The 72,089-nt window shown below is 47.7% G+C and overlaps 2 protein-coding genes across 2 annotated transcripts; one reads left to right on the top strand and one right to left on the bottom strand.

Annotated features, from left to right (window-relative positions):
• The first annotated feature begins 32,241 nt into the window (after positions 1 to 32,241).
• LOC123093271 (glycerol-3-phosphate acyltransferase RAM2) lies at positions 32,242 to 34,463 on the top strand. Its single transcript, XM_044515191.1, has 2 exons — positions 32,242 to 32,934; positions 33,489 to 34,463. Exons 1-2 carry the CDS (start codon positions 32,308 to 32,310, stop codon positions 34,362 to 34,364), a joined length of 1,503 nt encoding a protein of 500 aa, XP_044371126.1. The 5' UTR covers positions 32,242 to 32,307; the 3' UTR covers positions 34,365 to 34,463.
• LOC123093272 (probable prolyl 4-hydroxylase 6) lies at positions 34,435 to 36,058 on the bottom strand. Its single transcript, XM_044515192.1, has 7 exons — positions 35,839 to 36,058; positions 35,687 to 35,744; positions 35,470 to 35,577; positions 35,314 to 35,371; positions 35,048 to 35,229; positions 34,905 to 34,965; positions 34,435 to 34,807 (listed from the first exon to the last, which is right to left on the bottom strand). The coding sequence occupies exons 1-7, from the start codon at positions 35,979 to 35,981 to the stop codon at positions 34,494 to 34,496; spliced, it is 924 nt and encodes a 307-aa protein (XP_044371127.1). The 5' UTR covers positions 35,982 to 36,058; the 3' UTR covers positions 34,435 to 34,493.
• Positions 36,059 to 72,089: the final 36,031 nt, after the last annotated feature.

Below are 72,089 nucleotides of genomic sequence, written 5' to 3'. Positions count from 1 at the left end.
TGAATAGTCCAGTACGTATTATCCGGCTTCTCTTTCGGTGCTTGCAACTCGGTCCAATCATTGATAAAGTCCACAAGAGCCTGAGACTTGATGGTTGTTCGAGGTACATATTTCAAAACGTGTGGACCAAGCTCAATTGCCCACTTTGCAACCCGGCCAGTTGCTTCTATGTTTTGAATGATATCGCCCAAGGGAGCAGAACTAACCACTGTGATGGGGTGACCTTGAAAATATTGCTTGAGCTTTCGACTAGCCATAAAAACCCCATACACCAACTTCTGCCAATGCGGATAGCGTTGTTTTGATTCGATTTGAACTTCACTGATGTAGTATACTGGTCGTTGGACCGGATATTCCTTCCCAGCCTCTTTACGCTCTACCACAATTGCCACACTGACCGCTCAGGCATTAGCATCCACATATAATAGTAAAGGTTCATGATCAACTGGGGCTGCAAGAACTGGCGGTTCAACCAACTGGCGCTTTAACTCCTCAAAGGCTGCATTGGCCGCATCACTCCAGACAAAATCATCCGTCTTCTTCAGCATCTGATACAAAGGAATGGCCTTCTCACCCAGACGACTGATAAACCGGCTGAGGGCTGCAATCCGGCCTGCGAGACGCTGAACATCATTGATACATGTCGGTTTAGCCAAGGATGTGATTGCCTTGATCTTTTCCGGATTAGCCTCAATGCCCCTATTAGACACAAGAAAACCGAGCAGCTTGCCTGCCGGAACACCAAAGACACACTTATCCGGGTTAAGCATCACCTTGTAAACCCGAAGGTTGTCAAACGTCTCCTTGAGATCAGCTATCAATGTCTCCTTTTTCCTAGATTTTACCACAATGTCATCCACATAGGCATGAACATTACGCCCAATCTGCGTGTGAAGACAATTTTGCACACAACGCTGATAAGTTGCCTGAGCACTCTTGAGCCCAAAGGGCATAGAAACATAGAAAAAGGCTCCAAAGGGAGTGATGAAAGCTGTCTTCTCCTGGTCCTTAACTGCCATTTTAATCTGATGGTACCCTGAATAAGCATCCAAAAAACTCAGGCGCTCACAACCCGCTGTCGCATCAATGATCTGATCAATATGCGGGGGAGCAAAAGGATCGGCCGGGCAAGCCTTATTTAAGTCCATGTAGTCCACACACATACGCCAAGTCTCGTTTTTCTTAAGAACCAGGACCGGATTAGCCAACCATTCAGGATGAAACACTTCAACGATAAACCCAGCAGCCAACCGTCGGGCTACCTCCTCCCCAATTGCCTTGCGTCTCTCTTCATTAAAGCGATGAAGAAATTGCTTGACTGGTTTAAACTTCGGATCAATATTAAGAGTGTGCTCAGCGAGTTCCCTCGGTACACCTAGCATGTCAGAAGGCTTCCATGCAAAAATGTCCCGGTTCTCACGGATGAACTCGATGAGCGCGCTTTCCTATTTTGGATCCAGATTGGTGCTGATGCTGAACTGCTTGGACGAATTGCCAGGTACAAAGTCAACAAGCTTAGTCTCGTCAGCCGGTTTGAAATGTAGGGTTGGGTGATGCTCAGTGGTGGGCTTCTTCAGAGGGGTCATCTCTGCCGGATCAACATTCTCCTTGTAAAACTTTAACTCCTCTGTAGCACAAACCGACTCAGCGTAAGCCGCATCACTCTCTTCGCAATCCAAAGCGATTTTTCGACTTCCATGAACCGTGATGGTTCCTTTGTGACCCGGCATCTTGAGCTGCAAGTAAATATAACAAGGCCTCGCCATGAATTTAGCATAAGCCGGTCGCCCAAACAGTGCGTGATACGGGCTCTGGATTCTCACCACCTCAAAAGTCAATGTCTCAGACCGGGAATCATGTTCATCCCCAAACACAACTTCCAAGGCAATCTTGCCCACTGGATATGCCGACTTTCCTGGTACCACACCATGGAAAACAGTATTGGATGGTTTAAGATTCTTATCTGTCAGCCCCATGCGGCGGAATGTCTCATAGTACAGAATATTAATACTGCTTCCTCCATCCATGAGTACTTTGGTGACCTTGTAACCTCCCACCTGAGGTGCCACCACCAGAGCTAGCTGACCTGGATTGTCAACCTGGGGCGGATGATCATCCCTACTCCACACAATAGGTTGTTCCGACCACTGCAGATAGCGTGCAACTGCCGATTCAACCGCATTGACTGCCCTCTTGTGCAGCTTCTGATCACGCTTGCACAGACTAGTGGTGAATACATGATATTGTCCACCATTCAGCTGCTTCGGGTGACTCTGGTAACCCGACTGCTGTTGATTCCCTTGATTACTCTGTTGGTTATTACCACCTTGGTTGTTCTGGTTGCTATGATTATTCTGAAACCCAGAGCCTAAACTGCCGCCACCATGAAAACCTGGACCTGAACCGCCCGATGGACCCTGATCATACCGGAAGAGATCAGAATTTTTGAACTCCTTCATAATGTTACAATCCTTCCAGAGATGTGTTGCAGGGACCTCTTTGGTCCCATGCTTTGGACAGGGCTGATTCAACAAGCGCTCCAGATTCATCGCCCCACCGTGCTGGGCGGTTTACCCTTACGACGCTGCACATTAGCATTAGCCACAAAATCTGAATCCGCTTTATGCTTACCTTTATTCCCATGGCCTCCCTAGTTGTGCTGCTGTCCCTTCGCACCGCCATTCCTCTTTCCCTTCTCCGGTTTCTCATTATCAGAATCGGGATCCTTGGTATTATCAGAATCGACATACTTTACCAAGGCTAACATGAGGGTTCCTAGGTCGTTGCAGTGGCGCTTGAGCCGTCCCAACTTCTCCTTCAGTGACTTAAACCGGCAATTACGTTCCAGTGTGATAATCGATTGGCCAGCGTTAATTCGGTCGGACGAGTGCAAAACTTCTGAGACCCGGCGCACCCAATGAGTTGTGGACTCGTTCTCACCCTGAACACAAGCATCCAGATCTACAATGGACATGGGCTATTTGCACGTGTCTTTAAAATTGGCTATAAACCGGGCCTTCAACTGATCCCATGACTCGATGGAATTAGCTGGCAGATTTTTCAACCAAGTACGGGCTGTTCCTTCCAACATCATCGTGAAGTACTTTGCACAAGCTGCTTCATCTACATCCAGCATCTCCATTGCCATCTCATAAGTCTCGACCCACGCCTCAGGGGCTGATCCGCCATGTAGTTAGGTACTTTGCATGGACCCTTGAAATCCTTGGGCAGACGCATGTTACAGAGAGCCGGAATAAGGCACGGTACTCCCCAGGAACTGAAAGCAAGCCCGGTGCCTCTGTCAACCGACACTGATGGCTGAACCGGGGCGGGTTGATAACGACCCAAAGCACCATCCCTTCGTGCCCTGCCATGATCCACTACCTCCTAAGCATTGCGACGCCGCACGCTACTAGATACTTCCGGTTCGCTATCCGCCTGCTATACCTTGGGCTCGGACGAGGGGTTGAATGGATTCTATCCCAGCTATATGAATAAGCTTGTTGCTGTACTACGGCAGTTTGAAGAAGATCTCTCGCCCGCCGTGTCTCAACTGCCTCTATCGAATCTCCTTCCATTGGAATGGCTGCCAAGCGTGAGGCCGCAGCAATCATGTTATCTAGAGGGCTCAAAAAGTGACCCGGTGGTGTAGGCACATACTGCGGCGGGTTAACTATCCGTCAGGGTAGCTCCGTTGCTCGTGGCTGATCCGGAGCTATCCTAGGCGCTTCAGCTCGGTTTGCGGCTGCCGGATTGCTCGGCCCAGCGCCTGGCGTCTGAAAGAGATTTAACCCTTCGTAAACCGGCGGCAGGCGCGACCGATACTTCCTTCGTATCACATCCTCCGATGCGGTCCGATCTAGCATGAGCCGGTAATTCTGTGCTTGTATTTGCTATGATTGAGCATTCAAAGCGGCTTGTTCCTCAGCCATCCTATTATCCTCAGCCACCAGGTCCTCCTTAGCCTGCGTAATTTGCTCCTTTAGTCTCGCAACTTCCGCATTGTGCTGATCCTGCGTATCTGGGGTGACTGTCGCGGTTAACAAGGTCGCCCAAGCGCCCATTAAACTGGAGAGAACCTGCGCCGGCCGGCGCGCCGAGGTGCCTGCCGCGGCCACTGATCCGGTATTCATTGCTGCGGTAGATGAAGACTGCAACACGGGCTGCGTGCCGGCCATGTAAATAGCAACCCGACTCAGCGCTTCAAGGAGGTCCGGAATACTATTGCCATCGGAATATCCCTCAAACATACCGCCATGAATCTGGTATAAGGACTCGGTTTCGCCAGTGGATGACTCGCCATCAGAATATACAGCCGTCTCGCCCTCAAACACCGGTTAAGATCCGATCCCATGGACACATCCTATGAACACATGCTTCACGGCAGGCTTAACCCGGGCTGGACTCGCACGCTGAGCCGTCTCGACGAGGTCGGTGCAGATGTCCGGCTCAGGGCCTGGTTCGCCGATCTTGCCAATGAAGACATGAATTCCGCCGAAGGGGACCCGGTACCCGTACTCGATTGAGCCGGCCTCGGGGCCCCATCCTTTGTCGTCGATGTAGAGCTTTCCGCGACGACTTTTAGTCATCCGGCCGATCATGTACCCCTTAAGTCCTTCAGAGCATCCCTTCAAGAACTCGACACCATCGTGCGATAGCCCCACGGTGGGCGCCAACTGTCGTGGAATTATCACGTCAGATGTCCTCGCGAAAGTACTTAGTCGTGGAGCCATCGCAACGGGTTAGCTTGAAGGGATTAAACCGGACAAGGGACATGGGAGTTATACTAGTTTGGCCCCTTCGATGAAGGTAAAAGCCTATGTCTAGTTGTGATGGGATTGATTGGGTTTCGATGATCAGGGAGCGGAATACGCTTGCCTGAGTCTCGAGTTGTTGTCTGTCGTCCCTGAACCGCCGCCGGGTCGTCTCTTTATATACACAGGTTGACGCCCGGCCGGTTTACAGAGGCCCGAGGCCGACTCATACAAAGTGTCTGGCTCGGTCTCTCCTTTCCTAACTTATACTACAAGTTTACATAGTCATGGCGGTTTACCACTATGGGCCCTAATCCGCCTTTGGGCTTCGGGCTTCTATGCTTCCTTTAGTAAAGCGCCATCTTCTGGATCTTCGTTGGCTTCAACATAGTCGAGGGTGAACCGGGCCCTCCTGGCCGGTTTATACTCAGTAGCTATATCCTCCACAATTCCGTTCGGACTCCGTTTGCTATTCCTTTTCTGCGAAACTCTAACATAGGCGAAAAAACATAGGCACTGGACTCTCAGTTAATAGGTTAGTCCCAAAAATAATATAAAATAGCATAAAAATGCCTATTAAACATCCAAAACAAATAATATAATAGCATGGAACAATTAAAAATAATAAAGATGTTGGAGACGTATCAATTTCCAATCAACAATATGTCATCCACATATAATATTACAAATGCTATAGTGCTCCCACTCACTTTCTTGTAAATATAGGCTTCTCCAAAAGTTAGTATAAAACCATATGCTTTGATCACCTCATCAAAGCGTATATTCCAACTCTGAGATGCTTGCACCAGTCCATAAATGGATCCCTGGAGCTTGCACACTTTGTTAGCACCTTTAGGATCGACAAAACCTTCTGGTTGCATCATATACAACTCTTCTTTAAGAAATCCATTAAGGAATGCAATTTTGACATCCATTTGCCAAATTTCATAATCATGAAATGCGGCAATTGCTAACATGATCCGGACAGACTTAAGCATCGCTACGGGTGAGAAAGTCTCATCGTAGTCAACTCCTTGAACTTGTTGAAAACCTTTTGCAACAAGTCGAGCTTTATTCTCTATTGGTCGCTGATCATCGGGCAGATCCACCAAAGTCCACACTTTGTTCTCATACATGGATCCTATCTCAGATTTCATGGCCTCAAGCCATTTATCGGAATCTGGGATCGTCATAGCTTCTTCATAGTTCATAGGTTCGTCATGGTCAAGCAACATGACCTCCAGAACAGGATTACCGTACCACTCTGCCTGACCTACGAGGTTCTGTAGCAACTTGATCGAAGTTTCATGATCTTTATCATTAGATTACTCTCCAGTTGGTGTAGGCATCACGGGAACAGATTTCTTGGATGAGATACCTTCCAAATTGAGAGTAGGTACATTTACCTCATCAAGTTCTACTTTCCTCCCACTCACTTCTTTCGAGAGAAACTCCTTCTCTAGAAATGTTCCGTTCTTAGCAACAAATATCTTACCTTTGGACTTGTGGTAGAAGGTGTACCCAATTGTTTCCTTAGGGTATCCTATGAAGACGCACTTCTCTGCTTTGGGTTCGAGCTTATCGGGCTGAAGCCTTTTGACATAAGCATTGAATCCCTAAACTTTAAGAAACGACAGCTTAGGTTTATTGCCAAACCATAGTTCATACGGTGTCGTCTCAACGGATTTTGATGGTGCCCTATTTAACGTGAATGTAGCTGTCTCTAATGCATAACCCCAAAATGATAGTGGTAAATCGGTAAGAGACATCATAGGTCGCACCATATCAAATAAAGTGCGGTTACGATGTTCGGACACACCATTACGATGTGGTGTTCCAGGTGGCGTGAGCTGTGAAACTATTCCAGATTGTTTTAAATGAAGGCCAAACTCGTAACTCAAATATTCTCCTCCATGGTTAGATCATAGAATCTTTATTTTCTTGTTACGATGATTCGCCACTTCACTGTGAAATTCTTTAAACTTTTCAAATGTTTCAGATTTGTGTTTCATTAAGTAGATATACCCATATCTTCTTAAATCGTCTATGAAGGTCAGAGAATAACAATACCTGCCACGAGCCTCAAAACTCATCACACCGCATACATCGGTATGTATTATTTCTAATAAGTCGTTAGCTCGTTCCATTGTTCTGGAGAACGGAGTTTTAGTCATCTTGCCTAGAAGGCACGGTTCGCAAGTATCAAATGATTCATAAAAAAGTGATTCTAAAAGTCCATCTCTATGGAGTTTCTTAATGCGCTTTACGCCGATATGACCCAAATGGAAGTGCCATAAATAAGTTGCACTATCATTATCAACTTTGCATCTTTTGGCATCAATATTATGAATACGTGTATCACCACGATCAAGATTCAACAGAAATAGACCACTCCTCAAGGGGGCATGACCATAAAAGATATTATTCATATAAATAGAACAACCATTATTCTCTGATTTAAATGAATAACCGGCTCACACTAAACAAGATCCAGATATAATGGTCATGCTCAACGCTGACACCAAATAACAATTATTTAGGTCTAAAACTAATCCAGAAGGTAGATGTAGAGGTAGCGAGTCGACAACGATCACATCGACCTTGGAACCATTCCAGACGTGCATCGTCACCTCGTCCTTAGCCAATCTTCATTTGATCCGTAGTCCTGGTTCGAGTTACAAATATGAGCAACCAAACTGGTATCAAATACCCAGGCACTACTACGAGAATTAGTACGGTACACATCAATAACATGTATATCAAATATACGTTTGTTCACTTTGCCATCCTTCTTATCCGCCAAATACTTGGGGCAGTTCCGCTTCCAATGACTAGTCCCTTTGAAGTAGAAGCACTCAGTTTCAAGCTTGGGTCCAGCTTTGGGTTTCTTCCTAAAAGTGACAACTTGCTTGTCATTCTTCTTGAAGTTCCCCTTCTTTTTACCCTTGCCTTTCTTCTTGAAACTAGTGGTCTAGTTAACCATCAACACTTGATGCTCCTTCTTGATTTCTACCTCCGCAGCCTTTAGCATTGCGAAGAGCTCGGGAATAGTCTTTTCCATCCCTTGCATATTGTAGTTCACCATGAAGCCTTTGTAGCTTGGTGGCAGTGATTGAAGAACTCCATCAATGACACAATCATCTGGAAGATTAACTCCCAGCTGAGTCAAGTGATTATGGTACCCAGACATTTTGAGTATGTGCTCACTAACAGAACTGTTCTCCTCCATCTTGCAGCTATAGAACTTGTTGGAGACTTCATATCTCTCAACTCGGGCATTTGCTTGAAATATTAACTTCAACTCCTGGAACATATCATATGGTTCATGACGTTCAAAACGTCTTTGAAGTCCCGATTCTAAGCCATAAAGCATGGCACACTGAACTAGTGAGTAGTCATCAGATCGAGCTTGCCAGACGTTCACAACGTCAGCTTCTGCTCCTGCAGCAGGCCTTTCACCTAGCGGTGCATCAAGGAAATAATTCTTCTGTGCAGCAATGAGGATAATCATCAAGTTACGGACCCAATTCATGTAGTTGCTACCATCATCTTTCAACTTAGCTTTCTCTAGGAACGCATTAAAATTCAAGGGAACGGTAGCATGGGCCATTGATCTACAACATAGATATGCAAAAACTATCAGGACTAAGTTCATGATAAATTAAGTTCAATTAATCATATTACTTAAGAACTCCCACTTAGATAGACATCCCACAAGTCATCTAAATGATATGTGATCCAAATCAACTAAACCATGTCCGATCATCACGTGAGATGGAGTAGTTTCCAATGGTGAACATCTCTATGTTGATCATATCCACTATATGATTCACGTTCGACCTTTCAGTCTCCAGTGTTCCGAGGCCATATCTGTATATGCTAGGCTCGTCAAGTTTAACCCGAGTATTCCTCATGTGCAAAACTGGCTTGCACCCGTTGTATTTGAACATAGAGTTTATCACACCCGATCATCACGTGGTGTCTCAACACGAAGAACTTTCGCAGCGGTGCATACTCGGGGAGAACACTTATACCTTGAAATTTTAGTAAGGGATCATCTTATAATGCTACCGCCGTACTAAGCAAAATAAGATACATAAAATATAAACATGACATGCAATCAAAATATATGACATGATATGCCCATCGTCATCTTGTGCTCATGATCTCCATCACCAAAGCAACGTCATGATCTCCATCGTCATGGGCTTGACACCTTGATCTCCATCGTAGTGTCGTGGTCATCTCGCCAACTATTGCCTCAACGAGTATCGCTACCTCTTAGTGATAGAGTAAAGCAATTACATGGCGTTTGTATTTCATACAATAAGGCGACAACCATAATGCTCCTGTGAGTTGCCGATAACTTTTACAAAACATGATCATCTCATACAACAACTTATATCACATCATGTATTGACCATATCACATCACAACATGCTCTGCAAAAACAAGTTAGACGTCCTCTACTTTGTTGTTGCAAGTTCTACGTGGCTACTACGGGGTTCTAGCACGAACCGTACTTACCTACAGCACAAAAACCACAACAGTGATTTATCAAGTTTGTTGTTTTAACCTTCACAAGGACTGGCCACAGTCAAATTCGATTCAACTAAAGTTGGAGAAACATACACCCGCCAGCCACCTTTATGCAAAACTAGTTGCATGTCTATCGATGGAACCGGTCTCATGAACGTGGTCATGTAAGGTTGGTCCGGGCCGCTTCATCCAACAATACCGCAGAATCAAAATAAGACATTGGTGGTAAGCAGTATGACGATCACCGCCCACAACTCTTTGTGTTCTACTCGTGCATATCATCTACGCATAGACCTGGCTCGGATGCCACTATTGGGAAACGTAGCATGCAATTTCAAAATTTTCCTACGCTTACGCAAGATCTATCTAGGAGATGCATAGAAATGAGACGGGGAGAGTGTGTCCATGTACCCTCGTAGACCGAAAGCGGAAGCTTTAGCTTAACGCGGTTGATGTAGTTGAACGTCTTCTCGATTCAACCGATCAAGCACAGAACGTACGGTACCTCCGAGTACTGCACACGTTCAGCTCGATGACGTTCCTCAAACTCTTGATCCAGCAAAGTGTCGAGGGAGAGTTCCGTCAGCACGACAACATGGTGATGGTGATGGTGAAGTGATCCGCGCAGGACTTCGCCTAAGCACTAAGATAATATGACCGGAGGAGTAAACGGTGGAGGGGGGCACCGCACACGGCTAAGAACAATTGATCTGTCTAGAGGTGCCCCCCCCCCCGCCCCCATATATAAAGAAGGGAGAGGGTAGGAGGCCAGCCTCGGGAGCGCCAAGTGGGGAGGAATCCCACTTGGACTCCTAGTCCTATTCGGCCCCCCTTCCTTCCATCGGAGGGGGAAAGGGGTAAGGAGAGGGAGAGGGAGAAGGAAAGGGGGGCCGCGCCATCTCCCCCTTGTCCAATTTGGACTCCCCATGAGGGGGGCATGCCACCCCCTTGCGGGCTGCCTTGCCTCTCCCCTATGGCCCATATGGCCCATTACTTCCCCCAGGAGGTTCCGGTAACCCCTCGGTACTCCGATAAATACCCGAAACACTCCGGAACCATTCTGGTGTCCGAATACCACCTTCCAATATATAAATCTTTACCTCTCAACCATTTAGAGACTCCTCGTCATGTTCTTGATCTCATCCAGGACTCTGAACAACCTTCGGTCACCAAAACACATAACTCATATAATACATATCGTCATCGAACATTAAGCGTGCGGACCCTACGAGTTCGAGAACTATGTAGACATGGCAGAGACACCTCTCCGGTCAATAACCAATAGCGGAACCTGGATGCTCACATTGGTTCCCACATATTCTACGAAGATCTTTATGGGTCGAACCGCAATGTCAACATACGTTATTCCCTTTGACATCGGTATGTTACTTGCCCGAGATTCAATCATCGGTATCTTCATACCTAGTTGAATATCATTACCGGCAAGTCTCTTTACTCATTCCGTAATGCATCATCCCACAACTAACTCATTAGTCACATTGCTTGCAAGGCTTCATATGATGTGCGTTACCGAGAGGGCCGAGAGATACCTCTCCAATACTCGAAGTGAAAAATCCTAATCTCGATCTATGCCAACCCAACAAACACCTTCGGAGATACCTATAGACCATCTTTATAATGACCCAGTTATGTTGTGACATTTGATAGCACACAAGGCATTCCTCCGGTGTCCGGGAGTTGCATAATCTCATAGTCGAAGGAATATGTATTTGACATGAAGAAAGCAGAAACAATAAAACTGAACGATCATTATGCTAAGCTAATGGATGGGTCTTGTCCATCACATCATTCCACTGATGATGTGATCCCGTACATCAAATAACAACTCATGTACATGGCTAGGAAACTTAACCATCTTTGATCAACGAGCTAGTCTAGTAGAGGCATACTAGGAACACTGTGTTTTGTCTATGTATTCACATATGTATCAAGTTTTCGGTTAATACAATTCTAGTATGAATAATAAACATTTTTATCATGATATAAGGAAATGTAAAATAACAACTTTATTATTTCCACTACAAGAAATATGCCAACTTGTGACCACCACTATTGGTCACTGAAAGGCCATGGTTTTTCATTTGCGACCTTTTTGTGACCAAAAACAAAAGGTCAAAAGCTGGCGGTCGTAAACTGACTATAGCGACCTTCTCTGTGAGAAGGTCGTAGACGTTTACGACCAAAACAGAAGGTCGTTGAACCCATGACCTTTTGTTTTGGTCACTAGCTGTCTGCCCAGGCCACGTCGGATCCGACGTGGCAATCTGACGTGGCAAAATTACGACCAATTCAAAAGGTCAAAAATTAGAATCGGCCCGGTCCAATTGGGTGTTTATATGGGCCGAGCCCATTAATTCAGCCAATTTAGTGTATTTTTTCTGTCAATTTTTGTTAGCTTCATGGGCCAAGCCCTACTATTCAGCCCATCAACTTCTATGCACGTTTGGCCTTTCAATAATATAGGTACTATTTTGTGCAGCCCATTTTCTTGTTTACATTCAGCCTTTTTATACAGTCAAATAATAATTCAATCTTCGAGTTGGTCCAGTATACGTTTCAGCCCATTCACATATATGCAGCCCATATTCATACAAATGATTCTCCTTTTCAATAAATTTTGCAAATAATTTCATAATTCATCACTAAATATGTTTACATCACAGGCCATAAAGCCCTACAAAATAGTATCACATGTTCCTATACAAAACTATCAAATCATACGTACAACAAAACAGAATACAAAAAATTTAGTTCAACAAAAATAAATTTTCTTCCTCTTTCATCTTCCAGAACACAACACCTGTCATTGAAAGGATCGACCATTAGAAGCATATAGAATACAAGGGAAACAATCAAAATAAAGAAATGAAAGGCACACACAATGAAAATTATGACAACATCAATATTTTTTATATTGCCATACAAACAGAAATGTAATATGATTGCTTAGGACATATGGCATTATCAACAAGATAGCAAAATTTAGAGTGCCAGCCAGGAAGAAGGCAAAGCATATTTTACAGTGCGAGCTCAAGATGCCACCATGCAAACTAAACAGAGGGCAAGAGAGCAAGACGCAACTCTACGTGGAAATGCTGCTAGCCAGCGACAGAAGTAAGTTGGTCGGAGCCAAAGAGGGGACTGCCAAAGAAGCCAAGCATGCCGACGAGGATGAGGTAACCGGTGATCGTCTCCTGGTTCTCCTTGATCTTGCCCTCGAAGTTCTTCCGCTCCAGGTTGTCCTGCTGCAGCTCGTCCTACACCACCTAGAAACAAACAATTCAGATGAACAACTGCATAGATCATACCTTGTTTGCTTATCTAGACCAGACACTACTACTATTTGTGAATATAGCAAATGTGAAAACAATGTAAATGGTGAACAACACTTGAGAGTATATCAACAGATTAAGAGCATATTGTTTAGAATCACACAGATAGTAGCACAATGCTACATGCAACTATTAGGATAAAGTAGAGCTTCTACATTACATAGTCAGATATGAAAGACCAAGCAAACTGTTCCGAAAAAGACAAGTTACAGAGCAATCACTTAACAAGTAGTACCAACATGAGTAAATCACATAAAGAAGTGCAATCTAATATCACAGCTGCCAAAACACCATATCAAGATTCTGTACAAACCGAAAAAGAGCATGCGCTGCAGGACATATAAATATACCATGAGCATTATTTCTACAAGTAAAATGCATATAAATATTACAAACATGCCACTGGGTACTAATCAGCCAGAGTAGTGTCATGGCTACCCGAGTTATCACCTAAACACAGCCTCGAAGAGGATGGCCAACGCTGCCTGCACTAGAGTCACCATGTTGCATGTAATTCCATCAAGACAAATACAATCAGCATCAGGATCAGAGGTTCAGAGCAAGAATAGTGAAGGCATTTATGCTATAAACGACAAGGAGATGATGCCAACTCTAACGAAGTAGGCATAGAGTAACAAAACAACTCCATTACACTTAAGATGCTGCTACCTGCATACACTAAATGGAACCAGAAGTATGTTGACTACTAGACAGCCATGAATGATGCCCAGGAGTATTGATTTGGAAGCAATCAATCCTCCAATACTGATAAATTTTGGAGTATTAATTCGAAGATGACCTATACTACAATACAGTGGAGTGCATAAGAAGGAATCAATCCATTTTCACAATCTGAGGAAGAATAAGAAGGAACCAAGCATATGAAGGAGTATTCAGTTTACTCATGTTGCTGCTACAGTACAGTACTGCTGCTATAGTACAGTGCTCCAAGAATAATATGAAATGTGGACTAATCGGAATAATCTGGTCTAATGTAGACAAATGTGGACTACCCTACTCCAACATGCTACTCTAACTATCAAAACTACACCAAATTAATTGGGAAGATCACTGATCCTCACTATCAAACTACTCCACCAAAGACAAGTACTGGCATGCTTTGTTGTAACTAGATACAACACAGTTCAAGAAATACTCCACCAAAGACAAATCGTACACTAAACTACTACAAGAAACTACTACAACAACAACTACTGCAAGAGAGAAGAGATAAGAAGAGGGAACTACTTCTTGCAAGTCCCAATTTAACAGCAGTAATCATCAATTTAGTTAATCGAAGATGCTACTCTAACTACTCCATTTTGCAAGATGCTACTGTAACTATCAGTACTGGAGTAATCGAATGTGTTGCAAGATGCTACTCTAACCAGATGCTCCAAGTTGATACTCCAAGATACTACAAGCAAGTTCATCCCACAAGAAGAGAATTCAGACAAGAATCTGTTCCACACACACTATTCATTCAAGCAAGCTGAACATAGGTCTTTCCATGGAGGAGAGAGCATAGACTCGATCATCGGCCTTGTGCCAAATCCCCCACGCCTTCCTGTGGGGCCTTCACAACAATGACCTGCAAGCAGAACACACCAAAAATGAAGATAAAATACAGCACAATAATCAAGGAAAAATCTCATAACAAACAAGTGTTCCATTTCCTTTTAAGATATGACTGAGCTTAGAGTAACATGATCATTGAAAATAGAAATTTGATGAGATTAAACTTGTGACCACACACATAGTTCAATCAATACACAAGAAAGATGATTACCTGAGCACGGATGAACCCAGAGAGAGCAAAGGTGGTGAAGCGGCCATCATAGAGGCCATTCTCATCAACGTGACCAATGATGATCTGGACAGAGGCGTGGTCCTTGGCCGTGATGATCCTGTTGGTGGCCGAGCTGCAAGAAGCAGAAGAAAATGATTAGCACACATCCACCAGTGCAAAACACACACCATCAGACTAAAGAGGGTGTGCATACCACTTCCTGGGGACGTAGGGGTCCACCATGTCACCCACCTCGTTCTGCATGGTGGAGGCTGGTGGGGGAGTGGCACAGCAACAGCGACTGCAAATGGCAGAAACAGTTGTTGAGGCACAAACTAAGCACAAGAGGAAAGGTCATGGTTAGCCAGCCACAACCTTGTGTCCAAGAATCTAGCGACATCATTCAACATAAATATTCTTATCAACCCTAACAAATGGCAGGAATCGATTGCTACTTAATTACGAAAATAGTAACAGAATCTGGGTCGCAAACTCGCGATTAACCACGAATCCAGGAGCATAGTTGCTCCATCTTGCGGTTACAGGGACAAAAGTATGCAAAGCATCGCATACTAGGCTAGTCATAGATCCTGACCAAGCACTTCTTTCTCGTTCTTAATTTTGTATCTGCTTTTGGGTGTTGATTTTATCTGAAAGAAAGAACCAGAGTGGAAGAACACAAGTAATTTTGGGAGCGTGGGTGCGTGCATACCAGGCGGCGAGGGTGGTGGCGGAGGAGGCGGCCCAGGCGGGCGAGGGCGCATGCTCGATGTGGTAGGCGGCGCGGTTGGTGGAGATCTCGTCGAACCGCTTCCTGATCTGGCGGACGCGCGCAGAGAGGTCGTGGTGGAGCGTGACCTGCAGCACTGTGCAGCGTGGCCGCCAGCGGCGCCAGCTCCAGCGCCACCCGGAGCAGCGCGCCCCCGTGCCGGGGAGCGGCGGGGCCGGGGCGCGGCACCTCCGGCGCGGTGGAGGAAGTCGTCGAGCGCGGTGGAGGCGGCGTAGGGGAAGGGAAGGAGGAGGCGCACGGTGCAGGGGAGGGGAGGGAGGATCCGGTGCTGCACCTCCAGCCCGCGGATCCAAAGCTCGGTCGCCACGGTTGCTCTACGGGCTAGGGTTTCGGGCGCTTGGGAAAGAAGGAGAAGGCGCGCGCGGTCTCCGGTGCGCCGGTGGTGGTGGTGGTAGAGGCTTGGGGGCACCGCCGGTGGTGGGGTAGAGGAGAGGGTGGGGGTCTCCGGCGGTCTCGGAAGAGGTGAGGGCGCGCGCGGGCGGCAGTAGGGCGTGCGGCGCAGGGGAGGGGAGAGAGGAAGGAGAAGAGAGGGAGGGGAGAAAGAAAGGAGGCGGGGGTGGATGGAAAAAGTCCACGAGCATCGTGAGAGCTAGGGTTTCGACTTATGTGGGCTTGGGGTGAGGACTACCATTGGATCCGCGATCATCTGACGGTGTTCCATGCATGATCCGCGTGAAGCGCCAACGGACCAATCAAAATGCAGTACACACGAACGATGTTATGACCTTCTAAATAGGTCGTAGTTGACTAAAAAAATTGGTCGTAGTTGACTAAAAATTCATTTTTAATTTTTCAAGCGCTCAAAATGAGTTTTTTTGTGAAGGGTCTACAATATATTTATTACTAAATTGGACCAAATCAATTTTTTGAAATACCAGGACATATTTAATGCATAAATGACCAAATGGTTGGGTGTCAAAAGCTTTGGTCCATCTCTGGTGAAAAAGACAAATTTTCGCCGATCCAGCAGGAAGCGGGTCAAATTTGAACTGCAGCTGCTTCATAGTTTGCTATTTATTTTTCCACAAATCATTTCTAGGTAAATAAGTACCTATTTAACCAGAGAAACATCAAAAGTTTTCCAAGATTCAACCACTAGCTAGGAACGGTCAAGCCCGCCATTTTGACCGCATTTTGAAACGGGCATAAAAGTTCAAAAAAATCAAAAAATTGGAAAACCTTCGCATTGTGTCATTATATGTGACCAAGTTTCCAGGAAAAATAATAAACTTGTAGCCAAATGATCAATCTTATGGCCACATTCATGGAATGGTTTGTTCAAATGATCTCATATTATGCACAAGGTGGCATCTTGGAATTCCAAACAATGTTTCCAAAGGAAGTTTTCCTTTTCTTTGCACGAAAAATTCATTTTCCATTTTTCGAGTGCCCGAAATGAGGGTTTTTTGTGAAGGACCTACAATATATTTATTGCAAAATTGGACCAAATCAATTTTCTAAAATACCAGGCTATATTTAATGCACAATTTACAAAATGGTTGGGTGTCAAAAGCTTTGGTCCATCTCTGGTGAAAAAGACAAATTTTCGCCGATCCAGCAGGAAGCGGGTCAAATTTAAATTGCAGCTGCCTCATAGTTTGCTATTTATTTTTCCCAAAAATCATTTCTAGGTAAATAAGTACCTATTTAATCAGAAAAACATCAAAAGTTTTCCAAGATTCAACCACTAGCTAGGAACGGTCAAGCCCGCCGTTTTGACCGCATTTTGAAACGGGCATAAAAAATTCAAAAAAAATCAAAAAATTGGAAAACCTTCGCATTGTGTCATTATATGTGACCAAGTTTCCAAGAAAAATAATAAACTTGTAATACGGAAATTATTTTTAAAAAGTGTTCTCAAAAATGAGGTGTCATGCATGAAGATTCATGACTTTTAAGCCAAATGATCAATCTTATGGCCACATTCATGGCATTGTTTGTTCAAATGATCTCATATTGTGCACAAGGGTGCATTTTGGAATTCTAAACAATGTTGCCTAAGGGAGTTTTCACTTTCATTGCACAAAAGAGCCATTTTCCATTTTTCGAGTGCCCCAAATGAGGTTTTTTTGCGAGGGACCTACCAAATAATTCTTGCAAAATTGGACCAAATCATTTTTCTAAAATACTAGGCCATATTTAAAGCACAATTGACCAAATGGTTGGGTGTAAAAAGTTTTGATCCACCTCTGGTGAAAAAGACAAATTCCCGCCAATTCAGTTGGAAGCGGGTCAAATTTGAACTACAGCTGCCTCATAGTTTGCTCTTTATTTTTTCCAAAAATCATTTCTAGGTACATAAGTATCTATTTAATAATAGAAACATCAAAAAAAATTCAAGATTCAACCACTAGCTAGGAACGGTCAAGCCCGTCGTTTTGACGGCATTTTGAAACGGGCATAAAAAATTCAAAAAAAATAAAAAAATTGGAAAACCTTCGCATTGTTTCATTATATGTGACCAAGTTTCCAGGAAAAATAATAAACTTGTAATACGGAAATTATTTTTAAAAAGTGTTCTCAGAAATGAGCTATCATGCGTGAAGATTCATGGCTTTCAAGCCAAATGATCAATCTTATGGCCACATTCATGGCATAATTTGTTCAAATGATCTCATATTGTGTACAAGGGGGCATCTTGGAATTCCAAACAATGTTTCCTAAGGAAGTTTTCATTTTCTTTGCACGGAAAATTCATTTTTCATTTTCCGAGTGCCCAAAAGGAGATTTTTTGTGAAGGACCTAACAAATAATTGTTGCAAAAATGGACTAAATCAATTTTATAAAATACTAGGCCATATATAATGCACAATTGACAAAATGGTTGGGTGAAAAAAGTTTTGATCCACCTCTAGTGAAAAAGACAAATTGTCGTCGATTCAGCTGGAAACGGGTCAAATTTGAACTGTAGCTGCCTCATAGTTTGCTCTTTATTTTTTTCCAAAAATCATTTCTAGGTACATAAGTATCTAGTTAATCATAGAAACACCAAAAAATCCAAGATTCAACACTAGCAAGGAACGGTCAAGCCCGCTGTTTTGACCGCATTTTGAAACGGGCATAAAAATTCAAAAAAATCAAAAAATTGGAAAACCTTCGCATTGTGTCATTATATGTGACCAAGTTTCCAGGAAAAATAATAAAGTTGTAATACGGTAATTGTTTTAAAAAAGTGTTCTCAGAAATGAGTTATCAAGTGTGAAGATCCATGGCTTTCAAGCCAAATGATCAATCTTATGGCCACATTCATGGCATAGTTTGTTCAAATGATCTCATATTGTGCACAAGGGTGCATATTGGAATGGCAAACAATGTTGCCTAAGGAAGTTTTCATTTTCTTTGGACGAAAAAACCATTTTCCATTTTCTGAGTACCTGAAATGAGTTTTTTTGTGAAGGACCTACCATATATTTGTTGCAAAATTGGACCTAATCAATTTTATAAAATACTAGGCCATATTTAATGCACAATTGACAAAATGGTTGGGTGTCAAAATTTTTGATCCACCTCTGGTGAAAAAGACAAATTTCCGTCGATTCAGCTCGAAGCGGGTCAAATTTGAACTGCAGCTGCCTCATAGTTTGCTCTTTATTTTTTCAAAAAATCATTTCTAGGTAAATAAGTATCTAATTATTCAGAAATACATGGTTTGATGGCGAGACATCGAGGTTTGGACGGTGGCCGAGGGGCCCAACTCTAGAACGCGTAAGCTCGCATGCCCGCCGCTTGGTCACCGCGTGACCGTGGCGTTGCCATGTGTTCTGGGTGGCCTAGGCATGTCCAGTGGGTTGGGCACTTCCCAGGTAGGTGCTAGGAATAAAATCACAACATAAGATTCTCACGAGGAGACCGATCGATGCTCAAACATGAATAAGCAGCCAAGTGTTTGATTTGCGGTAGGGGAAATGCACATGGCTAATGGGCGTGAGTTTTGGCTAAGGATGATCAGTTACTAAGAAGACCGTCTTCACAAATTTTCACCTCAAAAGGAGGAGCCTAGGTGGTACTTGCTTTACAAAGTACCACACTGGACATAAATACGAATGTTGAAGCTGGGCTCAAAATAATGAATGGATTGAGCTGGCATTTGGTGGAGGATGGTTATTTGGGCATAGGAAAGCACTGTAGAAAATGGATACCATTTGGACATGCCAAAGTGGTACTTCCTTCACAAAGTGCTGCTTTGAACAGAATAGGAAAATGAATATTTTCGAATTATTTTTGAACTAGGCAAGGAATGTTTTTGACATATTTGGTGAAGATATGATCCAAAACATTTATGAGAATATTTTGGGAATTTTTGGAATAACAGAAATATAGGTTCCTTCACAACCTAGGGCAAAAACTGCCACATGGACATGACACATAGGCAAAACTGATGAGATGGCGCCTAGTCATCACAACCCACCACAATCTACAAGGCTATGACCATCTATATTGGTCATGAACAACTAGAAATAAGGCAGCAAACTAGCACTGTTTGCTTTGTGACCATTTCATATAAGGAAATTACGACTTTTCTGACCAAAATGGTCGCAATGGTTTAGAGTTTGGAGCCCCCCAAACAGCTTTTGACCAATTGGTCTGAAATGGTCATAGATCTATGACCAATTCTTCCAGGGTCACTGACAGAAGGTCACTAGTTAACATATTTCTTGTAGTGTTCCTCTAGGGCATATTTTCTTCAGTGCTCGCCTTAGAAAACCGAAATCAATGTCGCCGACTAAAGATGTGCCAATCCTTTGGCGATGGTCTTGGCCTAGTAACGACCTTCGTATTGGATGATGAGCATGAGGTGAGTGAAGGAAAGGTGCTCTAAGTAGAAGAAACACCATTTCTAGTGCTTCCAAAGCGACCGTGTGGTGAGGATGACGAGGGTAGAGACCCCTTTTTGTGCATGCTTGCCATTGTCGTAGATGAGGTGGAGGCCCACCAATCAAGGAACTCATCATCTGGACGGGGAATGGTGGCTGTGGCGCAACTCCAAGGGAGAACCTCATGCCAAACCTAGCGAGCGAATGAGCAGCCGCCCAGGAGGTGAGGCATGGCCTCGGTTTCCTTGTCACAGAAGACATGGCGACGTGGGTGTGGAATAACGTGGGAGCGAGGTGGACCACGGTCCAGCACATGTCTTGAAGTTTTTCATGTAGCTTGTCGAAGAGGGGTTGAAGGGCAGAAGTAGCGGGCTTACGCATTGAGAGGGGAAGACCGAGGTAGTGCATTGGGAAATGAGCAACTAGGCATTAGCCCCCAAGTGCCAAGTTTAATACTTGTATTGAACCTTGGGACTTTAAAATATCCGGTTTAAGAAGAAATCCGCATTAGCCCCAAGTGCCAAGTGTATAACTTGTTATGCACTTGGGACTTTAAGAGATATTAACTGCTTTATCATCTGACTTTGTAGGCTCATATAAAGACCCAAGAGTCTCAAATCGCCGATCTTCAAGAGAACATCAAGTCTCAGCAAGAAGAGACCTCAAAGGCCAAAGAGGAACTAAAGGGCGCTTTAACAGCCATGGAACAACTGAAAGATGGCTTCAAAACTGAGCACCAACTGGGAAACCGAAAGGGCTGCTTTGTTGAAGCGGGCTGAAGACGCCGAAGCAGCTCTTAAACCGGTGGAGGAAGAGCTGACGGGGCTGAAACATCAAGTGAATGCCACGACAGCCACCATTTTTGGTAAGTATTTTATAATATCCTGTTCTGAAGTATCTTCAACTCTGCCGGTTTAACATTTAAGTTTCAAAACCGTTTCAGGTAACCGCATTGCTCATCTAGGCGCAGACATGCGGATGAAGTTGAAGGCATCATACACATTGATTGAGCAATTGTATACTGGTGCACAACGAGTCATCTCGGCAGCTTCGTACAACAAACCGGCACCCACCTTGATCAAGGATACCTTGGCCAGGCTCTCAATGACTCCTGCTCAGATAGAGGAGGTGAAGCGATCGGTTGCCAGAGCGGGCGCTTTGCTAGCGCTGACTCGTGCCAAATCATGGATAGCTGACCTGGATCCAGTTGATATCGCCAAGGGCTATCCGTATGAACAAGAAAACGGATCAGCATTTGATAATGAAGCCCTCAAAGCCCTTACCAAGGAGATGCGTCCGGTAGCAAGTCAGTTGGCTGACGAGGTGAATTTGACTTCGCATCGGTCCTTCTATGATGCCAACAACCATCAAGTTGACACTGCTGTGAAGGAAGTGCAGAATCTTATTCCGCCAATTCGTAAGCACACTTATGCTCCTGACGTTCAACCATCAAATCTTATAAGCAAAGAGGTTGTCTTTCAAGCTTTAACCCAGATTGACTAGACCATTGTTGACTTCCAGCCACTGGGTGGAGAGGAGGAGGTTGAACCGACGCCTGAAGATCCATCAACATCACATCAACCCGGTGACAAATCTTGATTCGGCAATCTGGTTATTGTCACAGACTTTAATCTATAAAAACAATCATTATTTTGGGCCTCAAAGCGCCTTGTAATAGGCTAGTTAAAATACTTTGATCTGTGGTACTGATGCATGACTTTGTTGATCCGCCATGATATTTGTTGTGCTTGATTATACGTTGATAATTTCATGTGATCCTGATATGTGCATACAAAAAATTGTCTGGCGGTTTACCGCCGGATGGGTCACAATGCCCAAGACAAAGCCTGGCTAATAACCAAAGCTGAATAAATATGAAATAACTCATACCTGTGATATGAAATCACTTAGTTGGTTTACCAACTTTTATTGTAGTAAGGGTGAAGACCCAAATCTTGAGTTTTTACAACTCTCACCATGTAATGATGGTGTGTAATAAGTCATGCCGGGTTACGATGAACACCAGATGATCAAACTGGTGACATGTAGTCAAAGCCAGGCCGGGGTTTTAAAAACACCGGTTTGATAATATGGTCTGACAACTTGTAGTTGAAAGCCAAGCCGAGTTAACAAACGCTGGGTTAATATGATGATTGAAAATCCATACCGGGTCAATAAACACCGGTTCAACATAAAATTCATCAAAAGAGAACAAATCTTGACAAAGGCAAAGAAAACCGTGTAGTCGAGGCTTTTCAAGGGCTGCCAGGCCCAAATTCGAGGCTTTTCATGGGCTGCCAGGCCACTGAATTAAACCATTTTGCGAAGCCTTTTAAGATGGACCTCCAACTAACCAATCGTCATTTTAACTTTTACAAGTTCAGGGTCTGTATAAGATTGACTTGTCAAACGTTCGGCGGGTCGTGCCAGGATTACCTGGATAGGAGTGGCTTACTTGATGAAGGCAGGTTAACCCAGGGTTTTAGGTGAATACACCAGGCTTCCAAGCTAGGGGTCGATACCCAATTACAAGGGTCCTTTCAAACTCTTTGTTACTTTACACAAAGAGCCCCCAAGTAACTTTGTGAGCTGTGCTCATTGGGTGCCTATGTTTGAGCTATGCATAGCAACCAGACTCTCTTTGGCCCCTTGGGTGTGAAGCTCCCGAGCTATATTGTGGCATGATAGCCGGTTTAACAGGCAGTACTCCGCTTTGCCAGCTGAATCCCCCATGTAACTCAAAGGATATTTGAGAAAAAACAGCAGAGGCCCTGCTTATAGCAAGGATGCCGGTTTATTATATTGATCATAATATATACATTGTTGAAGTATGTACATAAGAGAAGCCTATGGCTCAAGTATAGTAAGGCTGAAGGAGAGCTATGTTCCACGGCCGCCGGATCTCCTCCTCAGAACTACGTGAGTTGTCTCGAACGTCAATGAGGTAGTATGATCTGTTGTGCAGATTCTTGCTGGCCCTTCCCAAGGTGGGCATGACTTGTGCATATCGGTCTGATCCTAGATGAGCCAGAGCACCAAGTCGCATTCTTGAAAGGTTCTTGTTTTAACCCGGCGGCTGTGATAACGCTGCAGGTCTTGCTGATAAACCACTGAACGAGCCAAAGCCATGTCCCGTTTTTCATCTAACAGGTCCAACGCCTCCTGGCGTGCTTGCTCATTGTCTGCTTCAACATAATTGGCAACCCGGGGCGAATCATGACGAATATCACTTGGGAGGACCGCCTCTGCCCCATAAACCATGAAGAAAGGTGTGTAACCCGTTGATCTGTTGGGGGTGGTGTTGATGCTCCATAACACAGAAGGCAATTCTTCCACCCAACAACCCAGCGTCCGCTTTAAAGGAACCATGAGCCCGGGCTTGATACCCTTCAAAATTTCTTGATTGGCTCTTTCAGCTTGACCATTGGACTAGGGGTGCGCCACGGATGCTAAATCAAGCCGGATGTGCTCTCTCCGATAGAAATCCTCCATCTCACCTTTAGAAAGGTTTGTGCCATTATCCGTGATGATGCTGTGTGGAAAGCCAAAGCAGAAGATAATCTTTTTGAGAAATTGAACCGACATAGCTGCATCACACTTGCTGACGGGCTCCGCTTCAACCCATTTAGTGAACTTGTCAACCGCCACCAACAGGTGGGTCTTCTTATCCTTGGAGCGCTTAAAGGGCCCCACCATATCAAGCCCCCAAGTGGCAAACGGCCAAGTGATGGGAATCATCCTTAATTCTTGAGCCGGAACATGAGCTCGGCGGGAAAACTTCTGACAAGCGTCACACCGCTTTACCAGATCCTCCGCATCAGCATGAGATGTCAACCAGTAGAATCCATGAAGAAATGCTTTAGCAACCATGGACTTTGAACCAGCATGGTGACCACAATCCCCTTCATGAATTTCCTGTAGAATCTCTTGGCCTTCTTCAGGAGAAACACAACGCTGGAATACGCCTGAAACGCTGCAGCGGTGTAACTCGCCATTGTGAATAACCATGCACTTGGATCGCCGGACTATCTGCCGGGCCAGAACTTCATCGTCTGGTAACTCGCCCCGGTTCATATACGCCAAATATGGAACCGTCCAATCCAGAATAACATGTAAAGCGGCAACCAATTGGGCCTCCGGATCAGGAACAACTAAATCCTCCTTTGTAGGCAACTTAACAGACGGGATATGCAAGATATCTAAAAAGGTATTGGGAGGTACCGGTTTACGCTGAGATCCTAGCCGGCTTAAAGCATTTGCCATTTCGTTTTTGTGCCAATCAATATGCTCAACCTGATACCCTTTGAAGTGACACGCCACAATATCCACCTCGCATCTGTAAGCTGCCATGAGTGGATCCTTAGAATCCCAAGTGCCAGAAACTTGTCGGGCCACCAGATCACAGTCTCCAAAGCATCGTACCCAGCTTAAATTCATCTCCTTGGCCACACGGAGACCATGGAGTAAACCCTCATACTCAGCTGCATTGTTAGTACAGGGGAACATTAAACGGAGAACATAACAAATTTTATCACCTCGAGGGGAAGTAAGGACAACTCCAGCCCCCGAGCCCTCCAATTGCCTGGATCCATCAAAGTGAATAGTCCAGTATGTGTTATCTGGTTTGTCCTCTGGTGCTTGTAACTCGGTCCAATCATTCATGAAGTCGACAAGTGCCTGAGATTTGATGGTTGTTCGAGGCATTTACTTCAACCCATGGGGACCAAGCTCAATTGCCCACTTTGCAACCTGGCCAGTTGCTTCCCGGTTCTGAATTATATCGCCCAAAGGAGCAGAACTGACCACTGTGATGGGATGGCCTTGAAAATATTGCTTGAGCTTCCGACTTGCCATAAAAACCCCATATACCAGCTTCTGCCACTGTGGATACCGTTGCTTTGACTCGATAAGCACTTCGCTAATATAGTAAACCGGCCATTGAACCGGATATTCCTTTCCCGCCTCCTTGCACTCAACCACAATTGCCACACTGACAGCATGGGCATTAGCAGCCACGTACAATAATAAGGGCTCTTTGTCAACTGGAGCAGCAAGGATCGGCGGTTCAGCCAATTGCCGCTTCAAGTCTTCAAACGTTGCATTAGCCGCATCACTCCAGACAAAGGTGTCTGTTTTCTTCAACATCTGATATAGAGGGATTGCCTTCTCTCCCAAGCGGCTAATAAACCGGCTTAGGGCTGCAATTCAACCTGCCAGACACTGAACATCATTAATGCACGCCGGTTTAGCCAAAGATGTAATTGCTTTGATCTTCTCCGGATTAGCCTCAATGCCTCTGTTGGACACCAGAAACCCTAGAAGCTTGCCAGCCGGAACACCAAAAACACACTTGTCCGGATTGAGCATCATCTTATAGACACGCAGATTGTCAAAGGTCTCCTTGAGATCATCTGTCAATGTCTCCTTTTTCCTAGATTTTACTACAATGTCATCACATAGGCATGAACATTGCGCCCAATCTGAGTGTGAAGACAATTCTGCACATAGCGCTGATAAGTTACCTGGGCACTCTTGAGCCCAAAAGGCATAGAAACATAATAGAAGGCTCCAAAGGGAATGATGAAGGTTGTCTTCTCCTAGTCCTTAACTGCCATTTTGATCTGATGATAACCTGAATAAGCATCCAAGAAACTCAAACGCTCACAACCTGCCGTCGCATCAATGATCTTATCAATACGCGGGAGAGCAAAAGGATCGGCCGGACAAGCTTTGTTCAAATCTGTGTAGTCCACACACATGCGCCAAGTGCCGCTTTTCTTAAGAACCAGCACCGGATTAGCCAACCACTCAGGGTGAAACACTTCGATGATAAAGCCAGCAGCCAATAGCCGGGCTACCTCCTCACCAATGGCCTTGCGTCTTTCCTCATTAAAGCGGCGAAGAAACTGCTTGATCGGTTTAAACTTGGGATCAATATTGAGAGTGTGCTCAGCGAGTTCCCTCGGTACACCTGGCATGTCAGAAGGTTTCCATGCAAAAATGTCCCGGTTCTCACGGATGAACTCGATGAGCGTGCTTTCCTATTTCAGATCCAGATTTTTGCTGATGCTAAACTGTTTGGATGAATCGCCAGGAACAAAGTCAACAAGTTTAGTCTCATCAGCTGGTTTGAATTTCAGGTTCGGGTCATGCTCAGTGGTGGGCTTCTTCAGAGGGGTCATATCTGCCGGATCAACATTGTCTTTATAGAACTTCAACTCCTCTGTAGCACAAACCGACTCAGCATAGGCCGCATCACCTTCCTCGCAATCCAAAGCGATCTTACAACTTCCGTGAATTGTGATGGTCCCCTTGTGACCCGGCATCTTGAGTTGCAAATAAATATAACAGGGCCTTGCCATGAACTTTGCATAAGCCGGCCGTCCAAACACTGCATGGTACGGGCTCTGGATCTTCACCACTTCAAAGGTCAATGTTTCAGACCAGGAGTCATGCTCATTACCAAACACAACCTCCAAAGCGATCTTGCAAACAAGATATGCTGATTTACCTGGTACTACACCATGAAAAACAGTGTTTGACGGTTTAAGACTCTTGTCTGTCAACCCCATGCGACGGAAGGTCTCATAATATAGAGTGTTGATACTGCTCCCTCCATCCATAAGCACCTTGGTGAACTTATAACCTCCCACCTGAGGTGCCACCACTAAGGCCAGGTGACCCAGATTGTCAACCCGGGGCGGATGATCCTCTCTGCTCCACACAATGGGTTGCTCGGACCGCCGCAAATAACGCGGTACTGCCGGTTCAACAGCATTAACTGCCCTCTTGTGAAGCTTCTGATCGTGCTTGCACAAACTAGTAGTGAACACATGATACTGCCCACCATTCAACTACTTTGGATGACTCTGATAACCTGACTGCTGCTGATTTCCTTGATTATTCTGTTGGTTATTACCACCTTGGTTGTTCTGGTTGCCCTGATTATTCTGAAATCCAGAGTTTGAACCGCCACCACCATGAAAACCTGGACCTGAACCGCCCGATGGACCCTGATCATACCGAAAGAGATCAGAGTTTTTGAACTCCTTCATAATGTGACAATCTTTCCAAAGATGTGTTGCTGGAACCTCCTTGGTTCCGTGCTTTGGGCAGGGCTGGTTTAACAAACGCTCCAGATTCATACCGCCGCCGCGCTGGGGCGGGTTTACCCTTACGACGCTGCATATTAGTGTTAGCCACAAAATCTAAATTATCTGCTTTGCGCTTACCATTATTCCCATGGCCCCCTTGGTTGTGCTGTTGTCCCTTTGTGCCGCCGCTCTTCTTTCCCTTCTCCGGTTTCTCCTCATCAGAATCGGGATCCTTGGTATTATCAGAATCGTCATACTTTACCAAGGCTGCCATAAGGGTTCCCATGTCATTACAGTGGCGCTTGAGCCGTCCCAACTTCATCTTCAGTGACTTAAACCGGCAATTACGCTCCAGCGTTATGATTGCTTGGCCAGCATTAATGCGGTCTGACGAGTGCAAAACTTCTGAAACCCGGTGCACCCAATGAGTTGTTGACTCGTTCTCTCCTTGAACACAGGCATCCAGATCCACAATGGACATAGGCTGCTTGCATGTATCCTTGAAATTTGCTATAAACCGGGCCTTCAATTGGTCCCATGACTCGATGGAGTTAGCTGGCAGGTTCTTCAACCATGTACGGGTTGTTCCCTCCAACATCATCGTGAAGTACTTTGCACAAGCCGCTTCATCCACATCCAGCATTTCCATTGCCATCTCATAACTTTCCACCCATGCCTCGGGCGGTTGATCAACGGTGTAATTAGGCACCTTACGTGGACCCTTGAAATCTTTAGGCAGCCGCATAATACGGAGAGCCAGAATGAGACACGGTACTCCCCAGGAACTGAAGGCAAGCCCGGTGCATCGGTCTACTGACGCTGCTGGCTGAACCGGGGCGGGTTGATAACGTCCCGTATACTGTGCTGCTAAAGCGGCCTCCCTTCATGCTCTGCCATTATCCACCACGTCCTGAGCGTTCACCTCACCACGCGCTGGATTGGGTCCTTGAGGGACAATACGGCGCCGCACACTGCTGGACACCTCCGGTTCATCTATATGCCTGCTATAGCTTTTTTCTCGGATGTGTGGTCGTGTGAATCCTGTCTCGGCTATACGAGTAAGCATGCTGCTACGTCATAGCAGTTTGAAGAAGATCCCTGGCCCGCCGTGTCTCAACCGCCGCTGGCGATTCACCCTCTATCGGAATAGGTGCCAGCCGGGATGCTGCTGCTATCATATTATCCAAAGGGGTAGAGAAGTGACCTGGCGGGGGTGTGGTATACCGTGGCGGGTTGTCTGTCCGCCAAGGTGGACCCATCACTTGAGGATGATCCAGTGCTCCGGTCCTTGGCACAACAGTCTGATTTACTGCTGCCGGATTACTAGTCCCTGCCCCTGGCGTATCGAAGAAATTCATCGCATTGTAATCCGTTGGCAAACGAGATCGATGTCTCCTCCGGAATACTTCATTCAAAGCGTTCTGATCCATCAAAAGTCGATAATTCTAGGCTTGAATCCTCTGCGCCTGGGCATCTAAAGCGGCATGTTCCTCAGCCATCCTGATCTCCTCAGCCGCCAAATCCTCTTTGGCCTGAGTTATCTGATCCTGTAACTTAGCGACCTCCGTGTTATGCTGATCTTGAGTCTCCGGGGTAACTGTTGTGGCCAATAACGTCGTCCAGGCGTCCATCAATCCGGACAAAACTTGAGACGACCGGCGCGCGGAGCCTCCTGCCCCTGCTGCTGGTCCGGATGCCGCTGCAGTAGAATTTTGCAAAGTTGGCTGTGTTCCGGACATGAAGATTCCGACTTGGTTTGGCGGTTCAAGAAATTCCGGAATTCTGGTGCCATCGAAATACCCTTCGAACACACCGTCATGAACTTGGTACAGGGACTCGGTTTCACCAGCGGATGATTCGCCGTCGGAATAAGCGACCGTCTCACCCTCGGACACCGGTTCAGATCCGATCCCGTGGACACATCCTACGAACACACGCTTCATGGCGGGCTGAATCCGAGCGGGGCTTGCATGCTGAGCCGTCTCGACGAGGTCGGTGCAGATGTCCGGCTCTGGGCCCGGTTCGTCGATCTTGCCGGTGAAAATGTGAATTCGGCCAAAGGGGACCCGGTACCCGTACTCAATTGAGCCGGCCTCAGGGCCCCACCCTGCATCGTTGATGTAGAGCTTGCCATGACGACTTTTCGTCATCCGGCCAACCACGTATCCTTTGAGTCCTTCAAAGCTGCCCTTCAAGAACTTGAAACCATCGTGCGATAGCCCCACGGTGGGCGCCAACTATCATGGAAATATCACGTCAGATGTCCTTGTGAAAGGACTTAGTCGTGGAGCCATCGCGACGGGTTAGCTTAAAGGGGTTAAATCGGACAAAGGACACGAGGGTTTTTATACTAGTTCGGCCCCTTCGATGAAGGTAAAGGCCTACATCTAGTTGTGATGGGATTATTGGGGTCTCGATAACCAGGGAGCTAAACACGCTATGCCTGGCTCTCGAGTTGTTGTTTCTTGTCCCTGAACCGCCGTCGGGTCTTCCCCTTATATACACGGGTTGACGCCCGACCAGTTTACAGAGTCCCGAGGCCGGCTCATCCAAGTGTCCGGCTCGGTCTCTCCTTTCCTATCTTACAATACAAGTTACATGACTATGACGGTTTACCACTATGGGCCCTAATCTGCCTTTGGGCTCCGGGCCTCTAAGCTTCATTAGTAAAGCGCCATCTTCTGGGTCTTCATGGACTTCAATATAGTTTAAGGTGAACCGGCCCCTCCTGATCGGTTTACTCTCAGTAGTTATATCCCCAACACAAGCCAAACCATTATTGATGGTGACCAAATTGCTAGGACAACAATGAATGGGTGGCAAATAACACATATAGAAGTTTATGCGGACGGCATAGATGGGGACGACTATATTATATGTTGTTGCCACCGACGTGGGCAAGGACAAAGCGAGATGTAGGCTAGAATCCTATCGTAGGAGAAGACACTTTTTCTTTTGTACATAATGTTGTCATTCGATTAAAAAAGATTGGTAGTTTTAATCATCATGTAATTTTTGCATTCACATCAGATAGATGCCACTAAAGGATAATCTTTACCTCTTGCATGATATATTATCGTTGTCATGTCTATTTGGCGTGGAGAACGAACAACAACGCTGAGAAATGCAATTCTAATTTCAGGTTCACATGAACCCAATAATCAAATCTCTAAAGTTTTAAACAGGTTGCGGCAAAAATTCAGGCATACAAAGTATGAGTAGAGACACATAGCTCCTCCCTCCTCCCCCTCCCCCCCCCCCCCCCCCCGCGCCGCCACCCGCGAGGCGGCCGGGGCGGGCGCCTAGATCCCTCCGCCGCCGGTCTCCCCTCCTCCTCCCTCCTCCCTCGCCGCCGCCAGGGGGCGCGGCCGGGCTTGGCCTGACCGGCACCGGCGGCGGCGGGGCCCTTCTCTTCCTCCTCCGCGCGTTGGGGGCGACGCGGGTCCCTCCTTCGCGGGCGGGCGCGGGGCACCGCGGCGCGGCGGCGCGCGGCCCTCCGGCGGCGCGTGGTGCGGCGTGGCCGGCTGCGCGGTGGAGCGCGCCTCGCCGCGGCGGCCGGTTCCGCCCGGCAGGCGGCGGGGGCCGCGGGCGGCGGGGGCAGCGGCTGGGGTCCGGCTTCGGGCTGCTGGCGGCTGCGGTGGTTCCTCTCCGTCGTGGGCGTGCGGCGGTGGTGCGGCTCAGCCGGTGGCGGTCCGGCGACCTGGTGATGGTGGCCGGCGGTGCGCGTGGTGGTGGTGCCTCCCTTGGCGGCTTTCGGTGTGGGGAGGAAGGGGAGCGGCTTGGACAGGGGCGGCGGAGCCGACGGCGTGCCGGCTGCAGCGCGAAGGCGGGAACTTTACGGGCCTGCGTTTCCCGGCCGGGCCTGTGCGGCCACGGGCCTGGTGTGTTCCTGCCATTGCGTCCGGTCAGCTACCGTCTTCGGTGGTGGAGGTGGGGCCCTCCCGCGTGCCGACGGTGCTGCTGCCTTGTCCCGGCTCCTCTTCTTCATCGTGCCGACCATGCTTCATGGTGCCGTGGTGAGACAGCGTTGAACGCTTCGTGTCCGAGTGGCGCAGGGTGAGGGTCTGTTTGGCGGCGAGCTTCGGAGTGCCTGAGTTGGAGGTTGGGATCGGGAGAAATCTCTGTTGGCTTGGCCGACATCGACGCGGTGGCGCTTGTGGGTGCCGCCAGACCTTCCTGGAGGGCGTCGGAGCTACCCTTCCTCTCTCCTCATCGTGTACCGGGGGAAACCCTTGGCAGCAGCGTCGTCTTCGTCGCGTCACTTCTTGGAGGTGTTGATTGGTACCGGTGCCTCGGAGGCTCGGAGTCTGGTGGGAGATCTCCGGTGGGTGCAGCAGCCACGAGGCTTCTTCGTTTCTTTGTCGATCCGCCATTGTCGGCGTTTGTTTCTCTTGTATTTTCTCTTTCTTTTTTTTGGGGCGTGACTGTGCTGCTTCCGCCCCAGCACCTATTGTTGGATGTTTCGCTTGGTTGCTTTGTATACAAAGCGGGAGAAACCCTTTTTCAATATTGAGTAGAGACACATACATGTGAATTCGTTAAGCGCGCTATCATACACTTTTGTACACCGGGTAAATTGTATTGTACTCCCTTCCGATCCGGAGCTCGGGCACAGCTGCTCCCGCATGTGAATTGTAAATTCATAACCAATGGCATAAAATAAAATAAATAATTTTTTTGGGATCAAAGATGCTAAAGTGCACTACTGGATGCATGCAGAAAATCATGACGGTTCAACAAAAAGTTTCCGAGATGGTCTAAAAAAGCGTAAAAGTTCATGGTCAAATGACATTCGAGGAAAAAAAATCAGTTGTCAATGAAACTTTGAATATGGCAATTGTTGAGACATGATATTTCTTTTTGTGTAAGTGGTGAATGACATTTTCTTGACATGCGTTTATTTTACAGTTCTATATGTGGCAGTAGCACAAACGAAGAAACGCGGACTACAACGTGGATTCGTCCACAATTTTACCGCTCACCCAATTAATCAGTCAACCCTTGTTTTGTCCTTTCTCCTACTATCCACAAACCGCCCGTCTGTCACGCGTCGCCGCGCTCTATAAATCCTTGCGCACACTTGTGCGCAGACCAAACCACAGAGGCACAGATCACACGACCACACGCAGCCGACTCAAGACAAACGGGTTAGCCTTCGCGTTCAAGCCAGTGCAATGGTGGTAGCCAGCAAGGAGCCGTTCCCGGCGGTGCGCAAGTGCGACGCGTCGCGCCGTGGCGACCACACCGTGGTGTCGGACCTGGACGGCACGCTGCTCCGGTCGCGGAGCGCCTTCCCGTACTACGCGCTCGTCGCCTTCGAGGCCGGCGGCGTGCCGCGCCTCGCGCTCCTCCTGCTCCTGGCGCCGCTGGCCGGGTTGCTGTACCACGCGGTGTCCGAGTCGGCCGGCGTGCGGATGCTGGTGTTCGCGGCCACCGCTGGCGCGCGCGTGGCGGACATCGAGTCCGCAGCCCGCGCCGTGCTTCCCAGGTTCTACGCGGACGACGTGCACCCGGACGCGTGGCGCGTGTTCACGGCGTGCGGGCGGAGGTGGGTGGTGACCGCCACGCCCAGGGTGATGGCGGAGCCGTTCCTGCGGGACCACCTCGGCGCCGACGCCGTCGCCGGCACGGAGCTCGCGACGTGGCGCGGGCGCGCGACCGGGCTGGTGGACTCGCGCCGGGGCGTGCTCGTCGGCGAGAGGAAGGCCGAGGCGCTGAGGGAGATGGTCGGCGACGGCGACGCGCCGGAGGTCGGGCTGGGCGACCGGAGGTCCGACTACGCCTTCATGAGCATTTGCAAGGTTACTTACTTGATTCTTTAAGCACTGGTTAAAGCCCTGATGTTACCCGGAGTTTCGACGTACGCTGCCCGTCGATAAATCAAATGGTTCCATATGCCGGCGCGAAAAAGATGGCCGTCGGCGTTCTAGTCAACCTGAGCGGATTGTTCATGGCATATCATGTTGGCATGCATGAATATCATGCAGGATGGCTGAGGGTCGGCTTATAGTAGTACCTAAACATGTCCTTCATGCATCTCTTGATCATCATCAGCTCGTTTGTGCATGCATTCATGATGCATGCCAATTTAGGTAGAGCAACCCAACAGCCGTTTCCCCGTACGATGAGTAGTTGCTTGGACCAATATGGTAACCACGTCCCATGGCGGTGAGGCATTGATTCTGCCCTTTTTGCATGCTTTTATTGCAGTACTGTTCTTCCTGTGCAAACTAACCATTTCAGGTTAATCTTGTTAAAATGCTACCGGTAGCGAAAAGTGTGGCCGACCATGGTCACTACTTGTATACAAAGTTCGTGCGCAGAATACTTTTGTAACTTTGGTTTTGGACTGCAGGAGGCGTACCTCGTGCCGCGGGAGCCGGTGGACGCCGTGGGCGCGGACAAGCTGCGGAAGCCGGTGGTCTTCCACGACGGCCGCCTCGTCCAGCGGCCGACCCCGCTGGCCGCGTTGCTCGCCGTGGTGTGGTACCCCATCGGCTTCCTTCTCGCGTGCGTCCGGGTCGCCGCGGGGTCGCTCGTCCCGATGCCGTGGCAGTACCACGTCTACCGTGCGCTGGGCGTGCGTGTCGTGGTGCGGGGCGCGCCCCCGCCGCGCCCGAAGCATGCCGAGGGCCGCACGGGCGCGCTCTTCGCCTGCTCCCACCGCACGCTCCTGGACCCGGTGTTCATCTCCGTGGCGCTCGGCCGCCCCGTGTCCGTCGTCACCTACTCGCTCTCCCGCCTCTCCGAGTTCCTCTCGCCGATCCGCACCGTCCGCCTCACCCGCGACCGCGCCACCGACGCCGCCGCCATCAGGCGCCTGCTCGCCGGGGGCGACCTCGTCGTCTGCCCCGAGGGGACGACGTGCCGGGAGCCCTTCCTGCTGCGCTTCTCGTCGCTCTTCGCGGAGCTCAGCGACGACATCGTGCCCGTGGCGACGGAGTGCCGGATGAGCATGTTCCACGGCACCACGGCCAGGGGCTGGAAGGGGATGGACCCCTTCTACCTGTTCATGAATCCGCGGCCGCAGTACACGGTGACGTTCCTCGACAGGCTGCCGGCGGAGCACACCTGCGGCGGCGGCGGGAGGTCGAGCCACGAGGTGGCGAACCACGTGCAGAGGCTCATCGCCTCGGCGCTCTCCTTCGAGTGCACCGGCTTCACCAGGAAGGACAAGTACCTCGCGCTCGCCGGCAACGACGGCGTCGTCGGGCCGAGCAAGGGCACGTGAACGCGATTGCCTGGCCGGACAATGATTTGTTGATCCATTGATCGTATATTTGTACATAACAAATCATTGATAAACAGATATTTTTATTTCGATTAGCCAGTCAGTGGCCTGCGATTACAATATAGTAATCTACAATGTACTGGTGCACGCGTTGCAGCTCTTCCTGCAGAAGCCGGGGAAGCCGGCGGTTCCGACCATGTAGCGAGGGTTCTTGGCGCACTCCCCATTTGCAGCCCACCGAGGGCAGAGATCGTTCTCGTCGCCGCATCCGGCGGTGGACGGCACGCGAGGGCGGCTGTCGAAGGGTCGGACGTGGATCCACTTGGTCGCCGACCACTTCTCGCCATCGATCACTGGGCAGCTCCCGTGCAGGCTGTCCGGGTCTGTCGTCCCGTTGGGGTGCAGGCTGAAGAACAGCACCGCGTCGCCCTTCACAGGTTTCACTGCCACGTAAAACAAATCAGTACTCCAAAGTGTAGTGCGTCACATTAAGAGATACTGCTAAGACTATCTGCATGGCCAAGAGTCCACGCTTATTACCTGCGTACCCACGTCGTGCACACTCTGACCATGTGTCGTCTTTAGGCTGCAACGTCTCGGCCTGTGGCGAAACAAATTAATTTCGAGGTCGTAGGTTGGGAAGAACGAGATATGCAGCTAGATAACAGATCTGCAATTAGTACGTCGGAGTTGGGGAAGACGGTCTCGCCGCCCATCTTGACGCCGGACAGGTACATGAGCACGGTGGCGACGCGGTGCCCCCAGCGGGAATGGTATCCTTTGGCTGTGTGCCGGATGAAGTCGACGTGCGGCTCGTACTTCTGGCCGCTCTCGTACCGGAGCACCTGGATGCTCTCGCCGTTCTCTGCCCAACATTGCAGTTTGAATCAAAATTGAAATGCAGCGTGCGCTGAGTTCAGTGCACCGGGGAGAGCATAGCATAGCGTACCCTGTGGCAGCATGGTCCAGGCGGCGATCCTCTCCTCTATCATCGCCACAACTTGGTCCTAGATGAGATAGGGCAGATGGATGAGACAGATCGTGAGCCAAATCCGTGGGAAATGGACTTGCCTCGCTGCCATGAAAGGTCGAAGGCGATGCGCACCTGCTTCTTGGGGAGGAACGTTCCGGAGCTGGTGCGCACCTGGCTCATCACGCTCTTCCCCGTCAGCCGGTCCACCACCATCGACTTCTGCAGGCCACCCTCCTCCGCCTGCCACACCACTCACACGCAGATCACGCATGTATTGCGAGTGATGGAATGTCTACGTACGGTGCGCCGGGCGCAGAGAGAGAGACAGAGAGAGAGATGGTTAACTCACCAGCGCGACGAGGTGATCGCATTCCGCCTCCGACAGGAACCCCTTGTACAGGAACGCCCTGCGGTACAGAGGGATGCACGGACGTTATGTATGTCGACGAGGCTGTGGTGCCGGCGGGCGGCGGAGGAGGGTGGTCGGCGTCGGTCGGTCACCTGGGGCGCCACGAGACGTGGACGGCGCGGGTGGGGTCGAAGCGCCCGCCGCCGTCGTCGCGGCTGGCGGTGGCGAAGGATGAGGAGGCCGTGCTGGCGAGCAGCAGGGCGGCGAGGAGGGCGCGCTGGAACAGGGGAGCCATGGGATGCGGTGACGAGACGGTCGGGTCGTTTGAGTCTGACTTCGGGTCTTCGGCGACGCGACGACGACGACGACCGAGGTGTGGGGCCGTTTGACGGGGCTCACTGGCTGAAAGGGCAATTTTAATAAGCCGCGGACCCACCTGCATGGAGTGACGTCGACGGGTTTCCTTGACGAAGGATTCGTACTATTAATCACGGATAGATTTCTTTTCAGGGTTATTAGTTGGCCTTATTAATTCCTTTTTTTTTTTGCGGGGAGGCCTTATTAATTCCTTGACGAAGGATTCGCTTTATAATCACGGATAGATTTCTTTTCAGGATTATTAATCATGGGAGATATTCCCTAAAAAAAATCATGGAAGATATGACCTTTTTTTTAGAATGGGTGATGTGGACTCTGGAAGGTTTGTATGGTCGTCGATGCGGCTCCTTATGGGCCCGTATATGGACGCCGTCCAGACCATCTGGGCTTTGTTTCGTTATCAATCATGTTTCCTTTTGGGGAATACCATCATTCTTTTAAGAAATATTTCTGGATCGTTCTTTTTTGTGGCAGCCTTTGGATTAGCATTGATAAGAGAAAGGGGCCTCCTTCAATTTAGATTAAAAAGTCTTATATTTCTTACAAAGGGAGATATGTGGCTCAGGTAGCTGAGGCGGGATCTCTGTCTTTCTGTGAGGAAATTGCAATTTATTTATTTTCAATCATGGAGTACAACGAACAATAATGGTAATAAAAAGGGCAGCACTACGCGCCGGTGCGCCGGCCCAAATTTGGGCCGGTCTGCACCCAGCCGTACGATCCAGCATACAGCCGCCGTTCGATGCCCCACGCCAGCATCTTCTTCCCTGTCTTTGCATACAAAAAAAAAGAACGCGGTGACTGCGCAGGCGTCGTCCCCCGCCGCAGCTCGTCGCAGAGCCAAAAGAGGGCATCGTTTATGGCGGCCCCGCTCACGACGGCAGGCCTACTCTGTCGTCTCCAGCGACGGTGCTCACTGAAGAACCTCTCCTCGTCGTCGATTTCAGTTGGAGATCTTGTCGACGACCCCCTGGTCGAAACTTCCCCCTTGACCGGTTGCAACTCCGGCAGTTGATGCCCCATGGTTGCTGTGCTACGGCACGCCGCCTGCTAGCCGTCGCCGTTGACGCGTGAGTTTCAGCCAACGGCGGCGAGTCGACCACCAGTCACAACGATGAATGGGATGTAGCAAAAAAACATCGGTAGTAGCAAAAGGAGAAGGTGGTTGCAGCAAAAAATCATCGTTGTCGCCGTCGTCCACAGCTCTGCCGTGAATGGATGTAGCAAACCATCCAGCCGGTCGTAACAAAAAGAGGTCGCGGTTGTAGCAAAATCATCATCACCAATTGTAGTGGAAAACAGAGTAGTGCTCGTCATGGTACTGGTTGCAACTCTGACACCGGCCGGTTCCAGCCCGTGGTGACCACGGTTGCAACATCAGTAGCATTGTCGCCTCCGGCTCGCCGCGGGTTGGAGTGCCAAGCAATAAAAAACTAAAAGAAACAAAAATCTTTCATTTGTTGGTTGAAGCAAAAAAATCACTAGGTTCTAGCAAAAACTAAAGCTGGTTCCAGCAAAACATAGTCGACTGGAAAAACTACCAGTGGGTGATTGTAGCAAAAAAATAGCTAGTTCCAGCAAAAACACACACTGGTTCCAACAAAAAAGGTTGCCGTCGGCGGCGAAGGCGCGTCGGGTTCCAGCACAATGCATGGCAGGCAGCAATTACCGATGCCGGTTCCAGCTCTGGGCTGCCCCGGTTGCAGCAAAAAGGCTTCGTGGTTCTAGCATCTCGCAAACCGGTCGCACCATCGTGTGTCCCGCGTGGTCACTACGAGCAGCTGCTGGCTTCTGGCATTTGCCGCCGTGATTCCAGCATCTGGAAGCCACGGTTCCAGCATTTGTAACCGCGGGTTGTAGCACCGCGGAACTGTGCGGCGCAGTCGCCGTCGATTCACCGTCGATGCAGCCCACCGTCGATGCGGCGCATCCACCATGGGGACTCCTCTCGCTCTCTTCTGCAGCATAAACATCAAGGATGGGAGGGGCAAGGGGGTTGGTTGAGCGGCCATGGCTGGCTCCCAGCAGTGGCCGGTGCCGAATCTCATGGAGAGGGATTCTCTCGCTGGAGAAAAAGAGACAGAGATGGAGGGGATGGGAGTGGCGGAGGAGAGGATAAAGGAGGGAGGTGGAGAATAAGATAAGACAGAGAGGGAAAAAAAGAAAAAGTGCATGTGCGGTGGAAGCATCGAGTCGTGGGCTCATGGCGCATACGTGGTGGGATCGAACGTGCGCATGCGACCGGCCGAACGGTTCGGCCGGTGCCCCGGCGAGAAACGTTTCCCTAATAAAAATTACAACTAATTGACCGAATGTTGATTTTGGGGTAAAATATGTCATGAGCTACTCTTGCGCCCTTAAGCATTCTTGTTGAGTGATAAAGTCAAACCATCTTTGATTAAATCCATCGATGGCAATTTTAGTCACACAAGGATGGTAAATTCAATGACACGCAAGTTTCTGTCAAAAATAAACTGAAGCATCAAAGTTACCATGTTTGCTAACTAAAGTTGCCATCCTCGCATAACTAAATTTTCCATAAAAAACTTTCAGAGTTGCCAAGTGCTCGTACCCGACGTGTGGCACTTATCAAGGTCCTTGATTAAAACAAGCAAATAATTGATCCCCCCAAGCGTTTTTAAGTACCACGGCTAAAAGTCAGAGCCACAACTCACACTATGGCAAGAATGATACATAAGAAGGCTTGAAATGGGATCAAATGTTCATTATATTGTATGAAAATGTTGAGCATAATGAACTCATCATTGATGGTGTGTCCTCATGCATAATGAACTCACACTATGGCAAGAATTTTATTAGTTAGAAGCTTCATTGTAGATCGATGCAACTGCGACAAAGCGCCCTCTATCATAACATTTGTCATGGTAATATCACGGTAGATGCCAGGGGGTGGCTAATCATGGATGGGGCCAGAAGTACGTCGTCAGGTCCTGGAGGCGGGAGTGAGCACAAGCTCCGACGGACATGAGATGTACCGAGGTTCAGGGCTCTCCTAAGAGATGAAACCCCTATTCCTGCTCTGCAGGGTCTCTGCATGATCACTATATCTCAAGGAATACAATGGTGCTCCTAGAGCTGTTTGGCTAGAGGAGGAAGAAGGGCAAGGCTAGCTCTCTTCTCCCAAGCTGTGGTGTATGAAAATGGTGAGGGAACTAAGGTTGGGGCCCTTTGCATGGGTGTGGCCTGGGGGGTTGGCCTATAAAACCCTAGCATATAAAGGGCCTCCCTCGTTGTCGCCGCGACGCGGGCGTTGGTGACCTCCTGCTGCGCGGCACCGACGATGGCGGCCGCCGCGATGGCTTCATCACTCGCGTATGCCACGTGCCTCCGGCCCTTCCTCATAGTAATCTGGCCGGGTGGTAGGTCCCGAATGCCAATGTCTATAGAGGTTGAGTTCTCCGCCGGCTACTGGGGCCCGCCTCTGGTGGGCCTTGCCGGCTGCCGAGGAATCGGCCGACGGGCGGGGCCCGCCGCCTGCGGGATCCATTGACGACTCTTCACTGTTGCTTCGTCCATGCTGACGGAGGCCGTGTCAGGCGCGCCATGGCTACAGTGCGCGCCGGGATTTGGGGGAGGCATGTCACACTGTAGCCATGCCCCGGCTTGTCTCTTGGTCGGGCTTAGACTCCTAGGGAGGGGGCGGGCCGCCTGCTAGGAGCCTGCCCGTACCCTCGCCGCCTTCTGGAGTGCGCCATCTTCTGGGGCACGCCGCCTTCTGGAGTACGCCGTCTTCTGGAGTACGGGTGGGTGGCACCAACTGGCTCTGGTTGATGGTCGTGAGACCTATCGGCTTGAGGGGCGTGGCTTGCCCCGATGTCTTGAAATGTGGTTTAGTGTAGATGAGGCTACCAGGGGTCTATCCCCCCGACAGTAGTCCCCGAAGATGATGATTTTCTACGGCTAGCAGCTGAAGGGCCTCAGCAATTTCCCCTTCGAGAGATCTTCCGCCTTCTGATCCGTCCGGCTGGGAGGAGCCGGGTGCGGGGCGTAGTTAATCCCATGCCCCCACATCGCCTCGGCTTCGCCGAGCCTGCTATAAAGAGGGGGAGGGGGAGGAGGGGCGATAGAACACACGCGCGCCCCCTCCCGCTCTCTCTTCTTCCTCTCGTTGGTGCCGCCGTTGCGCTGGTCCACCGCTACCGAAACTCTGCTGCGGCTAGCACTTCTCTGCCTTTGTTGTCTCGTCGAGGCCGCTGCTCCGTCACGGCCGCTGCAGCGCCTCTACTGCCTAGAACCATCGCCACACCGTCCGTCATCCTCGCCATCATGCTCTTCCTCGCCATCCCGAGCCATGGTGAAGAGCGGCTGGCTGGGGTCCAATATTCACGACGACCACATCGACTTCCTCCACGCGACACAAAGGCTTCCCCGTGCCGACAACGTGGGCCTGCGCATCCCCCCCCCCCCCCGAGCCGGAGATCTAGCCGCGGCCGGAGCCCGGTGAGTACGTCGTCTTCCATACGCACTTCCTCTGTAGTTTTGTGATCCCGGCCAGCGGCTTCTTCTGGGAATTCCTCCACTTCTACCGGTTGCAACCGCATCACCTCACCCCCAACACGGTGATGTACATCTCGGCCTTTGTCACCTTCTGCGAGGGATACCTCGGCGTCTAGCCAACGATCGAGCTCTGGGGTGGATTCTTCTACCTCAAGTTGGGTACATCGACAAAGGAGGAGACGGCCCAGTGCGGGGCGTGCATGGTCGTGAGGCGCTCAGGAGGCAGCACACGCTTCTCGTCCATCCCTCTGCACGAGTGATACGTCTCCAACGTATCTACTTTTCCAAACACTTTTGCCCTTGTTTTGGACTCTAACTTGCATGATTTGAATGAAACTAACCCGGACTGACGTTGTTTTCAGCAGAACTGCCATGGTGTTATTTATTGTGCAGAAAACAGAAGTTCTCGGAATGACCTGAAAATCCACGGAGATAACTTTTGGAAAATATAAAAAATACTGGCGAAAGAATGAAGGCCAGGCCAGGGGTCCCACACCCTATCCACGAGGGTGGGGGGCGCGCCCCCCTGTCTCATGGGCCCCCTGGTGCTCCACAGACCTCAACTCCAACTCTATATATTCCGTTTCGCGGAGAAAAAAATCAGAGAGAAAGTTTCATCGTGTTTTATGATACGGAGCTGCCGCCAAGCCCTAATCTCTCTCGGGAGGGCTGATCTGGAGTCCGTTCGGGGCTCCGGAGAGGGGGATTCGTCGCCATCGTCGTCATCAACCATCCTCCATCACCAATCTCATGATGCTCACCGCCGTGCGTGAGTAATTCCATCGTAGGCTTGCTGGACGGTGATGGGTTGGATGAGATTTACCATGTAATCAAGTTAGTTTTGTTAGGGTTTGATCCATAGTATCCACTATGTTCTGAGATTGATGTTGCTATGACTTTGTTATGCTTAATGCATGTCACTAGGGCCCGAGTGCCATGATTTCAGATCTGAACCTATTATGTTTTCATGAATATATGTGAGTTCTTGATCCTATCTTGCAAGTCTATAGTCACCTATTATGTGTTATGATCCGACAACCCCGAAGTGACAATAATCGGGATACTTCTCGGTGATGACCGTAGTTTGAGGAGTTCATGTATTCACTAAGTGCTAATGCTTTGGTCCGGTTCTCTATTAAAAGGAGGCCTTAATATCCCTTAGTTTCCATTAGGACCTCGCTGGCCGCTGCCACGGGAGGGTAGGACAAAAGATGTCATGCAAGTTCTTTTCCATAAGCACGTATGACTATATTCGGAATACATGCCTACATTACATTGATGAATTGGAGCTAGTTCTGTATCACCCTATGTTATAACTATTACATGAGGAATCGCACCCGACATAATTATCCATCACTGATCCAATGCCTACGAGATTTTCACATATTGTGCTTTGCTTATTTACTTTACCGTCGCTACTGTTACAATTACTACAAAACTACTATCTTTACTTTTGCCACTATTACCATTACTGTCATACTACTTTGCTGCAGATACTAAGTTACCCAGGTGTGGTTGAATTGTCAACTCAACTGTTAATACTTGAGAATATTCTTTGGCTCCCCTTGTGTCGAATCAATAAATTTGGGTTGAATACTCTACCCTCGAAAACTGTTGCGATCCCCTATACTTGTGGGTTATCAAGACTATTTTTTGGTGTCGTTGCCGGGGAGCATAGCTCTATTCTTTGAGTCACTTGGGATTTATATCTGCTGATCACTATGAGAAACTTGAAAGACGAAAGAACCAAGATTTTTTCCTCAACTACGAGGGGAGGTAAGGACCTGCCATCTACCTCTGCACTAGATTCTCCTTCCGTTTTGAGTAAGCCTGCGACACCTAAACCTGCTACTGCTATGAATTCTGATATGTCGCATGTTATTGATGATGCCACTTCTGCTATGCATGATACTTATGATGAAACTACTTCTGTGCTTGATACTAATTTGCCATTAGGTGAATTTCTTGATGAACAACTTGCTAGGGTTAGAGAGAATGAAATTATAGAAGATGAAATTATCGATGATAGTGATGATGAAGGTTCTCCCCCTAAGTATGAATTGTCTGTTGTTCCAGAGGGTTATGTTATGGATGAAGAAGCTGCTAGAGCTATTCTTGCTTGCAATGATAGATATGATCTTAAGAAGTTATTAGCTAAATGGAAGCAGCAATCTCTAAATGCTAGAATGAAGTATGACCCTGCTTTTGCTACTTCACCTATCTTTGTTACTGATAAGGATTATGATTTCTCTGTTGATCCTGAGATAATTACTTTGGTTGAATCCGATCCTTTTTATGGCTATGAATCTGAAACTGTTGTGGCACATCTTACTAAGTTAAATGATATAGCCACCCTGTTCACTAATGATGAGAAGTCTCGCTACTATTATATCCTTAAGATATTTCCGTTCTCATTAAAGGGTGATGCTAAAACTTGGTTTAATTCTCTTGATCCTGGTTGTGTGCGTAGTCCCCAGGATATGATTTACTACTTCTCTGCTAAATATTTCCCTGGTCATAAGAAACAAGCTCCCTTGAGGGAAATATATTTGTGCAAATCGAAGAAGAGAGTCTCCCACAAGCTTGGGGGAGGCTTCTCTGATTACTTAATGCTTTGCCTGATCATCCTCTTAAGAAAAATGAAATACTTGATATCTTTTATAATGGACTAACCGATGCTTCCAAGGACCACTTGGATAGTTGTGCTGGTTGTGTTTTCAGGGAAAGAACAGTCGACCAAGCTGAATTTCTATTGAATAATATGTTGACTAATGAAAATAATTGGACTCTTCATGAGACAATTCCTGAGCCAACTGAGCCAACTCCTGAGCCTATTCCCAAACCAACTCCGAAGAAGAGGGGTGTTTTATTTCTCAGTCCTGAAGATATGCAAGAGGCAAAGAAATCTATGAAAGAAAAAGGTATTAAAGCTGAAGATATTAAGAATTTACCTCCTATTGAAGAAATACATGGTCTTAATATACCGCCTGTCGAAGAAACACATGTTCTTGATAACCCGACACAGGTAGTAAAGGTAAATTATCTCTATAGATATGATAAAGTTGAAATCCCATCTACTAAATTTCCTAGCCACTGTTTGGATGAATTTGATGACTTTATGGCTAAACAAGAAAGTTTCAATTCTTATGTTGGTAGAGAATTAAAGAGTAATGCTTTCATGATTGGACGCTTGAGTGATTATATGGCTAGAGTTAAAGATGAACTTAAACTCATTAGCAAATATGCTTCTATGGTTACCACTTGTTGGGGATATAACTATTTGTCTAAGCCGCCCAGGAGGGGCCGGGTTACGCAAAGAAGACTCACCAGAAAGAAGCCCAAGACCAAAGCATGAAGATGGCGGTTCAACAAAAGGCTTAAGGCCCACAAGCGACTTAAGGCCCGTTGTAGTAAACCGCCATGATGGCATGACTTGTATCATAAGGTAGATTTAACTAGTCACCAAGCTGGGCACTATTTATTAGCCGGCCAGGACTCTGTAAGCCACAGGGCGGCAACCCATGTATATAAGGGGACGACCTGCTGGCGGCTTAGGGCAAGAAACAACTCATCGAGAGCCGGGCATAGCGTATCTCGCTCCCTGGTCATCGAAACATCAATACCAACCCAACTAGACGTAGGCCTTACCTTCACCGTAAGGGGCCGAACTAGTATAAAACCTCTCGTGTCCTTTGTCCCGATTAACCCCTTCAAGCTTCCTAGTTGCGATGGCTCCATAACTAAGTCCTTTCATGAGGACATCTGACGTGACAATTCCACGACAGTTGGTGCCCATCGTGGGGCCAGCGCACGATGGATTTGAGTTCTTGAAGGGCAAATTCAAAGGGCTCAAGGGATACGTAGTGGGCCGGATGAACAAGAGTCGTCGCGGCAAGATCTACATTGACGACGAAGGCTGGGGCCCCGACGCCGGCTCAATTGAGTACAGGTACCGGGTCCCCTTTGGTGGAATCCATGTTTTCATCGGCCGGATCGGTGAGCCGGGCCCTGAGCCGGACAACTGCACCGACCTCGTCGAGACGGCTCAGCGTGCGAGAAAAACCCGAGTTCAACCCGTCATGAAGCATGTTTTCGTGGGCTGCATCCATGGAGAGGAACTTTCTGAAGGATCTGAAGATGGTGGTGAGACGGCCGTCCTCTGAGACGACAATTCATCCACCGGTTCAACAGATTCGTTGTACCAGGTGCAAGATGGCGTGCTCGGGGGCTGTTCCGATGGCATCAGTATTCCGGACCCATGTGAGCCACCAAGATGGGAAGGAGTCTTCATGGCTGGGACTCAGCCCGGTTTAAACTCTACAGCTGCGACAGCAATAACATCCGGGACAGGAGTGGCCGGGGCAGGAGGCCCTGTGCACCCGCCGGCTCAGGTGTTGATAGAACTCATGGACAAGCTTATGACCCTGTTAACCGCCACGGTTATCCCCGCAAACAAAGATGAGCATGACGCGGAGGTGGCACAGATGCGTGAGGAAATAGCTCAGGCTAAGGAGGCCTTAGCAGCTGAGGACACTAGATTAGCCGCGGAGCGGGCGACTCTAGATGCCCGGGTGCAGCGGTTGCAGTCAGAAGCTTACCAGCTCACGATGAGCTTAAACGCGTCCAATGAGGGGATGAGGAGGAGACATCAGAAAACTCAGTCCCGTTTACCTCCGAATTACGACCCTCGGATTCTTTTTGCTACACCCGGAGCCGGTCCGAGTAACCCACCAGAAGCCAATCAGTTTATGACAGCCGGAGCAGGAGGACCGGCTCAGCCTCGAGAGATGCCACCTCCTCAGGTGAGCATGGCGCCACCATGTTATGTGCCGATACCTCCGGGTCACTTTTCCAACCCCATGGAGAACTTAATCGCGGCTTTGGTGCGCTTGGCGGCTCTGCCCATGGACGGAGATGACCCGACAGTGGTGGAGACCCGGAGGGTCAGAGAGCTTCTCCAGACGGCCCTGGCTCAGCAAGAGACCTATTCTTACAGCAGGGACAGGATTCATTCAACTCCTCCGCCTTGGTTAGCACCGCCTCGTCAGAACTAGAGCCCGAGTTACAGCAGGCACATGGAGTCTGAAGCTTTGTCAAGCAACGCCCAACGCCGTAACCAACACAGTGGCTATAACCCGGTGCAAGATCGAGTACGTCAGGAGAACGAGCAGGCGGCTCAGCTGGCGGCTCAACAGGCGGCTCATCAGGATATCCCAGAGTATCCAATGACTTCTGTTGAGGCGGGAGTAGCCACTAGAGCCGATGGTGTTCCTTGTTTGGTACCGGCTTTGCATAACATGCGCCTGCCCAAGGACTTCAAGGGACCTCGAAAGATGCTGAATTACACGGCCGACTTGCAGCCCGGAGCTTGGATTGAAAGTTATGAGATGGCCATGGAGTTATTGGAAGTCAGCGACGCAGCAATGGCTAAATACTTTACCATGATGTTAGATGGAACGGCCCGGTCTTGGTTAAAGGGTTTGTCACCCAACTCCATTGACTCATGGGCAGAGTTAAAAGCCCGTTCATCCAGAACTTCAAAGACACTTGCAAGCAATCTATGTCGATCATGGACTTGACGAATTGTAAGCAGGAGGAGGCTGAATCCACCACTCATTGGGTACGCTGGGTCAAGGAGATAATACATTCATCCGACAAGATGGATGCCGGCTCTGCAGTCCTCATGTTGGAGAAGAATTGCCGCTTTGAGCCGCTGAGGCAGAAACTGGGGCGCCTTAAACGCGACTGCAACGATATGGGGACGCTGATGGCGGCTTTAGTCAAATATGCCGATTCTGATAGTACCAAGGATCCTGCGTCTGATGATGAGAAGACAGGGAAGGGAAAGAGGAACGGCAATGGAAAGGGTCAGCAACACAACCCGGTGAATCAAAGCGGCAATAAGTGTAAGGCGGACGGCAACCCGGAGTTTGTAGCCAACGCTAATGCACAGGGCAGCAATCAGAGACGTAAGGGCAGGCCGCCCCCTCGGTCTGGCGGGTCAGACCCATCTCTTGAGCAGTTACTTAATGAGCCTTCCCGAGACACGGCACCCGGGAACGACCCTCTACCCACTTATGGAAAGATTGCGCGATCATGAAGGCTTTCAAGAATTCCAATACGTTTGGTGACAACTCCGGGTCTGGCGGCGGCTCGGGAGCGGGCGGTTTTCATGGCCCGGGCGACGGTTCAAACTCCAGCTTTCAAGGACATTCGGGCAATAATAATCAACAGCAATCTGGTCAAGGAGGGCAACAGCAGCAACAATCGGGTTATCAAAGCCATCCAAAGCAGTTGAATGGTGGGCAGTATCACGTGTTTACCACTAGCTTACGTAAACGTGACCAGAAGGTTCATAAGAGGGCCGTTAATTCTGTTGAGCCGGCAATTCCTCATTATTTGAGGTGGTCAGAACAACCCATTATATGGTGCAGAGAGGACCACCCACCATGGGTTGATAATCCGGGTCAGTTAGCCTTGGTGGTAGCACCTCAGGTTGGTGGATATAAATTCACTAAGGTACTCATGGACGGAGGTAGCAACATCAATATCCTCTACTACGAGACCTTTCAACGCATGGGGTTGACTGATAAGAATTTGAGAACATCCAACACTGTTTTCCATGGAGTGGTTCTGGGTAAGTCGGCTTACCCAGTTGGTAAGATTGAATTGGAGGTGGCCTTTGGAGATGAGTATGACTCCAGGGCTGAGAAATTGACATTTGAAGTGGTTAAAATCAGGAGTCCATATCACGCTCTATTTGGGCGACCGGCTTATGCTAAATTCATGGCACAGCCATGTTACGTTTACTTATAGCTCAAGATGCCGTGTTACAAGGGCACCATCACTGTGCATGGGAGTCAAAAGGTGGCCTTGGAATGTGAAGAAGGCGACGCGGCTTACACTGAGTCTGCCTGTGCCGCGGAGGAGCTCAAATTTTATCAAGACAATGTTGACCCGACGGATATGACCTCCCTCAAGAAACCAACTACTGAGCATGACCGGGCGTTGAAGTTTAAATCGGCCGCTGAGACAAAGCTTGTTGACTTTACCCCAGGAGATGCTTCTAAGCAGTTCAGTATCAGTGCCAATTTGGATCCTAAATAGGAAAGTGCGCTCATCGAGTTCATCCGTGAGAACTGGGACATCTTTGCATGGAAACCTTCTGACATGCCGGGTGTACCGAGGGAACTCGCTGAGCACACTCTCAATATTGATCCAAAGTATAAGCCGGTCAGGCAGTTTCTCTGATGGTTCAACGAAGAGAGACGGAAAGCTATTGGGGAAGTGGTCGCCCGGCTCTTAGCGGCCGGGTTTATTGTTGAAGTTTTTCACCCGGAGTGGTTGGCTAACCCGGTGCTTGTACTCAAGAAGAACAGCACTTGGCGGATGTGTGTGGATTACACGGACTTAAACAAGGCTTGTCCGACTGATCCCTTTGCTCTCCCCCGTATTGATCAAATCATTGATGCTACGGCGGGTTGTGAACGTTTGAGCATCTTGGATGCTTACTCTGATTATCATCAGATCAAAATGGCAGTTAAGGACCAGGAGAAGACAACTTTCATCACTCCGTTTGGAGCCTTCTATTATGTGTCTATGCCGTTTGGACTCAAAAGTGCCTAGGTGACTTAGCAGCGATGTGTGCAGAACTATTTACACGATCAAATCGGGCGTAATGTTCATGCTTATGTAGATGACATCGTGCTGAAGTCTAGAGAAAAGGAAACCTTGATATCCGACTTGAAAGAGACCTTTGATAATCTCCGGGTTTACAAGATGATGCTTAACCCGGCCAAGTGTGTGTTCGGGGTACCTGCAGGCAAACTCTTGGGTTTTCTGGTGTCAAACAGAGGCATTGAAGCTAATCCGGAGAAGATTAAGGCGATTACCTCTCTGGCTAAACCGGCGTGCATCAATGATGTTCAACGGCTAGCGGGTCATGTCGCCGCTTTGAGCCGGTTCATAAGCCGGTTAGGTGAGAAGGCCCTACCATTATATCAAATGATGAAGAAAACTCACACTTTTGTCTGGAGTGATGCTGCGGATGCTGCCTTTGAAGACTTGAAGAGGCAATTGTCTGAACCACCGGTTCTTGCGGCTCCCATTGACAGAGAGCCATTGTTGTTATATGTGGCTGCTAATTCACGAGCGATCAGTGTTTCCATCATGGTGGAGCGTAAGGAAGCTGGCAAGGAGCATCTGGTTCAACGGCCGATTTACTATATCAGTGAGGTGATCATTGAGTCTAAACAAAGGTATCCACATTGGCAGAAACTCATTTATGGAGTGTTTATGGCCAACCGGAAATTGAAGCAGTACTTTCAAAGTCATCCTATAACTTTGGTAAGTTCTGCCCCTTTGGGAGACATCATCCAGAATAGGGAGGCCACAGGACAAGTCGCCAAGTGGGCTATCGATCTTGGGCCTCATGGTTTGAAGTACATGCCAAGTAATGCTATTAAGTCTCAGGCCTTGGTGGACTTTATCAACGATTGGACAGAGTTGCAGGCACCTGAGGAGAAGCCAGATAACACATATTGGACTATTCACTTTGACGGGTCCAGGCAGCTAGAAGGCTCGGGGGCTGGAGTTGTTTTAACTTCCCCTCGAGGTGAAAAATTTTGTTATGTACTCCAGCTTATGTTTCCATGTACTAACAATGCAGCTGAGTACGAGGCCTTACTCCATGGTCTCCGGATGGCCAAGGAGATGAACTTAAGCTGGGTAAGGTGTCTGGGCGACTCAGATCTCGTGGATCAACAAGTGTCAGGCAAGTGGGATTCCAAGGATCCTCTCATGGAGGCTTATCGTCGTGAAGTAGATGCTGTGGCTGGACATTTCAAGGGTTATCAAGTGGAGCACATTGATCAAAGGAAGAATGAGGCGGCTGATGCTTTAAGCCGGCTGGGATCTCAACGTAAACTGGTGCCACCTAACACCTTTCTTGATGTTTTGCATAACCCTTCTGTCAAGGTACCTACCGAAGAAGAACTAGCGGTGCCAGACCCGGAGGCCCAGCTGGTGGCAGCTCTTCACGTTATCCCGGATTGGACAATGCCATATTTGGCCTACATGACCCGGGGGGAGTTACCAGAGGATGAGACTTTGGCAAGCCAAATTGTCAGGCGATCCAAATCCATGATGATTGTTAATGGTGAGTTGCATCATTGCAGCGTAACAGGGGCGTTTCAACGCTGTGTGTCGCCTGCGAAGGGATAAGAGATACTTCGTGAGATTCATGAAGGAGATTGTGGTCATCATGCCGGCTCAAAATCTCTTGTGGCCAAGGCCTTCCGTCATGGTTTCTACTGGCTCACGGCTCATGCTGATGCAGAGGATCTGGTCAGTAAGTGTGACGGTTGTCAAAAGTTCTCCTGACGAGCTCATGTGCCGACTCAAGAATTGAGGATGATCCCAATCACTTGGCCGTTCGCGGTCTGGGGGCTTGACATGGTTGGACCTTTCAAGAGGTCTAAGGATAAAAAGACACATCTCCTTGTGGCAGTGGATAAGTTTACAAAGTGGGTTGAGGTAGAGCCAGTCAGTAAGTGTGATGCGGCCACAACGGTTCAGTTCATGAAAAAGGTGATCTTTCATTTTGGTTTCCCACACAGCATTATAACTGATAATGGCACTAATCTCTCCAAGGGAGCCATGGAAGAGTTCTGTCAACGAGAACATATCCGGCTTGACGTGTTGGCTGTTGCTCATCCTCAATCTAATGGTCAAGCAGAAAGAGCTAATCAAGAGATCCTGAAGGGTATCAAGCCCCGGCTCTTTGTCCCCTTAAAATGGACTCCGGGTTGCTGGGTGGAGGAGTTACCCTCTGTACTATGGAGCCCCGGCTCTTTGTCAACACTACGCCTAACAGATCTACGGGTTACACACCTTTCTTCATGGTCTATGGAGCAGAGGCAGTTCTGCCAAGTGACATCCGACACGACTCACCCCGTGTGGCGGCTTACGTTGAGGCGGATAACGAAAAGGCTCGTCAGGATGCCCTTGACTTGTTGGATGAGGAGCGAGACTTGGCAATAGCTTGCTCGGCGATTTACCAGCAAGACGTGCGCCACTATCACAACCGCCGGGTTAAGAGCAGAACCTTTCAGGAAGGCGACTTGGTACTCCGGCTCATCCAAGATCAATCTGACATGCACAAGCTATCTCCGCCTTGGGAAGGACCCTTTGTGTTCAGCAAGAATCTGAACAACAGGTCATATTACCTCATTGATATTCGAGAGCACAAAGACTCACGTAAGTCAGAGGAGGAGACCTGTCGGCCGTGGAATATCGCCCATCTTCGGCCTTACTATACTTGAGCCACCGGCTCTTAAGATGTATATATTTTTGACGATGTACATATTATATAAAGCAATAAAGCAGGACCTCTGTCCTTTTTTTCCCTCAAACAATGTTTTTATGTCTCCTTTATTAGGTGGCGGAAACTACCAACAGGGAGAGGATCATATCTGAATCCGGGTTTCCCTTTGGTCCGGCTTATGATCATATCTGAATCTAGCTATGATCACTTGGGGGCTTCCTGTTCAAACATAGATCGTATTCGAACCAAAGAGAACATAGCTGTCGATACCCACTTGATCGGCATACTGCCAAACCCACTTGGGGGCTTCCTGATCATATTTGAATCACAGCTTAACCCCTTTGGGTCTGACGTGGATCGTATTCGAATCAATGTCATTAAACAACTCTTATGGTCACTTGGGGGCTTCCTGTTCAAACATGGGTCGTATTCGAACCAAAGAGAACATAGCTGTCGATACCCACTTGATCGGCATCACCAAAGCCACTGGGGGCTATATGATTGTATCCGAATCTTAGCTTAACCCCTTTGGAACGGTTTACTGATCGTATTCGAATCAGAAGCCTGTAAATGTTGTTTATTATCCATCATAAGCATAATAATTTTGACTATCCTGAGACCTTGTGAAAAGCATTACGAGATGTTTTTTTGTCTTTTCCGGTTTAATATTGGTCACACCAGGATGTTAAGTACCAGGTGAGCATCATATCAGTAGGAAAGATTATCAAGGGGATCGCAGGTATGCTATCATGGTTATGTTTAACAAATATAGTCGTAAACCGGCCTGTATATGGTATCTTTGGTTGGTATTCCGGGTTGTCAATACTTTATGTGACCCCCGGCGCGATAAACTGCCAAGGGAATTTTGCTTGTTTTATGTGCATGATAAGGTAAGAAAATTTAAACGCCAAGGGAATAAACGATCAACATAAATCAGAAATATATAGCAATAGCGGCTTACGAAAGTGTTAAGTGCTAGGAACATGCACGAAGGCATGACAAACATTGAGAAGTTTTTCTACCCTATTACAAGACTCCCCGAGTCTGAACAAATGAAGCATTGTTTTTTGCAAAACACATGGCGATTTACTCCTTCGGCGGGCTTGAAGACTCCGGGTTATCCTTCTCTGCTTCTCCGTCGGCTGTTTTGTCCTGGAAAGTTGACGAGGCCCAGTCAATGCCGCTCAAAGCTTCAAACTCAGCTTCATCATCTATTAAACCGGCTGGGTCCACTTCAGGGCAAAAGTATGCTTACGAATTGGAGGGATCAAGCTGACTTGATCATACGGAATGTTTGGAATTCTCCGGTTCTCGCTGTCATAACCTGGCGAATGCTTAGTAAGGTCAGTATCATTCCCAATAAGGGTCGCCACGGGACGTATGACTTTGACACAGGCAGTGAAGTCATGATCATCAAATACAGTACCGTCCTCCTTCAGACTTGGGTATCCAAGGGCAAGGTCGGCCGGATCTAGCTCTGGAAGCCATGCTTTCGCCCGGCTCAATTCGGCTCTGGCTCCGGCTCTTGAGGATGCCCGCCTTAAATCTTGGATCCGCTGAGGTAACACAGCGAGGCACTTCAACACATCTTGCAGAAGACGGGGAGTGGTATTGGATAAGGCTACAACGGCCAAGTCACGTTGTGACCCGGTGTACAGCTGCTCCACTAGAGTGTAAACCGCCTTAAGCTTAATCAGCATGTTCTGCTTAAGGTTGGTGCTCCTGGGGCCTGTGTTCACCAACATAAAGTGACCCGGAGATAGCAATTACAATAATCATCAAAAACAAGATTACAATATTTGAGGTTATATAAAATAACTCACCAAAGATGGCTGAGACCATCTGAGATATCTGTCGTTTTAAGTCAGACAGCTCGGTTGTTGCTTCTGCAAGAGATGCTTCTGCTGTCTCGGCCTGGGTCACCAGTGAAGCCCTCTCATCAGCCCAGATTTTCTTCTCTGACTCAAAATTCTTCTTCAGTTTCTCTTGTTCAGAGACACTGAATTCAAATTTGGAGTTGGCCTTTTGAGTTTCAAGTTCTTGAGTTTCTAGCCGGCTCTTCAGGACAACAAGCTCCGACTCGAATTGACTTATTGTGGCCTGCATTGATGCCGGGTTATGGTAAGAATCATGGTAAGATAATATTAAGTCCCAAGTACTTTGCAAGCAAAGGTTCTTGATACTTGGGGGCTAATGTATGCTGAAGAATTTTTTAAACCTACCATGCCGGGTCAGATATATTAAGTCTCAAGCACTTTACAAGTAAAGATACTTGACACTTGGGGGCTAATGTGTATCGCAAATTTAAACTATCATGTTATAACTGGTTTAAGTATATTATTTTTAAACCGGGCAAACTAACAGTAAAACAGATTTCTAAGTCTACAGCATATTTATTCATAAGCAATAGACTTGGGGGCTGGTACAGTAAGTAAGATTCAGGAAAATAGCATAAGTTATACCTCCGATTTGTGTTGTATTTGTTTTACCATGTCAATTTCCAGGTCACGGCTATTATGCACTTGATTCAGATAGCCCGAGACTATATCACCAATGCTTAAGTGAGTATAATCAGTAATGTCTTGTTTGGCCTTTCGACGTTCAACAAGTTCTTCCTTGGCACTACATTTGGCAAGGACAGTAGGCCGCCCAGGTTCAACAAACTGACTTTTCACAAATTCAACTTCTGGTTCAGACGTCTTGACCGGGCTAGGAGTTTCTGGGTTATCAGAGCTGTTGAGAGTATCTTCGGCAGGCGGGTCAGAAGTTGGCACCGGAATGTCAGAGGCCGGTTCAGGCGGCTGATGGGTGGAGCTATCTGGAGCAGACGTATCAATCACCGGTTCAGTTACAATCGGGTCTTGGGACGGCTTATTCTTCTTTGCCCTCTTGCTGGGTTTCACTTGCATGATGTTAACAAAGGCAGAAGGATGAATACTAAAGCATGGGTAAAGTAAAGCTCAAAGTACATAAGGTTACATTACCCGAGAGCAGTTTTGAAAGCCGGCATGTTTGATTGCATAGACTCGTCGGAGGAAGGAGAGGTATCCTGATAATTGGAGTCAGATGAATTGAGAGGTTGGCGAATTAAACCCGCCAAAGGTAAAACAGAACGTAAATCGGAGATAACCTCAGTCCAACGCTTCCTAGTTATGTCAGGTAAGCCGGAGGAGAGTTCTGCATCCTTGTTGTTCCGTGTCTGCATCCGGTTTTCAAGGTGTTGTTGCTTCAAAAGAAATTGAGGATCTTGATAAGCTAGAGGATGTGAAAATCTTACTTTCCGGGTCACCCTTCGGATTTTTTGCTTTGGCAAAGGCTCTGAGTCGAAGGAGATTATAGTTACCTCTTCATCAGCTGCTTGACTGTTCCTTGTATCCTCCTGAAGGGATAGAATGTCAGTCAAGTAATGACAAAGGAATTCAGAAAATTTAAAAGATTACCTCTTCATCATCCGAAGAAGTATCATCCAATTTGAGTAAGTCGGAGGCGCTGGGTTTCTTCTTCTTTGAGGTTCCTGTCTTGGCGGCTTTCCTTTCGGTTTTCTTGGCTGTCTTGGCTTGTTTGGCAGCCTCATGGTCATATTTGACCTTCCAGAAGTTGTCATCGGCCTGTGGAAAAGGATAAGGAATTATGAGCACAAATAAGGTATAACATAGCAAAGAGTATTTATTAAGATTGATAACTCACTGCAGGGGCCGGGTTCTTCTTGCAGAAGGGAAGTAAGCCGAAGGCATTACTGGTTACAGTGCCCTCCTTCAGCAGTGACTGGGTCATCGCATCCACCACATCATCTGGTAAGTCATTAGGACTATGGTGTAGCGGGTCATCTTTTTCGCTTGTGTAAGTACACATTAAGGCGGAACGGCGGCTTAATGGAAGTACTCGCCAAGTGACCCAGACTCGGACCAGATCGATGCCGTTTAAACCGTTTCCCAAGAGAGCTTTGATCTTCTTGATGGTGGGATTGAGAGGCAGACGCTCGACGGCTGTCAGTTTGTCCGCTAGCGGATGGTTGGACTCAAGGCGCAGGGCGCGGAAGCCGGGTAGATGGCTCTCATCAGCCGGTGAAGTATCCTGACAATAGAACCACGTCTGGTTCCAATCTTTTGGATGGCTCGGCAGTTCAACGTAAGGAAAAAGGCAATCTCTCCGCCGCTGAATTGAAATGCCACAATGCTCAAGACTAGGCCCGTTGGCACGTTCATTCTGCCAGTTCAAGTAGAAAAGTTCTCTGAACAATAGCAGACTTGGCTCCTCTCCCAGGTACACCTCGCAGAAGACTTGGAAATTGCAAATATTTGACACGGAATTGGGTCCAATGTCTTGAGGTCTAAGATCAAAGAAATTCAAAACTTCCCTGAAGAATTTTGAGCCGGGAGGAGCAAATCCTCGGTTCATATGATCCGTAAAAATTATTACTTCCCCTTCTTTGGGTTGAGGCCTCTCTTCAGACGGGTCAGGGGCACAATAAGACATGACCTCCTTTTTTGGCAGATGGCCAGACTTCACAAATTCAGATAGTTTACTCTTAGTGACTATGGATGGGACCCAATTGCAGGTCACAGGGGCTTTGGTTGCCTTAGGTGCCATGACAACAGTTGGCCTACGACAAAATAAGAGGTTCCGGTTCAACTTTAAGAAGGGGCCTAATGATATAAGGATGATTATGCAATAGTATTTAAGCCGCTACATGTGTCAAAAGCAGTTCAAACTTCTTAAGGTCATGAGAAGCAAACAAGGCTTACAGATCAGTGTCATTTATTTAAGCCGGCTACATGGACAGTTGTGTTTAAGTGTATCTGATAGAAGTAGTTTTTCCAGGTGATACAAACAGGTTTCACAAGTTGCTGATAGTATTTTGGATCAAACAGTTGTTCTAGCAAAAAAAATTCTAGACCTAAGACTGGCATAGATGAAGTTCAATGGCTCAAATGGGGCCTCTATGTGACAGAAAGGGGACCTGGTTGCGTTCAAAATAGGTGCGGGAAATCTACTCCATCAGTTTTTACCATATTCAAGATCAAAAAGAGCGGGGGTGATGAAATCTATGAAAGGAAACTACCAAACGTCGAAGAACATGAAGAACTCGAAGGCCCTAATGTAGATCTAAGGAGCAGGAAAGGGGAGACTTACCGATGCAAGATTGCTGTGGAAGGGCGTAGTATTTTTCTGGTCCAACCAGGTTGATGCAACGGCCTGAGTTGGTGAAGACGAGGAGATCCGCGACAGCGGCGGCGGCGGAGCTCGAGCGACAAAGAAGCAGCGAGATGAAGAAGATGACTGGAAGGAGGAGAATGGGAAGACCAGGGTCGCGCCTATTTATAAGGAGAGGATAACTGAGGCGGCACGAGAAACAAGGAGATAAAATTTATTATCCAGTGGCCCCGACGCCTCGGCTTTCGGAACAGAAAATAAAGGCAAAGATCCGTTGGAGGATATGATGAAATAAAAATGAATTTAAGTAAGAATGATGTCACGGCGGGTTAACACGGATCCAAAAGATGACGTCACAGCGGGTTAAAGAAAACCTTTGTACAGGCAGAGGATTGAAGATTTACTTCTTAAGGTATTTTAAGATTGACATGAACAGGTTCAAATCAATCTGGGGCCTAATGTTGGGGATATAACTATTTGTGTAAGCCGCCCAGGAGGGGCCGGGTTACCCAAAGAAGACTCACCAGAAAGAAGCCCAAGACCAAAGCATGAAGACGGCGGTTCAACAGAGGGCTTAAGGCCCACAGGCGACTTAAGGCCCGTTGTAGTAAACCGCCATGATGGCATGACTTGTATCATAAGGTAGATTTAACTAGTCACCGAGCCGGACACTGTTTATTAGCCGGCCGGGACTCTGTAAGCCACAGGGCACCAACCCGTGTATATAAGGGGACGACCTGTTGTCGTATTAGGGCAAGAAACAACTCATCTAGAGCCGGGCATAGCGTATCTCGCTACCTGGTCATCGAAATATCAATACTTACCCAACTAGACGTAGGTCTTACCTTCACCGTAAGGGGCCGAACTAGTATAAAACCTCTCGTGTCCTTTGTCCCGATTAACCCCTTCAAGTTTCCTAGTTGTGATGGCTCCACAACTAAGTCCTTTCACGAGGACATCTGACGTGACAATTCCACGACACCACTCAAGCAGAACAAGTACTTAAGGCTCAAAGTGATTTGCTCGATGAATTAAATAATGGACATGACTTTGCTGTTAGAGTGGCTACTAGAACTGGTAGAATGACTCAGGAACCTTTGTATCCTGAAGGCCACCCTAAGAGAATTGAGCAAGATTCTCAGAGAAATAATTTAGACGCACCTAGTCCTTCTAAAAAGAAGAAAAAGAAATATGATAGGACTTTGCATGCTTCTAGTGAACCTGTTGTAGACACACTTGATAATCCCAATGTGTTGGGGAACATAGTAATTTCAAAAAAATTCCTACGCACGTGCAAGCTCATGCTGATGCATAGCAATGAGAGGGGAGAGTGTTGTCCACGTACCCTCGTAGACCGAAAGCGGAAGTGTTAACACAACGCGGTTGATGTAGTCATATGTCTTCACGCTCCGACCGATCCAAGTACCGAACGTACGACACCTCCGAGTTCAGCACACGTTCAGCTCAATGACATCCCGCGAACTCCGATCCAGCAGAGCTTTGTGGGAGAGTTTCGTCATCACGGCAACGTGATGACGGTGTTGATGATTCTACCGACGCAGGGCTTCGTCTAAGCACCACTATGATATTACCGAGGTGGAATCTGGTGGAGGGGGGCACCGAACACGGCTAAGAGATCAAGAGATCAATTATTGTATCTTGGGGTGCCCCCCTGCCCCCGTATATAAAGGATCAAGGGGAAGGGGGAGGCCGGCCAGGAGGAGGCGCGCCAAGGAGGAGTCCTACTCCCACCGGGAGTAGGACTCCCTCTTTTCCTAGTTGGGGTAGGAGGGGGGAAGGAAGGGACAGAGGAGAGGAAGGAAAAAAGGGGGGGGGGGGCGCCGCCCCCCTCCTTGTCCAATTCGGACTAGAGGGGGAGGGGGCGCGCGTCCTGCCCTGGCTGCCCCTCCTCTTCTCCACTAGGGCCCATGAGGCCCATTAAGCCCCTCGGGGGGTTCCGATAACCCCATGGTACTCCGGTATATGTCTGAAACCTCCCGAAACACTTCTGGTGTCCGAACATAGTCATCCAATATATCGATCTTTACGTCTCGACCATTTCGAGACTCCTCGTCATGTCCGTGATCATATCCGGGACTCTGAACTACCTTCGGTACATCAAAACACAAAAACTCATAATACCGATCGTCACCGAACTTTGAGCGTGCGGACCCTACGGGTTCAAGAACTATGTAGACATGACCGAGACACGTCTCCGGTCAATAACCAATAGCGGAACCTGGATGCTCATATTGGCTCCTGCATATTCTACGAAGATCTTTATCGGTCAAACCGCATAACAACATACGTTGTTCCCTTTCTCATCGGTATGTTACTTGTCGTATCTCAATACCTAGTTCAATCTTGTTACTGGCAAGTCTCTTTACTCGTTACATAACGCATCATTCCGCAACTAACTCATTAGCTACATTGCTTGCAAGGCTTATAGTGATGTGCATTACCGAGAGGGCCCAGAGATACCTCTCCGACAATCGGAGTGACAAATCCTAATCTCGAAATACGTCAACTCAACAAGTACCTTCGGAGACACCTGTAGAGCACCTTTATAATCACCCAGTTACATTGTGACATTTGGTAGCACACAAAGTGTTCCTCCGGTAAGTGGGAGTTACATAATCTCATAGTCATAGGAACATGTATAAGTCATGAAGAAAGCAATAGTAACATACTAAACACGATCAAGTGCTAAGCTAACGGAATGGGTCAAGTCAATCACATCATTCTCTAATGATGTGATCCCGTTAATCAAATAACAAATCATGTCTATGGCTAGGAAACTTAACCATCTTTGATTCAACGAGCTAGTCAAGTAGAGGGATACCAGTGACATTATGTTTGTATGTGTATTCACACATGTACTAAGTTTCCGGTTAATACAATTCTAGCATGAATAATAAACATTTATCATGAAATAAGCAAATAAATAATAACTTTATTATTGCCTCTAGGGCATATTTCCTTCAGTCTCCCACTTGCACTAGAGTCAATAATCTAGTTCACATCACCATGTGATTTAACACCAATATTCACATCTGTATGTGATTAATACCCATAGTTCATATCGTCATGTGAACAACACCCAAAGGGTTTACTAGAGTCAATAATCTAGTTCACATCGCTATGTACTTAACACCCAAAGAGTACTAATGTATGATCATGTTTTGCTCGTGGAAGAGGCTTAGTCAACGGGTCTGCAACATTCAGATCCGTATGTATTTTGCAAATACTCTATGTCTACAATGCTCTGCATGGAGCTACTCTAGCTAATTGCTCCCACTTTCAATATGTATCCAGATTGAGACTTAGAGTCATCTGGATCGGCGTAAAAGCTTGCATCGATGTAACTCTTTACAACGAACTCTTTTATCATCTCCATAATCGAGAAACATCTCCTTAGTCCGTACTAAGGATATTCTTGACCGATGTCCATTGATCTACTCCTAGATCACTACTGTACTCCCTTGCCAATACTTAGTGGTAGGGTATGCAACAGATCTGGTACACAACATGGCATACTTTATAGAACCTATGGCTGAGGCATAGGGAATGACTTTCATTCTCTTTCTATCTTCTGCCGTGGTCGGGCTTTGAGTCTTACTCAATTTCACACCTTGTAACACAAGCAAGAACTCTTCCTTTGACTGTTCCATTTTGAACTACTTCAAAATCTTGTCAAGGTATGTATTCATTGAAAAACTTATCAGGCGTCTTGATCTATCTCTATAGATCTTGATGCTCAATATGTAAGCAGCTTCACTGAGGTCTTTCTTTGAAAAACTCCTGTCAAACACTCCTTTATGCTTTGCAGAATAATTCTACATTATTTCTGATCAACAATATGTCATTCACATATACTTATCAGAAATGATGTAGTGCTCCCACTCACTTTCTTGTAAATACAGGCTTCTCCAAAAGTCTGTACAAAACCAAATGCTTTGATCACACTATCAAAGCGTTTATTCCAACTCCGAGAGGCTTGCACCAGTCCATAAATGGATTGCTGGAGCTTGCACACTTTGCTAGTTCCCTTTGGATCGACAAAACCTTCTGGTTGCATCATATACAACTCTTCTTCCAGAAACCCGTTCAGGAATGCAGTTTTGACATCCATCTGCCATATTTCATAATCATAAAATGCGGCAGTCGCTAACATGATTCGGACAGACTTAAGCATCGCTACGGGTGAGAAAGTCTCATCGTAGTCAATCCCTTGAACTTGTCAAAAACCTTTTGCGACAAGTCGAGCTTTGTAGACAGTAACATTACCGTCAGCGTCAGTCTTCTTCTTGAAGATCCATTTATTTTCAATTGCTTGCCGATCATTGGGCAAGTCAACCAAAGTCCACACTTTGTTCTCATACATGGATCCCATCTCAGATTTCATGGCCTCAAGCCATTTTGCGGAATCTGGGCTCACCATCGCTTCTTCATAGTTCGTAGGTTCATCATGGTCTAGTAACATGACTTCCAGAACATGATTACCGTACCAATCTGGTGCGGATCTTATTCTGGTTGATCTACGAGGTTCAGTAACAACTTGATCTGAAGTTCCATGATCATCATCATTAACTTCCTCACTAATTGGTGTAGGTGTCACAGGAACAGATTTCTGTGAAAAGCTACTTTCCAATAAGGGAGCAGGTACAGTTACCTCATCAAGTTCTACTTTTCTCCCACTCACTTCTTTCGAGAGAAACTCCTTCTCTAGAAACGATCCATTGATAGAAGTTGTACCCAACAGTTTCCTTTGGGTATTCTATGAAGACGCACTTCTCCAATTTGGGTTCGAGCTTATCAGGTTGAAACTTTTTTCACATAAGCATCGCAGTCCCAAACTTTTAAGAAATGACAACTTTGGTTTCTTGCCAAACCACAGTTCATAAGGCGTCGTCTCAAACGGATTTTGATGGTGCCCTATTTAAAGTGAATGCAACTGTCTCTAATGCATAACCCCAAAACGATAGTGGTAAATCGGTAAGATACATCATAGATCGCACCATATCCAATAAAGTGCGGTTATGACGTTCAGACACACCATTATGCTGTGGTGTTCCATGTGGCGTGAGCTGTGAAACTATTCCACGTTGTTTTATATGAAGGCCAAACTCGTAACTAAAATATTCTCCTCCACGATCAGATCATAGAAACTTTATTTTCTTGTTACAATGATTCTCCACTTCACTCTAAAATTCTTTGAACTTTTCAAATGTTTCAGACTTGTGTTTCATTAAGAAGATATACCCATATCTGCTCAAATCATCTGTGAAGGTCAGAAAATAATGATACTTGACATGAGCATCAACACTCATTGGATCACATACATCGGTATGTATTATTTCCAATAAGTCAGTAGCTCGTTCCATTGTTCCAGAGAACGGAGTCTTAGTCATCTTGTCCATGAAGCATGGTTCGCAAGCATCAAGTGATTCATAATCAAGTGATTCCAAAAGCCCATCAGCATGGAGTTTCTTCATGCGCTTTACACCAATATGACCTAAACGGCAGTGCCACAAATAAGTTGCACTATCATTATTAACTTTACATGTTTTGGCTTTAATATTATGAATATGTGTATCACACGATCGAGATCCAACAAACCATTTTCATTGGGTGTATGACCATAGAAGGTTTTATTCATGTAAACAGAACAACAATTATTCTCTAACTTACATGAATAACCGTATTGCAATAAACATGATCAAATCACATTCATGCTCAACGCAAACACCAAATAACACTTATTTAGGTTCAACACTAATCCCGAAAGTATAGGGAGTGTGCGATGATGATCATATCAATCTTGGAACTACTTCCAACACACATCGTCACCTCACCCTCAACTAGTTTCTGTTTATTCTGCAACTCCCATTTCGAGTTACTACTCTTAGCAACTGAACCAGTGTCAGGACCCCGACTCGATGTCACATCGATCTAGCTGGTAACACCTCATATCACTTTGCGGCCTCACGCACGGTATCCCCACGGGTGTCGTCTTACCTTTTTCCCGGGACCGTTTGCGCCTTTTGGCTCACGTATATGATAGTGTCGCTAGCATCCATATGATAAAGAGCCCGGGCTGACATGACTAGTCGTAAACCCAAAGTGGCACAGACTTACAGGGACAGGCATCCATGACCCAGCTTCGAACGTGTCGGTCATCAGCAAGTGGGTCCGGGCTGTAGCACTGGGCTAGCAGGACTCCGGTAAACCGGGCTGTAGCGGGCTAACAGGACTCCGGTACTCAAAGCGTGACATTTCCCCGAAGGGACAGACACAGGAACGAAGAAGGACACATGCCGGCCAGCCTAAGTGTTCCAGAGCAGTAGCAAGCTACCATGGCTCAGCGGTAACACTAGGAGACATTTCCCGGTAAGAGAGGCTACTAAAGATAAACAACTAGATAGTCAGATCCCACACATACCAAGCATTTCAATCATACACACAATATGCTCGATATGTGCAAATACAACGAAGCATCACAACATGACTCTACGACACAAGTACTTTATTTAAGGCTCAGTGAGCCATACATAACATACACACAAAGGTACGGGTCTCACGACCCAACATACAAGTCATACAGTCATACAAGCCAACAGCGGAAGTAACTTGTCTGAGTACAGACAACTAGTAAAATAAAAGAGGCTTGGAAAGCCTGGCTATACTATGTGGTCCTTCACAAGCTCAGGGTCACCACCTGGGTCTTTAGCCTACTCGTTGATGTCAACGTCTACATAGAACCCATCAGAAGGGGTTGCAGCGTCTTCTGTAAAAATGTAGATTATAGCAACATGAGTACAAAGGTACTCAGCAAGACTTACATCAGATCCTACATACATGCATAGTATCAAGAAGGGTTGGTGGAGTTATTGCAGCAAGCCAGCTTTGACTCTTGGCTAGACTATCCTACGATACTCCATTTGAAACAGTTTTGCGCACACGAGTCCACTATTCACCACTTCAATACACTACCGAGGATCCACCTCCGTCTTCCTACGGAAGAGCCATCCTCGGCACTCACACTTATCTTGAGGCTTTTATCAGTTTCCATTTACTTGTCTATGAACTGTATAGGCAACCAAGTAGTCCTTTACCGCGGACGCGGCTATTCGAATAGATCATGTTAACCCTGCAGGGAGTACTTCTTCATACACGCTCTCACCACTTACCGTCGTTTACACGACATGTACTCGGCAACCTTCAAGCGGAAGCCCAACGTGGGTGTCGGCCACGACCTACCTAATCACCTAAGCCTCCAGTCCAGGTTTATCGCCTATTCAGGTTCCATCCGCAGGGAGTCCGGCCGAGGTTTCCCATACGGCCCCGAACGATGTGAACAGGGTTCCCGAGATACCTAACGGGTATTCGGTACACCGTGCCACGTACCTACCGCATCACAGCCCACCCCTACGGTCAGCGCTGTCCACGGCCTCCAGTAGGCTACAAACACCAGAAACTACTTGCAACTCCTGGACGGAGAACTAGGGTGAATAAGAAGTCGAGAGGGTCCATTGGTTTCGGGCCCAATGCATGGTAGTAGCTGAATCTTAAATCACACATACAGATCTCAGTGCTTAAGGTCGGCTTCAATGAAACAACCCACCATGTACTCCTACATGGCCTCTCATCGATACCTTTACCAAATCGTGTTCACCACACCACTCTCATTACCGACATAATCATTTCACTCTAGCCCATCACCCAGATGAACCAGACCTGACACGACTCTAAGCATAGCAGGCATAGCAAGGTAGGAACAACACATACATAGGGCTCAATCAACTCCTACACATGCTAGTGGGTTTCATCTAGTTACTGTGGCAATGACAGGTCATGCAGAGGAAATGGGTTCAACTACCGTAGCACACAGCAGTTTGAATCGCGTTGTCTTAATGCAGTAAAAGAGAGCAGGAGCGAGAACATGGGATTGTATCGATATGATCAAATGGTTGGTTGCTTGCCTGATGGTTCGTTGCACGGATACGGTTCTTCGTTAGGGTAGTCACGGTACTCCTCGGGGACAGATCCTGTCGCAAAGGATAACGATACACAGGCATCACCAAACAATGTGCAACAATATGATGCATGCATGAAACATGGCAATATGAGTGTGTTGGGCTAATGCAACTAAAGCCAGAAGTGTTTGAGCAAATTTGAATCAAAGATTCAAATTCCAAATTCAAATATGGCCTTTTAAAGTGCCTTTTCTTGTTCTGTTTAAAACATCAATTTAACTTGTTTGATCATGCATGAAAATAGTACAGATGGATAGATTGGATTTTTCTGATCATTTTTCATATATAATTTGTCCAATTTGGAGTTACAGAATAAAAGTTATGAATTTTTGAAGTTTAATTAATATTCTGGAATTTCCTGATTTAATTTAAATCCAGAAATATCATTTACTGCGTCAGCCTGACGTCACAGTGACATCAGCAGGTCAACAGGGCTGGCTCGGGTCAAACCTGACGTGTGGGGTCCACACGTCAGTGACACAGGGGCTAATCCCGTGTTGACCCGGGCTGGTTAGCTTTGACTAAGCCCTGGGGCCCACTTGTCAGCGTCAGTAGGTGGTGGGTTAGTGGCTAATTAACTAGGCCACGTCAGCTCGCCGGAGTTCTGGCCGGCGGCGACCATCAGTGCGGTGGCGATAGTGGTTTTGGTCGTTTCGGCCACCAAATGAACCGCGGAGGCCACCGGAGTGAAGCTGAGGACGACCCGCGGCTCTTGGCGGAGTCCGTTGGGGTCGGGGTGGCCGGAGTCGACGGCGGCGAGCTCGGTTGCGGCCGCCGGGGTTCGGTCGTGCACGGGAGGGGTGTTGCAGGGGGTTTGGGGGTAGCGTTGGTGCGTGCTACGTGCTCCTAGTGAGATGTGGAGCACGATGGTGAGCTCGGTTGGGCGCTACGGCGACCGTGGCCACGACGGCGACATCGCCGGCGGCGTGAAGCTTTCGGCCGCGGTGGGGCTAGGGCCTAGGGGTCGGGAGAGAGCAGGGAAGAAGGGGGAAACGGTGGCGTAGCTCACCGCGGTTGCAGTGGGCGTCGAAACGGGCTCGGGGACGCGCTGGAGACGGCGAATTCGTCGGCGACGGTGATCGGAGCCCGAAGAGGGGAACGGCGACGTGGCGGCGATGCAGGGCTTCCGGGGACTCGTGGAGCGGTGGGGAGGAAGAGGGAGTCGAGGCGGAGCTCCTGAGCTGGTCGGGGGAGCGAGGGGTGGTCGGAGACGGTGGCTAAGGCGAACGGCGGCGACGGTGAGCTTCGGCCGTGAGAGAGAGAGAGCGAGGGAGAGCCGGGGGAGAGTGAATGGGGTGTCGGCGAGGTCGGGGCGACGACCAGAAGACGATCCACGCGGCGCAACGGCGACCAGGGCGATGCAGAGAGGCTGGGTGGTGCGTGGCGAGCTCGGGCGCGCCATGCTCACCTCCCTGCCTGCTCTGGCGAGGGGAAGCAGCTGGCTGGCACGGGCCAGCACAGTGCTGGGCCGGCTGGGCTGGGCCGCACAGGGAGGAGCCCAGGTAAGCTTCTCCCTTTATTTATTTTCTGTTTTCTGTTTTTATTTAATATATCTGCAACTTTGTTGAATTAAATAAAATACCTAGGCAACTCCAAAAATCACCAAACTACTCCTGGCTCATAGTTGGATTATTTCCAACATGAAACATTTTAGTTTGGAGATATTTGAGCATTTAAATATTTTATATTATTTTAAATGCCCAAATTCAAATAGCTATGATTTAATTCAAAACCCTAGGATGGCCTAGGAAAATGTGCACCACTTTTGGCAGAGGTTCTGAACCAAGGCAAAAATGATGGGCATTTTAGAAGGGCATTTCAGGTTCATTGAAAATTATTTTAGTAAACCCTAGTTGGTTTCAGAGGGGACTGGGGGTTCTGTCATCCCCATTTCAAGTTTCTGATGAAAGAGTAAACATGATGCAGCACTCTAATGCATGACTAGCTAGGGTGTGACAACTCACCCCCACTCAAAAGAATCTCGTCCCGAGATTTGGGTTCCTCCGAGAAGAAGGCGGGGTATTCAAGTCGAAGACGATCCTCCCTTTCCCAAGTTGCTTCATCTTCAGAATGGTGCGACCATTGAACCTTGAGAAACTTGATATTATGACGTCGGGTGGTACGCTCGGCTTGATCGAGGATACGAATGGGGTACTCCCGATATGTAAGATTATCTTGGAGATCAAGCGTTTCGTGGTCCACTTCACGGATAGGATCCGAGAAGCAACGCCTGAGTTGAGAAACGTGGAAGACATCGTGAACTCTGGAGAGGTGCGGAGGTAGTTCCAATTGGTAGGCAACTTCTCCTCGTTTGGCAAGAATGCGAAAAGGTCCAATGTAACGAGGAGCCAATTTGCCTTTGATACCGAAACGATGGGTTCCCTTCAGAGGGGTGACCCGAAGATAAGCCTTCTCGTCAACCTCGAAAGTCATAGCCTTATGTTTTCGGTCATATTGACTCTTTTGACGAGATTGGGCTGTTTTCAACTTCTCACGAACGATACGAACTTGTTCTTCTGCTTCCTGAATCATATCCGGGCCAAAGAATTGTCTTTCCCCGGTTTCTGACCAGTTAAGGGGTGTTCGACATCGTCGTCCATAGAGAACTTCAAAAGGGGCTTTACCCAAGCTAGATTGATAGCTGTTGTTGTAAGCGAATTCGGCAAATGGAAGGCACTTCTCCCAGTCCATTCCGAAAGAGATAACAGAGGCTCGAAGCATGTCTTCTAGAATTTGGTTGACGCGTTCCACTTGACCACTTGACTGAGGGTGGAAAGCGGTGCTAAAGGAGAGACGAGTTCCCATAGCATTTTGGAAACTTTCCCAAAATCGAGAGGTGAAAAGACTTCCTCGATCCGAATTGATTTCCAAAGGAACACCATGGAGGGACACTATTCGGGAGATGTATAAGTCTGCCAGTTGGCTAGCGGTTATACTCTCACGAACAGGTAAGAAATGAGCTACTTTGGAAAGACGATCGACCACGACGAAAATAGCATTATTCCCTCTTTTGGTTCTGGGAAAACCGGTAATGAAATCCATACCAATTTTATCCCATTTCCATTCAGGAATAGCTAAGGGTTGAAGGGTGCCAGCAGGCCGTTGATGCTCTGCTTTTACACGACGACAGACGTCGCAATTGGCAATATACTGAGCAATTTCTCTCTTCATCCTAGTCCACCAGAACCTCTGGCGTAGGTCCTGATACATTTTTGTGCTACCGGGATGAATGGTGAGAGGAGATTCATGAGCTTCCTTAAGGATCAATCGCCTCAGGTTGCGCACCTTGGGAACCACTAGTCGATCCCCGAAGTATACGACTCCTTGATCATTAACGGAGAAGCAATTCGCAATTCCTTTCTGAATGTTCCTCTTGATGCGGGAGATTCCCGGATCTACCTTCTGTGCTTTGATAATTTGATCCGTAAGGGTAGGTTTTGCCACCAAGGTGGAGAGAAAACCTTGAGGAACAATGTGAAGGTTAAGCTTTCGAAATTCCTCATGGAGAAGCGGTTGACTTTGTTGTAACATCAGGTTGTTACAATAAGATTTACGACTTAGCGCATCAGCCATGACGTTGGCTTTCCCTGGGGTATAGGTTATCCCTAAGTCGAAGTCTGTGATCAATTCAACCCAACGTCTTTGCCTGAGATTCAGATCCGGTTGGGTGAAGATGTACTTCAGACTTTGGTGATCAGTAAATATTTCGCAACGATTACCGAGAAGGTAATGTCGCCAGGTCTTAAGTGCATAGACTACGGCTGCAAGTTCTAAATCATGAGTAGGATAATTCTCCTCATGTGGGTGCAATTGCCGTGAAGCGTAAGCAATTACGTGTCGATCTTGCATAAGAATGCAACCTAGTCCTTGTCGCGAGGCGTCGCAGTAGATAACAAAGTCCTTGGAGAAGTCTGGCGGTACCAGCACGGGAGCAGAGGTCAGGCGTCTTTTCAGTTCCTGAAAACTGTGCTCACATTGTGGAGTCCATTCGAACTTCTTATCTTTCTTGAGGAGTTCGGTTAGAGGTTTGGCAACCTTGGAGAAGTTCTCGACAAAGCGACGGCAATAGCTCGCTAAGCCTAGAAAACTCCGAACTTGCTTGACCGATTCGGGTGGAGTCCAATCAAGGACGGCTTGAACTCGCTCAGGGTTAACAGCAATACCTTTACCAGATATTACATGACCCAGATAGGTCACTTCTGATAACCAGAATTCACATTTAGAAAATTTGGCATAAAGGCGATGCTCTCGAAGTTTCTTCAACACTAGCCTTAGATGTTCGGCATGTTCTTCCTCGTTCTTGGAGTAGATGAGTATATCATCGAGATAAACTACGACGAATTTATCCAAATACTCCATGAAGATTGAGTTCATTAACCGAGAAAAAGTGGCTGGAGCGTTGGTTAATCCGAAGGACATGACGGTGTACTCGTATTGGCCATAACGAGTAACAAAGGCCGTTTTAGGAATGTCCCCGTTTCTGATTTTGATTTGATGGTAGCCCAACCTCAAATCCATCTTAGAGAAGACTGAGGATCCAGCGAGCTGATCATACAGGTCGTTGATCCTGGGAAGTGGATATTTGTTTTTGATTGTGACCAAATTGACAGGTCGGTAATCTACAACCATCCGGTCCGTACCATCTTTCTTCTTGACGAATAGGACGGGGCAAGCCCACGGAGATGAGCTAGGTCGGATGAAACCCTTTTTCAAGGATTCATCGAGTTGTTTCTTAAGCTCGGCTAGTTCTAGGGGTGCCATTTTGTAAGGTCTTCTAGCAATCGGAACGGTTCCGGGGATGAGGTCTATTACGAACTCAACATCCCTGTCAGGTGGAACACCTGGCAATTCCTCTGGAAAGACATCCGGAAAGTCACGGACTACCGGAACGTCCTCAAGGTCTGGCAAAGGGCTGGCGTTAAGAGAATATAATTGTCGCTTGGCTATTCGAGTCAAAACATTGACTATCTTCCCCGAAGGATGGGTGAGTTGAACGGTCCTAGAGAAGCAATCAATTTTGGCTTGATGAGCTGACATCCAGTCCATACCCAAAATGATATTAATATCTGAAGATTTAAGGGCTATCAAAGATGCGAGGAAAACAAGTCTATCGACTTGGATTTCATTTCCATGGCTTACTCTAGAAGTTTGCCATTTGGATCCCGGAGTTTGAATTACCATGGAGGATGGCAAGTCACAGAATGCAACGTTATGCAAACGAGCATAATTTTCAGATATAAAAGAATGAGAGGCTCCTGTATCGAAAAGAACAGATGCCGGGTGGCAATTAACAAGAAGCGTACCGAGAACGACGTTGGGATCTTCTTGAGCTTCTTCGGCAGAGATACAATTGACCTGGCCACGTGAAGCGGTGACCGGTTTAGCGTGGAATACTTTCCCTGTCGGCTTGCCACGGCCAACAGCTTTAGCAGATTGATTGGGGTTGGTCTGGGGGCACTCCCGCATATAGTGACCAGATTCCCCACACTTGAAACAAGTCACGGAACTGGTACGTGGAGGAGCATTATTGGTTGGACCCCCATAGGGCTTGGCTGGAGCAGACTGTTGAGCGGGGCGAGGCGCCTGGAAGGATGGCCTCGGTGTGAACCTGGGTGGCAGGGCGGTGTTGGGTACCCACACGCGGCGCTTCTGAGGACCAGCACCGGATGAGGAACCCATGTCACGTCCATGCTTGCGTGTTGCGTCGTAGTCAGTCTGACCAGTTTCAGCACTGATGGCTTTGTTGACAAGTTTCGAAAAGGATGTGCACTCATGCAGACGGAGGTCGCGGCGAAGCTCAGGACTAAGGCCCTTGCGGAACCTTGCTTGCTTCTTGGCGTCAGTAGAAACTTCCTCGGTTGCATATCGTGCAAGATTACCAAACTCCCTGCTATAGACATCCACAGAAAGTCGGCCTTGGGTGAAATTGCAAAATTCTTCACGCTTACGGTCCATGAGACCCTCCGGAATGTGATGTTCACGGAAAGCCTCACTGAACTCAGCCCAAGTAGTGACATGGCCCGCTGGGCGCATAGCTCCATAATTCTCCCACCATAGACTGGCGGGGCCTTCAAGATGATATGCAGCAAAGGTGACCTTGTCAGCCTCCGCTACCAGCGCGGAACGCAGTTTGTGAGAGATACTGCGAAGCCAGTCATCAGCGTCGAGAGGTTCGACGGAGTGGTGGAACGTGGGTGGATGCAATTTGATAAAATCACTGAGTGACACCACGTTAGCCCTCTGATGGTGTGCTGTGTTCTGTTCAATACGCTCCAACAAACGGTTTGTCTCCCGCTTGTTTCTCTCAGCTTCCATCATAACCTCGGCTAGTGAAGGAGGTTGAGGCAGATGTTCATTTCTGGCTTCACTGCCTTCGGCCTGCTCTTGGGAAGCAGGGTTAGCGCGCGTGTTGACCATCCTAGGTAAACAAGACAATGATTTAGTCAGAATGATAAAATTCCGACATAGGATACATAATGTAAGGAATAATTCGGAATGCAAGATGATCATCCGTATGACATGGTAGATACAGAAACTGCTTCTTTATTCCATCGTCATACACACCATACAGGTTTAGTACAAGACCAAGCAAGTACTAATACGGTGAAAAGAGGATTACATCTCATCGGAGGCATCCCAAGCTCCTATACATTATTTTTCTACATCTCCGGAAAGAGTACAAACTAGGTCATATCCCACGAGACACGCAGGACAATAGACGACACAGCTAGTGCGAACTAGTGATACTACTACTAACTCAGACCGATCCGTAGTAGTCCTCGTAGAAGTCACCTCCATAGCCTGGAAGCTCAACATGTTCATCCGGAAACAGACGATCTCGCGGAGCTTGTGGACCATAGGGGCTAGGATGAGGCCTTGGACCAACAAACGGTGGCCTGCGGGGACCGCGAGGTGGGGTGATGCCTCCTACATCACGCCAAACCATCACGTCCGGCAGAGCAGATCTCACTGGATAGAGATCGCGCATATCTGAATATCCAGCTTGCACCGCCGGTGCGAACCGAGTCAAAGTGGCCCAGTGGTCGGCACGGGTATTGAAGAGCTCTAACCTTAAGGCCCGATTTTCACGGTCCTTATCCTCGAGCATCTCAGCAGTGGTGCGAGTCCGTGAATCCTCCTGAGTGGAGTCAGCATAGATAGCCTGGAGATACCCTTGTGCTCCCGGAAGTGATCCTGGCATATACCGGAAATCAGAGTCCCGAAATAGACCAGATCTGACTCGCATAATGGTCATCATAGAGTAGGCGGCATCCTGCACAGCCATCTCGATAGTAACCCCGAGTCCATAGGAGCAGTGAAGAGGCTCAGTGGATCCAGGATAAGATGGAAATATCCTGACAGTGCAGAGATACTGGCTTTGATTAAAGTCTCGGAATTGCTCTTCGACCGTGTACTCAGGATACCAGCGGTATCCAGCCTCAGTCATTACCCTGACCAACTTAGCAGTATGGCCGGGTACATCTAGGCATCGAGTCAGGCGAACCACTTGATTGAGGTCGCGAGTGGCCATCTGAAAGCATAATCATAATGCAAAGGCATTAGAATTTCTAGCAAAATTTCGGCAGCATAACAGCTGTAAATGCTCAAAAAGGATATTGAGACATTTGACAAAGGATTTCGTACACACTCAACATCATCATATCAAGTCTTGAAACCATTCCTACAACATAATGTGGTAGTAGAACTGAACTAGGCTGATAACCATCAAACTTATAAGGTACTACTGATTAGTAACACGTGATCCTGATAGAGAGAACAGATCCTAATTCCTTAACCCCCGGTGGAAGAATGGACTGACTCAGATCAGAAAGTCATAAGGTATAAGGAGTAAAAAGAGCCTTACGTTCCAACCCACAAACAATTCCCCTACATATAACTAAAGAATTTCTAGACTCAACATCGACCAGTTTGGCTTGGAGAACCTACAGGCAGTCCGGCTCTGATGCCAACGCTGTCAGGACCCCGACTCGAT

The sequence above is a fragment of the Triticum aestivum genome, chromosome 4B (genome assembly GCF_018294505.1).
Source record: "Triticum aestivum cultivar Chinese Spring chromosome 4B, IWGSC CS RefSeq v2.1, whole genome shotgun sequence".
Taxonomy (NCBI): Eukaryota; Viridiplantae; Streptophyta; class Magnoliopsida; order Poales; family Poaceae; genus Triticum; species Triticum aestivum.
The sequence above is the reverse complement of the archived record's forward strand: the minus strand, read 5'-3'. Positions and strand labels throughout refer to the sequence as shown.

What these genes read in the sequence shown, in the direction of transcription:
- LOC123093271 (XM_044515191.1), top strand. Translation starts at nt 32,308, where the DNA reads ATGGTGGTAGCCAGCAAGGAGCCGTTCCCGGCGGTGCGCAAGTGCGAC. An exon ending in CCTTCATGAGCATTTGCAAG is followed by an intron (nt 32,935 to 33,488) that starts GTTACTTACTTG and finishes TTTGGACTGCAG; the next exon opens with GAGGCGTACCTCGTGCCGCG.
- LOC123093272 (XM_044515192.1), bottom strand. Translation starts at nt 35,981, where the DNA reads ATGGCTCCCCTGTTCCAGCGCGCCCTCCTCGCCGCCCTGCTGCTCGCC. An exon ending in GCGATCACCTCGTCGCGCTG is followed by an intron (nt 35,578 to 35,686) that starts GTGAGTTAACCA and finishes GTGGTGTGGCAG; the next exon opens with GCGGAGGAGGGTGGCCTGCA. An exon ending in TGCACGACGTGGGTACGCAG is followed by an intron (nt 34,808 to 34,904) that starts GTAATAAGCGTG and finishes TTTACGTGGCAG; the next exon opens with TGAAACCTGTGAAGGGCGAC.